At 40.7% G+C, this 72,089-nt stretch overlaps 2 protein-coding genes across 2 annotated transcripts; one reads left to right on the forward strand and one right to left on the reverse strand.

Annotated features, from left to right (window-relative positions):
• Positions 1 to 24,473: 24,473 nt before the first annotated feature.
• LOC110926165 lies at positions 24,474 to 26,338 on the forward strand. Its single transcript, XM_022169920.2, has 3 exons — positions 24,474 to 24,809; positions 24,890 to 25,118; positions 25,750 to 26,338. Exons 1-3 carry the CDS (start codon positions 24,576 to 24,578, stop codon positions 26,190 to 26,192), a joined length of 906 nt encoding a protein of 301 aa, XP_022025612.1. The 5' UTR covers positions 24,474 to 24,575; the 3' UTR covers positions 26,193 to 26,338.
• Positions 26,339 to 27,112: 774 nt separating this feature from the next.
• On the reverse strand, positions 27,113 to 28,112 carry LOC110926166. Its single transcript, XM_022169921.2, has one exon. It carries the CDS (start codon positions 27,942 to 27,944, stop codon positions 27,240 to 27,242), a length of 705 nt encoding a protein of 234 aa, XP_022025613.1. The 5' UTR covers positions 27,945 to 28,112; the 3' UTR covers positions 27,113 to 27,239.
• Between the last annotated feature and the right edge of the window lie 43,977 nt (positions 28,113 to 72,089).

Consider the following 72,089-nt stretch of genomic DNA (forward strand, 5'->3'; position numbering starts at 1 on the left):
ATTATGCTGCGCCCTTGACTATACGCAGTAGAGTACATAAGAGGGGTGTAGTAAGGAGGCCAGCACGTCAGCAAGGAGGCCAGCAAGGGGTGTAGTAAAAAAATATTGGATGGGAGGGGGCACGAAAGTGGCGTTTTTATTAAAAGAAAATTAAACATCAACCAATACAACACCCACCAATGAAAGTCTCCCACCTCACACCACCCACGCTGCCCTCCACACTACCCACAGGCCGGTGTACCTAACGTGGAGAGGCTTTCATGCTACTTTTCTACGCTTACTTTGAATGGTCTTGGTAGCAGCAACATAACTTATATTAATAAATCCATTTTCGATTCTCATGTGATTATTCCCTCTACCTTCCGATAATAAGTTATTGTATAAATAACATATTACCTATGAATAAAATGAATTTGTGGTTGTGTGCTTCAATTTAGATCGACTGTTTTATAAATTATTGAAAAGCTACGAGTCTAATCTGTAGGGGATAAACCAATATGTTCAACTAAGGGGTCATTCTTTTGATCACTGTGGACTCAAATTCAAAGAGAATCATCTACAAAACTAGCAAAACATCGTGAGACTTGTTATGAGAAGGAGAGATAGGGGGTTTTTCTTGTAATCACCCACCAGCGTAAGAAAAAATATCGTTCTTTCTAAAGAGAGAGAGGGAGAGAGAGCAAAGTATACTGTGAGAGTGTAGAGAGCGGGATTAGGATTCTTAAACCTTTGTAGAAGGGTAGTATTTATAGCCGAGATACTAGAGAAGAATGGAGGTTGATTAGACGAGGTGTCACGGTCAAGGAATATCAATTTGGTCACCTCTGTCGTGGCGGTTAGTGCCCGTAGAGGTGAGAGTATATTCGCGTGTCGTGATTGGCTGCATGTCTCTTTCTAGATACACTTCTTGTCTTCTCTGCCATCAGCCGTCGTGGGGATCTTCTGGTACAGTAGTTGGCGGGCATTGATTGGCTGCAGGTCTCTTTCACCTTGTACAGTATGTGTCCTCTGTATTGACATAATGCCGTGCCCGCGAGAGTAGCCTGCGGTGGATTGTTGTCACGAGCTGACTGTTTATTGGATTAAGTGTAAGTATGGTCTTAAGCCCGCGAGCCATTTAGAAACCATGCCCCTTCAATTATAGTCTTTCTTGATATGTAAGCTTCAATTCTTTTTATATCAACAACTTAGTTAATACTTGTTCACAATAAACAAACATTGCAACACATCATGAGTTGTTATTGGAACACTCTTTAATAATGTTTACAATGTACGCATCACTACATAGTTCATCTAAACTGATCGTCAAGAAATCTAGTCTATTTTAGAACTTTTCCAAATCCTTTTTGGATAGTTGTGGATTGAATATGATTCTATCATGATTTTTTATACGCAACATATTTGAAATTTTGGCTTCAAAATCTTCTAAGTGCTAGGAAAATACCATCTAACCTCCTAAACGCACCTTCTACGTTAACTAGTAACCTAATTCTTAACCCACATTAAGGCCTAGAATCCATCTTTTATTCTTAATTTTTTCATTTGGTGCAAGTGTTTAATCTTTGTAATGGTCAGCTTTGACTTATAGACACAAGGTTAGTGTACATTACACTTAGAGTTTCATCTTGTGGACCCGAAGAGTAGGCGTGACTTACACTTGAAGAAGCTACATTGAACTGATTCACTACAAATCAAAGGACCTCCGGCATGATGTATCCGACACTGGGCCCTCGATGAGGGTAGGAACCGTCAGGTAGCAATCGGTGAAGGTCTATGCTGAAATAGAGTGTGTGTGGGTAAAGGCTTCACTGACATAGTTTAGTGATTGACTATGATGCAGGAGAATGCATATCTTTTATTATATCTTTTATTTATTTGAAATTCAAATTTCCTAGTTTATCTTTTTTATTTTCTAGTCTATAAATTAGGGTCTGGAGTTTATTGTTTGTTAGTTTTTTGATTGAATTGAATTTATAAGAACTTTGTTCTTGAACCTTTTGGTTCCTTTTTTGAGACGTATGATTATCATTTGTTACTGAGCCATTTGAGTACGCTTCCGATCCGTATCATTTGGTATCAGAGCTTTTGGTTTTCAAATGGCTCTACGTGGAAAAGAAGAAACTTTCGTTCGTAGATTCGCCGCCGGAGGCAACGACGGAGTTCCTTTTAATCCGCGAGGATATGGTGATTATTCTCGTAGATTCGCCGCCCGAGGCAACGAGATTGTGGACCATGAAAACTTTCGTGAATCATGTGATGGTTATCATCCCCGTAGATTCGCCGCCCGAGGCAACGAGGATCCTAACCTTATCTATGATTCTTCTCCCGTGTATGATGAATACGGGGACGAGGAATGGTATTCTTGGGATACCGGTGGTGAGCAGAACTTACCGGGTGTTACGGTTGAAAACGGAGGTGATGTGATAGCTTCCGGTGGTTCTACGGCGTTGAGAGGTGGTCCTACAGCTAGTGGTGGGTTTCAATCACAATCAAAGGCAATCCCTTCTTTCATGCCGAATGCCGAATGAAACGTTCGGATTAAATGTTGACGCAGGGATTTTGGGATTTCAACTAGAAGGAGATAATAACTCAAATATTCGAAAGATTAATATTTCCAGATATAGGGGTGATATTGTTGGAAAGTGCAATATCTTTGAAAAATATGAGGCTAATCGAACGGGATCATGTGGCAAAGCTAATAATGAAAAAGATTTACATGAATCAGTGGTTTCATGCACCATAAATTTTAGAAGTCCACTTCCAAATATTCCTATTGGTCCATTATATTTTAGCCATGCAAATGATGGCCTATGCACATTTTTGATGGGGGAGCAGCATAAAAAAGAATTCATAGAGTCTTATATTGGTGGCTCTATAAACGCAATTTGCAAATTAAATAAGACACATCCACTTCTATCAAAGCTCGCAGATCAAACATGTGTGGAAGTGAATCAATCAAAAGTGGAAAAAGTGATTGGGTCGAAGGCTTTAACTGATCTAGTTGATGGGCCAAAAATGGGTGGATCAGTTGTTGTTGAATGGCTAGTGAACAAGATGCGATCCAATGCTCCATTCGATCCCGGTGGTACAAGTCTAACGTCGGGCGAGACGATCCATGGGGTTGAACCATTTAGGCGGGTCGTAATAATAATAAAAGATTGGAATCGGGTTAATTTTCCTTTTGATCCAGGTGGCTTTGGTTAAAAAAAAAACAAAACTCGAGGACGAGTTTTTTTCGAAGTGGGGGAGTATGATGCAGGAGAATGCATATCTTTTATTATATCTTTTATTTATTTGAAATTCAAATTTCCTAGTTTATCTTTTTTTATTTTCTAGTCTATAAATTAGGGTCTGAAGTTTATTGTTAGTTAGTTTTTTGATTGAATTGAATTTATAAGAACTTTGTTCTTGAACCTTTTGGTTCCTTTTTTGAGACGTATGATTATCATTTGTTACTGAGCCATTTGAGTACGCTTTCGATCCGTATCAGACTATCTCGTCAACAAATTCACTAACGAATCACCGAAGCTGTCCATTGTCGCTAATTTCATCGACAAATCAACTACGGATATTCACTTTCAGATTGTTTTTTAAATCCTCTAGTATTGCTGAATATTTGAAATTTTAACATCGAATAAAAAAATGTCACTGTTTTAATTTCTGGAAAGGAAAAGTGATAAATATACCCATTTTTTAGAATACGATAATGACAAACTAATAAAGTGCGAGCATAAGGCAACTACTTCCAATAATTTATGATGATGATAACAAATAGACAAGCTTTAAAATTTATGATAATAGATACGTTTCTATGTAGTAAACTCTTATAATTTAATATTATTAAGTTCCTTTTTCACATGATGGATATAGCAAATTTATGGGTTAACTTTATTAAATTCTCATATTTTTATTTTATCCTGACGTATTATAGTACCTCGTTTTTAATATCATCATAATTAATACATAAGTTCAGTACATACTTTGTTTAAGTAAACTTCGTTAAAACACCACTAACCACGAAATGGGGAGGATAGCAAGGAAAAACGGCTACATAATTACAAAGTTGTAGCACTCGGTCCAAGAAATGGATCTAGATTTCACTCTGCTACTAACCCACAAATATCCTACCGATTTAATTTTGTTACAAATATCTTATATTCGAAATTGATAATTAGAAAATTTAACATCGTTCCTGGTCCTCCATAAGCTCCAACAATCCCATGAAAGATCTTTTTCGCTAGACCACGTAAACCGCTATGATCATAAAAATCCAATAGCTCTCTAACCGTATTGACTGAAAATGGAGCAACTTTACACCATCTAGAAACATAATTCCACACTCTAATCGCCACAATGCAAGATGTGAAGAGATGGTTGCTCGATTCGTCGTCGTGACCGCACATAGGACATACTATATCTTCAATCTCAATACCCCTGCTTGCTGCTGATGGCCAAGCCAGCGGGGATTTTATCCAATTCGGCTCTCTAAGCAAGAACGTTACATTTAATTGGAACCCATTTACACCATTTCATCACGTAATTACCACTATGGTCCACCCCTTTTTAAGCGTTCTTTTCACTGCCCCCACCGAGAATTCTTCTGTTCCGATCCACATCCACCTGTCACTCTGATCATCCAGCTTGAATGAATCCAAGTCTCTGATAATCCAGTTTAATTCCGAAATCTCCAAGAAAGTTCCAAGTCCAGTTCTCCATTTCCAATTTATCCTACATGTTCCGTCTCCGTTCCTGAAAAAACTGCTTTCCACAATACACTTTTTGTCAAACTCAAGTTTAAAAATGTTAGGATAGATATCTTTTAAAGATTCATTAAAAAGCCAAGGATCCAACCAGAATGAGGTGTTACAACCATTACCAACAATACTTAAAAAATGCATAAAGGAATACCATCCACCGTAGTTCGGGCTACCGTTTTGACGATGTTTTTCCAAACTCCGCTCAAGTTCCTTTTAACCGGGAGAAAGTCCCAATTACTCCTACTCTTATGAAGCGCATCCACTACCTTCCTCCATAGTTGATTTTTTGAGTCTTGAATCTCCAACCCCATTTGGATATGAGGGCAATATTAACGTTCTTTAACTTGCTTAACCCCAACCCCCTTCATCTCTATCGATCGCCACACGATCCCAGGCAACCCAATGCATCTTCATGTTATCACCGGTTCCTCCCCATAAAAACTTTTTTATTAACATTTCCAAGTCTCTGATTACTTTAGTAGGGGCTTTGTATCGAGAGAAGTAATAGTTAGGCAAGCTTTCAAGAACCGACTTGATCAATATGATACGACCTCCAATAGATAACAAATTAGCTTTCCATCTCGCTAGTCTAACTTCAAAAATGTCATACACCGGTTTCCAATTATTTATCCGGTTCATGTTCACCCAACCATCAATCGCAAATATTTGAACGGGTTACTTTCCGCTTTACACCCGACCATCGAGGCCTTGATTTCCACTTCACCCAACTCAATACCTATACCATAAGGGTCTGTTTCGTACGGGGTAATGGAATGGACGAAGGAATGGAATGGAAGAAGTAATGGAATGGACGATGGAATGCAATGGACCATTACCATTCCATGTCTTGTTTGGTTACCATGTGTGAATGAAATGAATTATTATTGTGTATTGTTCGGTAGGCAAGAAAAACGGAGTAATAAAATAAGTGGTGAGTGGTGGTGGTGGTGGTGGTCAGTGGTAGTAATTGTGGGTGGTTATAGGTGGCGGTGGTGGATGTCGGCGGCGGCGATGGGTGGTGGTGGTGGCGGCGAGTGGTGGTGTGGCGGTGACGACGAGTGGTGGTGGTGGCAAGGTGGTTGTTGGTGGTGGGTGGCAGCAGAGGTGGCAGTGGGTGGCGGCGGCGACGGCGGTTGGTGGTGACGGTGGCGGCGGCGTCGACGATGGTGGTGGGCGGTGGCGGCGAGTGGCGTTGGCGGTTGGTCACGGTTGTGGGTGATAACGGTGGCGAGTGGGTGGCGGCGGCGGTGGCTGTCGGGGTGAGGTGGTGGCGGGTGGTGGCGGGTGGCGGCGATGGCCTCGGTGGTGGGTGGTGGTGGTGAGTTTTGGCGAAGGTGGTGGGTTGTGGTGTTGTTGATGAATGGTGCAAGAGGGGATGGAATGAAAAAAAAACATGGGGGTGGAAGGAATGATTTTGAGGGAATGGAATGCCTTTTGGAATGGGTGATTCCATTCCATTGACCAACCAAACATCATTTTCTTCATTCCCTCGTAATCATCCATTCCATTCCACCTCTCATTCTCTCATACCAAACACTACCTAAAGGTTTGACTTGGACAAATTTATCTTCAGCCCTGAACAAATATAAAACACATGAAGAATTCTAACCACATTTAAAATATTAGTATCCGACCAATCTCCCAGAATAATGGCATCATCCGCATATAAGAGATGCGAAATCATTGGGCCACCATTAGGTATAAGTTGACGATATGGTATAAGTTGGTCGTATGAGTCCCCCCATATTCGACTTTTCTTTATTGACGTGCCATCAAAATTAAAAATAAAGCACATATTGTTTGGACGACAAGATAAAAATGGAAACTTACCAATTTATAAAGTTCGGTCCCATGCTGGTTAATTAACTGCCGATCGGAAACCTATGGACCACTAACCATCTTCAACACATACCTATCAGAATATGGGGTGTTGGGGAGGCAAGTACTTGGAGGATGCTCCTCCATGTCATCGTCACGTCAACATCCAAAGAGGATGCCCCTCTAAGGATAGACCAGGGGGGTGGAGGATGGGTCTTCCCCCATTTTTTTAAAATTCAACATGTTTTTTAACATTTAATAAGTTATAAAATTAAATCTTTAATATTAGAAAACATTACATAACTTAAAAAAATACTAGATTGGTAAATAATAAAAATCCTAATAATTTCATTTTTAACGATCTTTTATTTCATTTTACGCAAAACTGGACGGTCTTCTTCCGGATACGAGTTGATATCGGCTGTCATTATCTCCCATTCCTTTAATTCTACCGTCTCTTGCTTCAACCGAACCCGTTCGTCCACTTCACGTTGCTTCGGTTGTGCCTTTTGGGTTGTGACTTCGGTGTATGCTTTGAACTGGGCCATCAAGTCGTCCATTTTCGAACCGCCCCTCAATGAGGCTTGTTTTTTTATAGCCACTGCCTTTTTGGATTTGTCCCTTCCCGACGGACGTGCCTTCTCTCGAACTCTACGTGCTTTTCGTCGTCAAATTCCGGCTCGTCGTTTATATATATTTGACAACGTGCGTCTGAGCCCCCAGCACTATAACCTCCGGTCTCCAAGGTTTTTGTTTGTTTAGCGCTTGCAACCTCGTTTGAAACCGGTGCCCACTTCTTATTGGTTCGCATAACTTCCCATGTCCGGACGTGTGTGAAAACAACCTGATGCTCTTCTTCGTATCTACGTATCGCCTCTTTAAAAACTTCTTCATCACTCCACCCACTTGGACGATTAACATATAAATTATTATAATACCCACAAAAATGGTTCACGACCAGATGCATCTTTCGCCACTTCGAAGCGACGGAATCGAGATCGCGATACGGACCTTGTTCTATAATCGCAAGGAATTTTGTTAGTATTTCTTTCCAAAAACCATCACCGGTTTGGTTGTTTCCTATATTTTTAAAATGTAACAAAAATTATATATTAAAAAATGTAAAGTTTATATATTTAAAAAGTTTAAAATTTATATATTTTTACATACCAACAATTGGGCATTTTGACATGCTAATCCACACCTTAGCTAACGTCTCCTCCTCGATCTTTGACCAAGGTTGTGGCTTCCTCTCAAAGGTTGATCACTAGCTAGATGTGCCACTTGCTTCCCTTTTTTCCGTTTTGAGGTTTGGGGTTGTGTCTCCGGAACATATTCTTCAACTTCATCTTATACGGGTTGAGATGATTCTACCGGTGGTGGTGAAGGTTGTGGTTGCGATTAAAATTGTGAGTTGAACGGGTTTCACATTAGCATTTGTTGCATGGATTGCATTTGGTTCATTTGAGCAAAAGCGTTGGGGGTTTGTTGTAAACCCGAGAAAGAAAATTGCGATGTCGAAAAACTCGAATCCATCGTTGGATAGTAGCCAGGTACCGATAAAACGTTTGGGTTTGGGTTCGGGTTCGGGTTTGGGTTTGGGTTTGTGTTTGCGTTTGGGTTCGGGTTGTTTGGATTGTATGGAACCATGGCATAATTTATAAAAAAATGAATAATTTTATAAAGTTGAGAGAGAGTTTGGGTTGGAATAGTTAAAAAATGAGTTGAAAGATATGTATTTAAAGATAAAATAATTATTTATTTTTTTTAAATATAACCGTTTCAGGAATTTAATTCAAAATTAAAAAAAATTGTAAAAAGTAGCCGTTAAATGGCAAATGTTTAAAAGGTGGAGGTCCGGCATGACCGGCTTGGGGAGGACGGACGGGGCCATCCTAGAGGGCGGTGTTCAGGCCCGTCGCCGGCCCTCACCTACCCTAGACCGGACCCCATACCGAATAGTCTTAACATTTACCGGCTCATATGATACAAGAAACACCTTTATATTGCAATTGGTAACCGTGAAAAACAGCCTATCTATACACTATACGATTACGTTCGTTCTTGGTAAATAATTGGTTTCGAACTCAACATCTCTTTCTCTATGTATGTGTATTAAAAGGAAATAATCAAAGAGTAAATGTATCAGTTTATTTAAAAATGCTTATGTTGCTTTATGACCAAGTAGAGGAAGAGGGTTGACCAAATCCACACATTTTGTAAAACACATTGGTCAGCAAACTCAATTTTGTACAATGTAGAGTTAGAACATCCAAAATATTTTTTTTTTAAATTTGGTAACCAATGTGTATCTTTCAGAAAAACGATTGTTTAGGTATCGTTGTAGGCTTCATCATCATTTAAAGATACGCATAACTGCCTATAGGCCTGAATCATTAAATTTATAAAAGAAGTTCTGGTACAAATGTGTATGTGTTTACACTAGGGCTGTGCAACGTTTCAGAACTGAACCGGAACTGAATCGGAATCGTTTAATGTTAAAAATAAGAACCGGAACCGAACCATATTTTAACGGTTCCGATTCGGTTTAGAACCGGATAAACGGTTCTTGTGAAAACGGTTCTCGCCGGAACCGGTTGTTAACTAAATCCTAAAATTAACAATTCAATAAAAATCAAATCATCCATTCAAAACATATAAGTAAGAGTTGCAACGTTCAAATTCAAACCATCCAAAATAAAAGTAACAACAATAAAAAGTTTTAAAACATAAAACGAACTCTAAATAAAACAATTCTAACCATTGGTGTTCTCAATTAAAACGAACATCTCAAACTTCATTCGATCTTCATCCTCTCAATCTTCTCATAATCATCTACATAAGACTAAGTGTTAGCAGCTAAAAAAATAAACGAATAGAATTAACAAAATAATGATATTTACCTTTTGTGAACTCGTCAATTTTTTCCCATTCCTCCTCCTCTTCGTATATACGTTTTTCACAGTATTTGCAGTCTCCTTTTCTATTGCCCTCCTCGTCATAAAATTCATCAAAATGTTTCCAACATTCACCTTTGAGCTTCCTTTTCCTAGTTATCATTTTTATATTCCCGGTTTGCGTTTCATTAGTGGTTTCATTTTCCTCAATTTCAAAATTAGAAACATTTTCTGTATTGTGACACCTGTGTCACCGCGACCATCGAACAAATACCAAGCCGATGAAATATTGTATTTCATACTTGGGATCTTGTATAAATATGTGTATGTTTTGCACATATCAATTATTGTTCAATTTCAAACTCTACATTGCTTTCTAGAGCATTATACGCAAACTGGTGCGTAAACGTACTCAGTTTAATGCGACAAATACTCCGGAACATCAACATATACTCAACATACCTTAAATAACCTTTACATAACTTAGAAATAAGTTTTGAAGGCTTGGGTATAGCAAAAATAAGTTAATTCGCTTACAGGGACTAAACTTGACAAACTGCGAAAGTATGCCAATTTGAACTGTAACGAACATTCCAGAACATGTTCATAAGTTAAACATACCCTAAATATCCTCTACATAGCTTAGAAATAGGCTTTGAGGTGTTTGGTATGCTAAAACAAACTTTTGGATCATTCAGGGACTAAAAGTGTCAAAAAGTGCACAAGTTTGCACTTTCGCGCATAACTTACGTTCTGAATACATCCGGACATCCAAAAATTTATGTAAGCATCCTTATATTATGCCTTAGTGTTGGGCATGAGAAAAATCCATTCGTCGCCTCATTTGGATCGTCTTTCGCGCTTATGCGCATTCCGTCGTAATTAAGCGAACATCGCAATCGTACGGCCAAACGAACCGACATCCGGAATATTTGTGAGCATATTTCATGTCCCCTACACTTTAACTTCATCTTAGAGCCTTGAAATGAGGTTAACGGGGCTTAAACGTGCCAAAAATGGGCCAAAATACGTGTTTCTGAAGTGCAGGGACCAAAATTGTAAATTCTGATCTGGGAACCTTAGGCGGGGCGCGTAAGGATTTACCAAATCCTTACGCGGGGCGCGTGAGACTGTCAGACAGAAAAATCTTTGCGTTTAATGCAGTTTGGCCTTTCGTTCGATCAAGGGGCAATGCCCTTTCACCCAATCAGGAGCCAAGGGCCAAGTTCTGACTTACCACAAGAATTTGACAAGTGTACGCTCGAGATCGCGGCACGATATTCGATAAACGATCCTAACGGTTCCACTTTTCCTATAAATACCCCCCCTTGTTCCAAAAACCCACAAAATCTGATCTTAAGGCTCTAAGTTGGAACCATTGTTCCATACCTGAGCTATTTGATCTAGATTAGCACTCGGGGACCTTCCGTAAGTCTTCTTTCGCTCTTTTATCGCTTTTCGAGTCCGAAAGTCAACATTTTGTTGACTTTCTGCATTGACCAGCTTATGGTCGATGCGAAGTTCATGGAACTTCATAACGTGAGCGTGATCACGATGGTTATAGTCCGTAGTGACTATACCTACTGATCACCACGTTAACTAGGCTCAGTGACGAGTCGTAGTTTCGGCCAAAATGTGCATTCTTGCATATTTTGTAACCAAACTACTCGTGAGCATCAAAGCCGTTTGTTTTGATGTCAAACCTGTTTTCTAAACTTAGTTAAGCATGTTCTAACATGCTTAGCTCGTCACTTTTAGTTTAGTGCTTATATAGGGTCGTAAGGTAAGCGATCTAAACCATCGCTTATCCTTTCGAACCCGACCCATTTGGTCGATCATTAGGATCCGACCAAACACATTAGGTGACCATAGCTATAACCTTCCGAGGTTATACCTCGTGGTCACGATGTTAGGCGTTCCAGACGCGTTCTACGCAAACGACGCGTTAGGGTAGCCTAAGCTACCTAAACGGGTCATGATGGGGCGTAAGCACTTAAGTTAGGTTTCATTTTGGTATGTAGGCTTTGTTAAACCATATTACACGAGTCTCCATACTCGTTTGGTTTACGAACCCGCGTACTATCCGATCCTTCCGGTTTGATCCGGTATATTAACATAGCTACCTATTAGGTGCCGTTGATATCCCGCGATCTTTAGCATTATCTGGTTATTATACAAGAGCTTAAAGCAATCTCAGGTGAGTACATTGAACCCCTCTTTTACTGTTTTCCAAACTGTTTTGGGGTGAACCACATGTGCCTACTTGCTACTTTTATGCTTTCCGGTTTTCACATCATATACTACTATGTTCGATAGTACATATATAGTACATGATTTCATTGTGTTTATGCTATGTATGCCCATTATGTGCGTACTTAGTACATTGCTTTACATTTCATGCTACGTACGCCCATTGTGTGCATACGTAGTACATTGTTTCACATTGCATTACTGTTGCATATGCTCATCCAGCATATGAACACATTACACTACATTTTGAACCGTTGTACTCTACAATACATTTCATGCTACGTACGCCCATTGTGTGCATACGTAGTACATTGTTTCACATTGCATTACTGTTGCATATGCTCATCCAGCATATGAACACATTACACTACATTTTGAACCGTTGTACTCTACAATACATTTCATGCTACGTACGCCCATTGTGTGCATACGTAGTACATTGTTTCACATTGCATTACTGTTGCATATGCTCATCCAGCATATGAACACATTACACTACATTTTGAACCGTTGTACTCTACAATACATTTCATGCTACGTACGCCCATTGTGTGCATACGTAGTACATTGTTTCACATTGCATTTCTGTTGCATATGCTTATCCAGCATATGAACACATTATACTACATTTTGAACCGTTGTAACCATTTGACTATACATAAACATTTCTACCGTTGTTAAACATTTCATCTTGATGGTTTGGTTTGAGTAAGTGATTTAAGTAACGAGGCATGTGTAATATGATACAAGCATGGTGGATACGCCGCTGGTACTTCCTATATATAAGTGTTTGTATGGTATTACATATCGTAGCGTTATTTGAATCATTTCAATTTGAGACATAGAACATTTTATACAAATAACACGCTTTTCACAAGACATTGATTTACAAACAACAAATCTTATACAAACTCTTTTTTTACATGGTTATTCAGTTAACCATGCATTGTTCTCTTATTTATACATATCATTTGATCTTACCGTTTTTCAAATGATTTACAAGACAAAGCAAAATACGAGGTTCATGACTAAACATTTTCTCAAACTCAAGTCATGAATTCCGTTTTCACAAAACCAATGTATCTCACAGGCATTTTTATGCTGACGTACCTATTTTCACATGTGTTTTCAGGAGATGATGCATAGGACTTAACAAGACATACTTAGGCGGACCTGTGCCTTAGTGACTTAAAACGAGACAAGAACTAGTAAATTTATGCTATGTACACTTTGATTCTTGTTCAGACAATGTAAACTTTCATGTTTGATTTATAAAACGAAACTTCATTTGCCATGGATTTGAAACAATTGATTCTGTTACAACACTCCCCGACGTTTCCGCCACGTTTTGTATGTTCTACGTGGTCGGGGTGTGACAGAAAAGATGGTATCAGAGCCAATGGTTATAGGGAATTAGGTTATTAGTAATGCTTTGACCTAGTCTATAACCTTCCTAGGAACCTAACGCGAGTTTACTTGCGTTTAGTCACAAAACAATACCGTCACCTACCCTTAGGCGACGACCACAACAAGAACATAAATTTCAAAACCGCCTTGAAAGCTAATCATCTGTTCTAGGATGATTGATTACTAGGTTTTGAACCCTCTATTGTAAGGTTTTGAACCCTTTGTTATAAGGTTTTGAACCCCTTTGAATTTTCAAAACTCTCGTCAAAGTTTTGGGTCCTAAATAGTGTGAACACGTGCGAACTGGAAGGGTGAATGCCTGTACCCTGGGTTTTCTATCTAAGGTTAGAGTGTTCGTACAAATCCGCATAATCGGACCACTCACTCTTACCTGGGAACTCTTGGGGTGAGTGTCCACTTATAGGCGAGCATGTCTTCGCGATACACGATGAGGATCTATTTGCTTTGATTCAGCCCTGGTGTTGTTTGTTTGCTTCATGATTCAAACAAGTGACCATCAACCGTGATTACGGTCAGTGATTGTAACATCCTATTCTTACCCAATACCATTTTATTTGTTTCCTTTCATGTTTTCCTCTTTTAGAATGCCTCCTCGACGCGAACACCAGATAGCAACTACCGAGCTGGCAGAAATTATTGCGCAGCAGATGGCTGCTCAATTCCCAAATCTCTTTGCTCAATGGAACCAAGCCAACAACAACAACAATGGTACATGCAATTTCAAGAACTTTAACTCGGCTAAACCACTCAAGTTTAGTGGTTCTGAGGGAGCAACTGGGCTTCTCCAATGGTTCGAGAGCATCGAGAATACCTTTCGCCACGTGCAGTGTCCGGAAAATCGCAAGGTCGAGTTTTCTTCGAGTGTGTTTCAGAAGAGGGCTCTTACATGGTGGAACGGGGTAATGAGAGACCGTGGTGCAGATGTTGCTCTAGCACAAACATGGGCTGAACTGAGAGCACTTATGATGAGAGAGTTTTGTCCTCGTCATGAACAACGAGCGTTGGAGAAGGAGTTTGATGATTTGAAACAAGATAGTGGCAAACACAGGGCATATACTGATAGGTTTGAGGAGTTGAGTCTACTTTGCCCGACTATGGTCGCCCCACTCGACAAGGCTATCGAAACGTACATCGACGGCCTGCCTGACTCGGTACAAGACATTGTCACTGGTAGCAACCCTACCACACTCCGTCGGGCCATTGAGCTATCTGCAACCTTGACTGAATCGCAGATCAGAAAGCATAAACTTTTTCGAAAAGGTGACAAGAAATCGGCCGGGGAATCGAACCCAATCGAGGAATCAAAGACCATGGATGAACAGACTGAATCTCCTAAGAAGTCAAGGAAGCGAAAGGCTTCTCAGTACTTCGCCGTGGTCGCTCACAATGGTCAAGCCGTCCCCAACCAACCAGCTCAACCCCCTGCTAGAAAACCATACAATGGAACTGCACCCTTGTGCAACCAATGTAGCCTCCATCATCACGCCAATGTACAGTGCCGCAAATGCCAAACTTGTGGACTCATAGGCCATACAACAAGAATCTGCCCAGCTGCAGCTGCACCAAACCAAGCTGGCAACAATCCCGCTCAAGGTCGTTTCCTACCAGGTTCTTGTTTCAACTGTGGCGAGATGGGTCATTTCCGAAGAAATTGCCCAAAGCTTGCTAATGCAAATCCAGCACAAGGATGATCACCCGACTGACTAGAAGACAACATCGTTTAGAAATAATCATGTCTTATGTATTAAGTTTCTTTTGTTGTCAAGATCCAAGGAACAGTTAATATCATTGTTTATAAATAAATCTTTCATTTACATTGCAATGTATTTCGATGGTTGCATGTATAAACGACATATCCCTTGCAATACCGACAATCAAGGAACCGTATTCCTTGAAGAACAAACTACCCCCAAAATTCTCCCATTCTATAATCGCTTGCGTCTTCCACGGAATTCCTAAGTACCCGTTTATTCTAAGGAAACGAAGTACAAGGCGCAGGTTACAACACAAGACGAATACCCAAGGTACCACTATAAATCCTTAATAGGGTACCTAGGAATTTCCCGTAAGTCTTTAATTGTTGTATACCTTCATTCGAATGTGGTGATTCCTTGTAATCAAAAATCGAATTTTGGGAGATCTTTCTATCTTCTCAGATAGATTCCAGTGAACATTGAGATCCGTCGACAGGTTTCCATATCCGTATTCAATCGATAACAAGTTAATAACAAATTATGATCAAATTAAACAATTATGTGACTATGTGCTTATGTGTTTCCTTATGTATTGTTGTGTGATCCAAATTATGTTATCCAAATCTTCGTAGAATCTTACATATCCGTGTGCAAGAGATTCATAGTAGGATGCCCAAAGGTATTACTTAAAATCCTCAATGGACTTCTATGTTATAGTTAAGTCCCTCGGATTATAAAGTACTACTTCATAATTAGACCCCTTGAGTGGTCTAGCTAAACAGATTCATCCAAAAATCTGGTTAGGGATATCATGTGATGATATAGCTGAAAGGACTCCTTGGTGGCCTAACCAAGAGGATCCCCTGTCGATCTAATTAAAAGGAACCGATGGAAGTCTAGTCACCCTCGTCACAAGTTTGATATCCTTCCCCAAAACATTACAAAACAAACTGTGCGGACTGTGCAAGGGATTACGTAATTATGGATGCATACATAATTATGGAATTTAGTGCACATAAATCACAGCAAGTTCTGTCATGTGTCTAGAGTTAACCCTATTCATTTCCAATTCTGATGAAGCATCCGTTGAGGAAAAATGAACTAGCTATTCATTTTTCACTTCTGAAGAATATCCGTTGAGGAAATGAATATCCGTTTATCCTTCATTTCCAAATCTGAAGAATACCCGTCGAGGAAAATGACTCCGTTTGTTCATTTTCGTTCTGAAGATTTATCCGTTGAGGAAATGAATATCCGTTTATCCTTCATTTCCAAATCTGAAGAATACCCGTTGAAGATGACCCCGTTTGTTCATTTTCGTTTCTGAAGATTATCCGTTGAGGAAATGAATATCTGTTGTGTAATCCTTCATTTCCAACTCTGAGGAAGCAACCGTTGAAGATGACTCCGTTAGCTCATTTTCGTTTCTGAAGATTTATCCGTCGAGGAAATGAATATTCGTTGTGTAATCCTTCATTTCCAACTCTGAGGAAGCAACCGTTGAAGATGACTCCGTTAGTTCATTTTCGTTTCTGAAGATTATCCGTTGAGGAAATGAATATCCGTTGTGTAAATACTTCATTTCCAACTCTGAGGAAGCAACCGTTGAAGATGACCCCGTTTGTTCATTTTCGTTTCTGAAGATTATCCGTTGAGGAAATGAATATCCGTTGTGTAATCCTTCATTTCCAACTCTGAGGAAGCAACCGTCGAAGATGACTCCGTTAGTTCATTTTCGTTTCTGAAGATTATCCGTTGAGGAAATGAATATCCGTTGTGTAATACTTCATTTCCAACTCTGAGGAAGCAACCGTTGAAGATGACCCCGTTTGTTCATTTTCGTTTCTGAAGATTATCCGTTGAGGAAATGAATATCCGTTGTGTAATCCTTCATTTCCAATTCTGATGAAGCAACCATTGAAAATGACCCGTCTGTTCATTTTCGTTTCGGAAGAATGACCGTTAAGGAAATGACAAGATATTGCCTTACATATCATTGGTGGTTATTTGGCAAATTCACAAATAGACTCCAACGAATAAATTTCGGGACGAAATTTCCTAAAGTAGGGGAGACTGTGACACCTGTGTCACCGCGACCATCAAACAAATACCAAGCCGATGAAATATTGTATTTCATACTTGGGATCTTGTATAAATATGTGTATGTTTTGCACATATCAATTATTGTTCAATTTCAAACTCTACATTGCTTTCTAGAGCATTATACGCAAACTGGTGCGTAAACGTACTCAGTTTAATGCGACAAATACTCCGGAACATCAACATATACTCAACATACCTTAAATAACCTTTACATAACTTAGAAATAAGTTTTGAAGGCTTGGGTATAGCAAAAATAAGTTAATTCGCTTACAGGGACTAAACTTGACAAACTGCGAAAGTATGCCAATTTGAACTGTAACGAACATTCCAGAACATGTTCATAAGTTAAACATACCCTAAATATCCTCTACATAGCTTAGAAATAGGCTTTGAGGTGTTTGGTATGCTAAAACAAACTTTTGGATCATTCAGGGACTAAAAGTGTCAAAAAGTGGACAAGTTTGCACTTTCGCGCATAACTTACGTTCTGAATACATCCGGACATCCAAAAATTTATGTAAGCATCCTTATATTATGCCTTAGTGTTGGGTATGAGAAAAATCCATTCGTCGCCTCATTTGGATCGTCTTTCGCGCTTATGCGCATTCCGTCGTAATTAAGCGAACATCGCAATCGTACGGCCAAACGAACCGACATCCGGAATATTAGTGAGCATATTTCATGTCCCCTACACTTTAACTTCATCTTAGAGCCTTGAAATGAGGTTAACGGGGCTTAAACGTGCCAAAAATGGGCCAAAATACGTGTTTCTGAAGTGCAGGGACCAAAATTGTAAATTCTGATCTGGGAACCTTAGGCGGGGCGCGTAAGGATTTACCAAATCCTTACGCGGGGCGCGTGAGATTGTCAGACAGAAAAATCTTTGCATTTAATGCAGTTTGGCCTTTCGTTCGATCAAGGGGCAATGCCCTTTCACCCAATCAGGAGCCAAGGGCCAAGTTCTGACTTACCACAAGAATTTGACAAGTGTACGCTCGAGATCGCGGCACGATATTCGATAAACGATCCTAACGGTTCCACTTTTCCTATAAATACCCCCCCTTGTTCCAAAAACCCACAAAATCTGATCTTAAGGCTCTAAGTTGGAACCATTGTTCCATACCTGAGCTATTTGATCTAGATTAGCACTCGGGGACCTTCCGTAAGTCTTCTTTCGCTCTTTTATCGCTTTTCGAGTCCGAAAGTCAACATTTTGTTGACTTTCTGCATTGACCAGCTTATGGTCGATGCGAAGTTCATGGAACTTCATAACGTGAGCGTGATCACGATGGTTATAGTCCGTAGTGACTATACCTACTGATCACCACGTTAACTAGGCTCAGTGACGAGTCGTAGTTTCGGCCAAAATGTGCATTCTTGCATATTTTGTAACCAAACTACTCGTGAGCATCAAAGCCGTTTGTTTTGATGTCAAACCTGTTTTCTAAACTTAGTTAAGCATGTTCTAACATGCTTAGCTCGTCACTTTTAGTTTAGTGCTTATATAGGGTCGTAAGGTAAGCGATCTAAACCATCGCTTATCCTTTCGAACCCGACCCATTTGGTCGATCATTAGGATCCGACCAAACACATTAGGTGACCATAGCTATAACCTTCCGAGGTTATACCTCGTGGTCACGATGTTAGGCGTTCCAGACGCGTTCTACGCAAACGACGCGTTAGGGTAGCCTAAGCTACCTAAACGGGTCATGATGGGGCGTAAGCACTTAAGTGAGGTTTCATTTTAGTATGTAGGCTTTGTTAAACCATATTACACGAGTCTCCATACTCGTTTGGTTTACGAACCCGCGTACTATCCGATCCTTCCGGTTTGATCCGGTATATTAACATAGCTACCTATTAGGTGCCGTTGATATCCCGCGATCTTTAGCATTATCTGGTTATTATACAAGAGCTCAAAGCAATCTCAGGTGAGTACATTGAACCCCTCTTTTACTGTTTTCCAAACTGTTTTGGGGTGAAACACATGTGCCTACTTGCTACTTTTATGCTTTCCGGTTTTCACATCATATACTACTATGTTCGATAGTACATATATAGTACATGATTTCATTGTGTTTATGCTATGTATGCCCATTATGTGCGTACTTAGTACATTGCTTTACATTTCTTGCTACGTACGCCCATTGTGTGCATACGTAGTACATTGTTTCACATTGCATTACTGTTGCATATGCTCATCCAGCATATGAACACATTACACTACATTTTGAACCGTTGTACTCTACAATACATTTCATGCTACGTACGCCCATTGTGTGCATACGTAGTACATTGTTTCACATTGCATTACTGTTGCATATGCTCATCCAGCATATGAACACATTACACTACATTTTGAACCGTTGTACTCTACAATACATTTCATGCTACGTACGCCCATTGTGTGCATACGTAGTACATTGTTTCACATTGCATTACTGTTGCATATGCTCATCCAGCATATGAACACATTACACTACATTTTGAACCGTTGTACTCTACAATACATTTCATGCTACGTACGCCCATTGTGTGCATACGTAGTACATTGTTTCACATTGCATTTCTGTTGCATATGCTCATCCAGCATATGAACACATTATACTACATTTTGAACCGTTGTAACCATTTGACTATACATAAACATTTCTACCGTTGTTAAACATTTCATCTTGATGGTTTGGTTTGAGTAAGTGATTTAAGTAACGAGGCATGTGTAATATGATACAAGCATGGTGGATACGCCGCTGGTACTTCCTATATATAAGTGTTTGTATGGTATTACATATCGTAGCGTTATTTGAATCATTTCAATTTGAGACATAGAACATTTTATACAAATAACACGCTTTTCACAAGACATTGATTTACAAACAACAAATCTTATACAAACTCTTTTTTTACATGGTTATTCAGTTAACCATGCATTGTTCTCTTATTTATACATATCATTTGATCTTACCGTTTTTCAAATGATTTACAAGACAAAGCAAAATACGAGGTTCATGACTAAACATTTTCTCAAACTCAAGTCATGAATTCCGTTTTCACAAAACCAATGTATCTCACAGGCATTTTTATGCTGACGTACCTATTTTCACATGTGTTTTCAGGAGATGATGCATAGGACTTAACAAGACATACTTAGGCGGACCTGTGCCTTAGTGACTTAAAACGAGACAAGAACTAGTAAATTTATGCTATGTACACTTTGATTCTTGTTCAGACAATGTAAACTTTCATGTTTGATTTATAAAACGAAACTTCATTTGCCATGGATTTGAAACAATTGATTCTGTTACAACACTCCCCGACGTTTCCGCCACGTTTTGTATGTTCTACGTGGTCGGGGTGTGACATGTATGATCCATTTATTGTACATATCTGCAACTAATATGCAACACAATCAGTTTGTAATGTTTCAACATGAATATATAATGGAGTAAATTAGAACAACGAAAAATGAAAGCATGTGTGTGACAACCCTCGTAATTCCATGTATTCCGTACAACTTATTAATGAAAATTAAAGTGCTTGACGACTGTGTGGAATTACTTAACTGCTCTCTGATTACTGTGTTATACTTACATGTGCTTGTTAACATACTAGTAGTATACAGAAAAGTTACTAAATAGTCCTGTGTGCTTTCCTGAGTGTTGAAAAGTAAAAACGTTACAAAAATATATATGTAGGACACTTTACGGATTAATTAAGCACTTTAACGGAACAACACCGAACCGAACAACCGGACTTCACCCGGAACACCAAAATAATGCTAGAAGCATTGTTTTTATTTTTCGAAGCTAGTTAGGGTCCCCGAACACCCTAACACACTATACATTACACAACACACCATAAGACACTAACTAAACCTTTGATTTCCAACCTAGATCACTAATCATCCGTTACAACCCAACCAAGCAACCCCCCCCACTTACGGTTACCAACACAAGGACCCACATGGTGATTTCTTTTGATTAAATAAGTTGGTTTGTAGTCTAGATACCAAACACATTACCCATTAGATTTAGAAATGTTGGAAGACTTCTATATAAACCATGAGTCCATCACTTCTTCATCCACACTTCAACAACACACCACAAAAACTCCCTTCTTCCCCCTTGTTCGGCCACCCCTAGTAGCACAACCACCACCACCACTTGATCACTTCCAAGCATTCTACAAGCATATAAAGGTGTTAGAAGGTGCACAACGAAGCTTAGTGTTCTCGGAAGTTGAAGGACCTCTTGCAAGCGCTATTAACCACCACATTTCTTCACTCGAACTTCCCTAGTCTTGAACTAGTGGTAAGAACTTAGATCTTTGCTTCTTACATCTTGTTTAGGTGGTTAAAGATGTGTAGTGATCAAAATGATAAGAAACTCTAAAGAACCTCAAACAAGTCTTAAACATAAACTAGTCTAGTGATGAAATGATGTCAATATGATGTTGTATGATTCTTGATGATTTCCTGATAATTTGCTGGTTAATATTGATGTTTGAGGTTGTTGTGATCACTAAACATGTTAACAGAATCAATCGAACATGCGTTAGAAGGTAGGGAACTAAAACAGAAAGCTGGTTGGTGTTTACAGCTAAATTCAGTTGGCTGTAACCAGACCGTAACTTAACGAAAAACTGATTTTCTGAAGTCTAGATTTATGTATTATGAAATACGGTTCTAGTGGCACTGGAATCATAATTTTTGGACTTCGTTTACTATTTTTAAAGACCCGATTTGTAACAGCAGCTAAAGCTGAGTTTTTACAGCAGTAAATGGGTGTTATATTTTTAGTCATAACTTGAAACCTGGGTAGAATTAGATCATGAAATTGGTACTGTAGATGGACACTGACGTCGTAGTAATTGTCCCAATGGAATTTCGTCAATCCGACTTACAATGAATTTTTAATGAATTATTCCGTGGACTGCAGTCAGAAAGTAATGAATCTGATTGCAGTCCGGAAAATGAATTTTTATAAAATATTGGTGATGAATTGGATCCCGAGATTTTTACACAATAATATTTGTATCGTTTAGCACCTTCTGTAAAAAGTTGGGAAATTTTGAAATAAGATAACTATTTTATTAAAATGCTCGAAAACAGCCCAGTTTTGGATATTTAAGTTGAAATGACATAAGTAGTAATTTGCGTGTCTAAATGTCGAGTATGTTATCTGTGAATGATCTAACATGTTATGTGTCAATAAAAGTGTTATGTGCAATGTTGAAATGACATAAGTAGTAATTTGCGTGTCTAAATGTCGAGTATGTTATCTGTGAATGATCTAACATGTTATGTGTCAATAAAAGTGTTATGTGCAATGTCGTATGTTTATTTGTGAACGGGAATAGATTGGGAGTTTATATGGGCATAAACCGTTAAAGTAATGCATGTGATAGATACGTGTAGGAACTTTGTGCTCTATTTGAAAACCAATAAATAACTAACTGGTAATCATATATAGGACGTGATTGACCGACCTTGACTGTTAGCTATATTTGAGAATCTAACCGAGCAAACCGAGGTGAGTTCACACACTTTCTAAGGCATGGGATTCCCGGTGGTTGGGAATGGGTTAAAGAATTTAAAACAGAATCTACATATCCTCCTTGGGTAGGATATGTACGGCCATCCTCCATAGGTAGGATGCCAATATTAATCATGCGTATTCTCCTTGGGTAGAACTACGTACGTTCGTCCTCCTTGGGTAGGACAACAACCTTAAAACTTACTAGACAAAACTCTATCATGAAGTCCCTCATTTTATATCGACTTAATCGCCAAGGCCAATGGCGAGCGGGTCATTAGTTAATAGCGCTATTAGGTTTAACAAACCTCACACCGTGCCAGTCGGACGGGCGTGTACTAATGGACTATGGCAAACTGTCAGTGATGATAGACACTGATGTAGGGCACAACTTATTTGCGTTAGTAGTCGATATGGTAAGGTCTAGTGGTTCACATGGGGAAGCCCCCACTGATCATGGATATGATTTGGGTAATAAAGAATGAACTGGTTAATCACGCTTTCAACTACGGGGTAACCCCCACGGCAATTACGCCAACGAAAGACAAACCACGTTTTCAGAAACAACTTAAAACTAAACAACCAACCGTGAACTCACTCAACTTTGTTGTTGACTCGTTGTTACATGCCTTACAGGTCGTTAAATGCTGGAGCTTGCACGAGGAAGGAGTCGTTATGGGATACGGACTGTTATGTTCCATATTTAATATTTGATTCCTTTTGAACTTATTAAACTTACGCTTTAGACTTTAAACTTATGAACCATGGACTTATGTTTTTGGGTTTTACTTTTAACGCTTCCGCTGATTAATTCGAACTTAGTTAACTAGCTTTGGTCACCAATTGTATTGTGGTTGATTTTATTTACTTATTACGTTGTTCAATATGATTGGTGGCTCGATCCTGATCACGTCACGCCTCCAAGCGGTGATACTCCGCATGGTGGATTTTGGGGGTGTGACAATGTGACTAGTTAGACTATGTGTTATCGAATAAAAATCTCACTCCATAACTAGTAAAAAGTACTTCCATGTCAGCTCCACATAAGACATAAGCAATAATTAAACCACTTAATAAATAGGTGTAGCGGAATAATCAAACATTAAATTAAAAAAAAGGAAAAAAAATCTGATTGGTTGTAGAATAATGAGCCTCATAGTAAAAAACAATAACGCTCGTTATTGCAATGATGACGGCTCCACTGGCGCCCCAATGACAATCCGGCGCGGCGTTTAGCGCCCAGCCGCCTTGTAATTTTACGTTTTGTTATTGTCTTATTCACATCCCTAGCTGGTTTCCGAACTCTCTCGCCAAACAACCTTCAAATCACTTTTTAATAATAAAATGAGTAAAATGCAAGGATAAACCCTGTGGTTTGGTGAAATTTCACCTTTAATCCCCAACTTTTCAGAATTACACTCTTAGTCCCTGTGGTTTGACAAGTTGTTACTCGGATAGTCCCTAAAGCGGATGAAGGTTACTCGGATAGTTCCTGTGGTTTGACAAGTTGTTACTCGGATAGTCCTTGTGGTTTGACAAGTTGTTACTCGGATAGTCCTTGACATTTCACGCCCACTTAACCAGAAAAACAAACCTCCATCTGCTTTGGGGACTATCCGAGTAACAACTTGTCAAACCACAAGGACTAAGAGTGTAATTTTGAAAAGTTTGGGGACTAAAGGTGAAATTTCACCAAACCACAGAGACTATCCGTGCAATTTACTCTAATAAAATTTTAAACATACTCTTTGATAACTATCAAATCACTTTTTAATAATAAAATTTTAAACATACTCTTTGATGGGTCAAGTTATTCTACAAAGACTTCTAATTGTAAGAAGTGTAAGAAGGATTTATAGAGTGACAAGTGTCCAATATTCTAAAATTAAACCTACTACATCCTTCTTACACTTCTTACAATTAGGATCCTTTGTATTTAATCCTAATTCCTCTTGGATAACTATAAGATTTCAACTTTGAAGAGAAAAGAAACATTTTTTTACCATCCCCATGATCCAACTTGGCAAAAAGTAATGTAAAGAAATACATGTGGACCAATACAGCCTCCAAAAAGCTTTCACTATAAAAACCAACATGCTTCAATCCATAAGCCTTACACATAAACACATGGCCGGAGCACCCGAAGCCCCGTCCACCAACCAGAACCCCGACATGATCTTCGAGTTCATTGAAGAGAACGAGCTTTCATCAGGAACTTCATTCAGTTCCGGGGACAGCTCTGAGAATGGTGATTTAGAGGAAGATGAAAATTCGGGTGATCCCGAAGAGGACAGATTGTTCTGGGAATCTCAAGAACAACTTCTCATGGTAAATATCGCAATTGTGTCTGTTTTGTAGGAATAAGTTGAATTACTAATAGGTCTTTATGGTTTTTGATCATGTTGCAGGAAAATCTGTATAGAACTAGCTCCACCGAGTCGAAAATTAGGCTGGCAACTAAAGAGATCATGAAGGAGATGAAATCGGCAGCGGTTGGGTGTTGTAACTGTGGTGTGACCGCGTTTGATGGTTGCCGGATGTGTTTGCAAACGGAGATCTCTGACCGGTTGCAACAAGCAGGTTACAACTGTGGCATTTGCAAGGCCAAATGGAATAATCTGAAACAAATCCCTTCAGGTACTACAGTTTAACAAAATATTTTATTGAGTGAATTTCAAGAATTGTCCTTTATCTTTATATCAATTTTCAGGCGTTGTCCTTTATGTTCAAAACTGACTAGTTTTGTCCTTTATGTTTTCATATCATACACGTTTTGTCCTTTAGACCTAACCCAGTTAGTTTTTTCAGTTAAATTTGGTCATATGCTTTCCACATGAGGGATTTTTGTCAATTCAAAGGTAAGTTCAACGACAAATTTACAGCTCAAAGCTTCTGCAACCTTTGAATTGACAAAAATGCCCTCATATGCAAAGAACATGACCAAATTTAATTGAAAAAACTAACTGGGTTAGGCCTAAAGGACAAAACGTGTATGATATGAAAACATAAAGGACAAAACTCGTCAATTTTGAACATAAAGGACAACACCTGAAAATGGGTATAAAGATAAAAGGGAAATTCACTCTATTTTATTTTACTGGTTTCAGTTTGGTTATGGGTTAAAAGCGAAACAATAGCTGGTTTTTTTGTATTTGTTTTTTTTATTATCGGGTCAGGTTATAATGGGTTTGGTTGTTAATTAATTAATTTATTATTATTAAAACCTTAATTAAAATTTCTAACTCCTATAGTGATTATAATTTTCCAGGGGAACACTCATATATAGAAGTATTGGACACTTCAAACTCTAAAAAGGGTGTTGTAAGTGTGATCATCGAGTTAAATTTTCGGGCCGAATTTGAGATGGCAAAGGGTAGCCAAGATTACAACCGTCTAATAACCCGGCTGCCTGAAATATATGTTGGTAAAGCAGAAAGACTCCAATCATTGATCAAGATACTATGCTTAGCATCTAAAAAGTGCATGAAGGACCAGAAAATGCATATCGCGCCTTGGCGGAAGCTAAAATACATGCAAGCTAAGTGGCATGGGATTCGCGAAGCAAAAATGGTTTTATCACCGGATATTTTGTCTGTGGTTGAGCGTTCGAACCGTTTGTCACGTCGAATGGTTTCATTGCTTACTTTTGATATGGTTGAGAGTTTGAACACGCCATCTAGTTTACATTCTATGGCAATACAAGTTTTGTAATGAGTTAGTATAAGCTTGTTAAAGTAGTTTAATGATTTTTAAGTTGGAGCTGTGAGCTGTTTATGGTTTCTAAGGGTATGAGTATGTGTACATATAAGATGAAGGTATTTGTAGTTGAGAAAAATAAATGGGTCGGTTTATGTTTATTCTTGGAATTGTGAGAATATACAAATGGTTGCATAATATGCTTTTGTTTTCTAAGCAGAAAGACTCCAATCATCAATGTCATCTCCCCACAACTTCAAAACCAATCAAGCATACAACTTCATAAGCAATTAAACATAAAAAATTGAAGTTTTAAAAAACCTAAAGTGAAACGAAAAGGACGGCGGTTTGCAGAAGAAAAGCTAGAAAATCATCGACCTTAGCCTCTCGATTGCACCTTAAAATCGCACAAACCTGATACCTCCTCACATCTAAATGGAGAACTTACTGAAATCTTCAATAATTCTTCTGCTGGGGGCTTATTTTTCCACTTCGGTTTCTTTCTCGCCACCCCAACCGTCAATCGACGCTTACCCCTTCAAACCCTTAATACGGCCAAAGATTGCAGGATACGGTCAAGTTAAATCCAAAACGGTTACGGATGGCCGGCGTCAGTGTTACTTATAATTTGTTAACCGTTGCTTTGGAAGGATCTTATTGTCAAAAAAGCCCCCAAAAAAACGGTTAATCTAGAATTCTGGATTGCTGCCAGGGGGGTCGATTTTATTCGAAACTTTGCACCCAACAGTTGACTTTGCCTTGGTTCATATCTACCCCAACCAATGGTAAACAATCATATTATGTAATGTTTTGCTTGGATGCCATGAAAATTATCTAGTTTCTCCATCTTTTTGTAGGTTTAAAAGAAAGAGTGTTGAAGGAAAAAAACTAAAATTTGTGGAGAACTTTAGAAGATATAATTATAATTGAAGAACAAAAACTAAACATGTCATCAAATTTTATAAGTTGAGCTAAATTAAGCATGTAGTCAACACACATTTCCATCAAGTTTTACAAACTAGCCCACTCAGACATTTCATCGAACACCTTAACTACACAAATTCACCGACCCTTTACCAGTCTAGGAGAAGCACCACCGCCATTGTTGTCTTCTCCAATCTTCCTCAACCGCTTCTTACCCTTAGAAACAGTCTTCGCAGCTTCTTCACTTACCGTCTTCTTACCCCGAGTCCTTGAAGCAACCGTTTCCATCTCCACCTCCACACTTCCAGACCTCCTCGCCGGACTTTTCTTACTAACAAGATCAAACTCATCAGAAAGCTTCCTCACCGGCCACTTCCTAACCGCCGGCGTCCCTTCAACTTCTTCTTCCTCATCAATCAAACCCACATACCTCCTCCTCTTATTAGCCATCGGAGCCGGCGGCGGCGACGGGCTTCCACCGTTCACATTCTTCTTCTTCTTCTTCTCAACCGATTTCGTAGTTTTACCGGATTCTTCCTCAACCGGTTTTGTAACAAACTTTCTTTTCAGAACCCTAGGGCTAAGAGATTCTTTTGCTTTAATCGATTTTTCAATCTGATTTCGAAGCTTCTCAACAGATCCTTCAATGCGTCCTTGAAGACGGTGACGCTGGAGGCTCAAACCGCCCATTGACCAGTGAGCTTCTTCCGCCCACGACATGAACGGGTCAGTAACAGGGACTGGCGGGTCGACTCGGAACGAGTTGAACTTGACGTCTGTGTAAATCCGTGGTCTCGGGAGGCTGCTTCCGTAGAACTTTCCCGGGCCTAAAGCTACCACCATTGCTTGAATTGAACTGAGAACTGGTAAAGGAAATTGGGTGATTTTGTGGCGGCTAGGGTTTAGAAATGAGAGTTGAATGTGTGAGTAACGATGGATAGAGGGTTTATAGTTTTATAGATGCTGATTTTGGTGGGAGTTTGTGGCGGGAAGGTTATATCGCGCCAAGTTTTGGCGGGTTTTAGGTTTGTGAGGGTTACGCGACAAAGGAATTTATTTACCTTATATCAATTTAATTATAACTCTTTAATTGCATTGGCCAAGTGTGATTAAATCATTTACCTTATATCAATAGGGACCTATATCAAGATATTTAACTGTATGTTCTAGTTATATCAATGTATCCTATCAAGTAGCCTAATGTGTGTCTACATTATTCCATCGATATCAAAATTTCATCTAGAATTCCTATATGTTCTATGTACTCTAGGTAAGATGTATTATCTCTTAAAGTCAGCCTTTGATACTGAAAAACACCAAGTTAATTCAAAAGTTAACTTATGGATTTAATCTCGTCAAATAAAGGTTAATCTTTTTTCTTCCTCGATTGTTTGCTACAAGATCCTGCAAAACAAGATAACACCGTGAAGCTCGTTACAAGGAGTAGAATAGGGGGTTCTCCTTGTAACCACTGTCCGGCGCGAGAATAAAAAATTGCTTTGAGGATAATAAGTATGTGTAATGAGTGAGAGAGCAAGAGAGCGATCCTTAAACCGGGAAATGAAGTTCTCTATTATAGCTAAAGAGAGTTGTGAAGGAGGTAGGATGATGGATCTTGGGCCTGACGTCGACAACAAGGAATATCCACTTTGCCTCCTTGAACACAGCCGTTAGTGTTTGCAAGCGAAAACGGTGTTGGTGCACGCTAAATGGATCCACGTAGCCTAGTAGTTGTCTTTGTTGCCGGGTCTGTTATCAGCAGCTAAGACCCCATAGTGGGGCAGTATTTGGGCGTGAAGTGCCCCGAAAACGCCGGAATCATTATGGTGGGGCGTTGTTTTGGTTTTTTTCTTTTTTTTGCTTTTGGCGTGTTTTAAAAAACGCCTTTGATTTGTAAAATTGAACAATGAGAAGTGAGGACCTTTGATTATTTGTTTTAATTTAAAACAAAATTAATAATTGGTTAATCATGGAATGGGGCATTATACCTCTACACCTATTTTAATTTCAAGCTCCATAATGCACCTTCGCTGACTAGGCGGCCACGTGTCACTTCATGCCCAAGGGTGGAGCATTTGTTTCACTCACCACTACACATGGTCGAAATGGAGATCATGGAGCAGTGATCGATGCACGGTGATTGGTAACACGTCAATGCCCTTGTGTACTTCGTGTCCCCTACACGATTGTTCATCGTGAGGTGTTGCTAGACACAACCTGTCGTACGCCTATTGGCCCCCTGCTTTGAGATTCGTACCAGCTATACTATCTTGAGTCGTCTTGCTGGCACCACGAAGCTATACCACGACAATGTCGTGTTTCCTGTCGCATCGTGCGCGCACCTATTGGTTATTGAATTAAAACTGATTATCGGTGAGCAATAACTAAATCGTTAACCTAAACTAAATCGAAAACAAACGAAAACAAACCATAATCAACCAAAAACATTGACTTAACTGAAAACTGAATTAACAAAAAACGGTTACCAATTTTTTTTACTCTCGTTTAACCAAAATTAATTGAACCGAACCGAATCATTTATATTTTCATATATTTATAACTTTTATACCTCCAATTCATATATTTCATATTTTATGTGTCACACCCCGACCACGTAAAACAACAAAACGTGGCGGAAACGTCGGAGAGTGTTGTAACAGAATTATCGTTTCATAACCATGGATACAAAAAGAGTTTCGTTTTATTGATTCGTTAAGTAATGTACATTGTCTTTAAACCAAAACAAACATACTACACGTTGTTTATAACTGTTTTTAAGTCACTAAGGCCTCGTCCAGGTTCTATGTGACACAAACTTCCTAGCAAGCAACATCAAGCAATACCACCTGAAACATATGTAAAAATAAAGTCTGCAATGAAATGCTGGCGAGTACATAGGTTTTAGGAGAGTTTCGGATTCATGGCTCGTTTATATGTTGCAGTACCTTATTAGACTACAAGAGTCAAAAGTACAAACCTCGTTTTGAAAAGTGTATTGCAACATAATTTAACCAACTCAAATCAAGATGGTTATAGTATATAAAATCTCGTAGCCATGATTCTTAACCCCAAAACATTTGTTTTAGTAAACCAACTCGTAAACATCTCGTTAAAAACTGGTTAATAAAACTTGTATGGTTTATATCATTTCGAAAACCTCGTTATGTGACATCGTTTCAAAATCGTTTCCCCAGTGAACTAAATTGTTGGTGCACTTTGTGTCTGTACTTTGTCTGTATTTTGTAATGTATAAAACGATGTCTTTTGTCTGTTGTGTTTACGTCTTTGTTGTGTTGTTTATGTGTTGATATGTGTGTTTGACCAAGTCAACCATCCTCCTGGTTTGACTTGGCCAAACATCAACACTTAGTGTTTGAAAGATAACATGTTTCGAAGGATGTCATCGAAGGATGGATTGTATCCTTCGATGACCTCGAAAGATGATGCTTCGATCGATTCTAATGGACCTCGAAGGATATATCATCCTTCGAGGTATGTTGGGATCCTTCGAGATCTTTCGATAGCAATTCTGGTCGATAGATGATCCTTCGACCAGAATATCTTATCCTTCGTGCATGGTTATCTGTTATGGGTATATATATCCCATGAGGGTTTCATTTCACATAAGTTCTGTGTAAGTTTTGTTCAAAGTGTTGAGAGCTTTTGTGTGTGAACCCAAGTCTTGTAAGAGAGTATTTTCAGTTTGGTCAAGGTCTGTAACCGTGTCCACTGAAATACAAGAGAAAACTTTGATACTTTGCTTGTCTACTCTTTCTCTTGTTGCCTTACTTTCATCTAAACTACGGTTTGCTTGCTAGCTTGGATTCCGCACTCGCTAGTGGGTTAAACATAACAAGGAATAGGTTAAACCTCAACCTTCGAGGGACCTACAAGTGGTATCAGAGCCGTGGCTCTTTTCCTTGTTAAAACCGGGTTTTGTGCAAGACTTTGGTTGTGTTTGGACAAAAAGTTTCTTGGTTTAGCACCCGTTTTTACTGTGTTTTCTGCATTTTTAACCATAAAAACGTGTTCTAATCTAACCGGGTGTGTTACGGGAAGGTTTGGGTAACTTTAAAATCTTGTCCTTAAAGGTTTGTGTTTTCCGGCCAATATTCCGGTCAAAAATCCGGTTGCTTGGTGTGGATAAGAAGCTTCCTTTTTGGGTATTATTTTCAAAGTCAAATCTGACTTGGTGAAAAGTTGTTGTCAGATCATCCTCTTTGCCGAAAGTTGGTCACCAACCACATCACCTTTTCACCAACCTGTCGTCCTTTCTGTTAGTGTGTCAGACCATCGAAAGATACCTTTCGAGCTCGAAAGATCATCCTTCGATCAAGGAGATTCGAAAGATAATCATCCTTCGAACATCCTTCGAAGTCAGTGAGTTATCCTTCGAGTCAAGGAATCTTTTCGAATGATACATCCTTCGAGTTACTGTTCATTTCGAAAGATAAGGATCCTTCGTGTAGGTGAATCTTTCAAAGTTATCTTTCGAGGTTATTGTTCGAATCTCAACAGTGATCCTTCGAACACTGTTGATCCTTCGAACAAGTGTCATCTTTCGTGCATCCTTCGAGTCTTATTTGTTTAGACTTAACAGTTGTGAATTTCAGGTCTTTCGATCCTACATCCTTCGGCTGTTTGTTATCCTTCGAAATTTTTAACATAGTTTGTGAAAATCAATTTTTCTAAAGTTAATTTTCACCTAATATATTAAATATAAAATGGGAACAAACGGTCAATGGGATCCTTCTGCGTGGACTACAACAACTTTGACTCCACAGTCATCATCTACGCAATCATCAACCACGCAATCTGCGCCAGAGTTCAACAAAACTGCATGGATGCAGGCTATTGCCCCAACTCAAGCTGCAATGATAACTGCAAATCAATGGGCATTGGTCACTAATCAAAGCAACAGCATTCAAGCAATGATGCAGAACGATAGTGAAACTGGTACAAGCACGAAACCGCCAAAGCTTAATCACATCAATGATTGGGGATGGTGGAAAGAAAGGCTGAGAACTTATGTTCAGGGGCAAGGTCAAGACTTATGGATGTGTTTCTTCACTTCATTTGAAAATGAGTTAGAAGTTGCAGGATCAAATCCAGAAACTTACAGCACACTGTCTGACGAAGATAAGAAGAAGTTTGAATTGGAAAAGAAAGCATTTATGATTCTCACGCAGGCTCTTCACAGAGATATATACCACCAATTCGTCTACTGTACGACTACCAAAAGTTTGTGGGATATGCTCACGTTAAGGTGTGAAGGAAATGCTCAATCAAGGAAGATCAAGCAGGAGCTGCTAAAGAAAGAGTTTGAAGGTTTTACCTGCATGGAGAATGAAGGTCTAGCAGAGTTGTCTACAAGATTTCACCATCTGTTGAGTGAAATGTTTGCCTTCAAAGTCTCTGCCACTCCACAAGATATGGTGAAGAGATTTGCTGATGCCTTACCAGCAAAGTGGAGCAGTTATCTTGAGATTCTCAAGGAAAACGGTGTTCTGGATACAATTACCATTTATGAGCTAATACAGAAATTGGAAAACAAAGATGTTGAAGAAAAGCTCAAGGCGAAAAGAACAATCACTCCTCAGAATCCAGAGATGTATTTTGGGATTGCAGGTGGTATTACTGGAGAAAAGCCAGCTTCTCAGCATGCTAAGCTTCAAACAGCGTTCATCTCCAACATCGGACCTCCAACAGCAAATCAATTTGATCCTTCAGCATACACAATGATGTATTCAAGATCAGATTCTTCTTCTCAACAACAACAACAGCAGACAGCTCAACAATTCACTCCACCGCCTTTCTTGGATCCTAACAGAGCTCAACAGCAACAACCACAACAGCAGGGATTTTATGGAAGTTCTTCAAGCTTTCAAGCTACTTCCAATCCGAACACTGTCAGATTGGATACTTCCAATTTTTCAAAAGTCAGTGTTGAGATAGCCAAGGAACATATGGAGATGTTGAACACCTTGGTTAGCGCCTACTGTGGGTTGGTTGCGGGTCAGATTGGAAATATCAACCTAACCAACGAAGATTATCAGCAGGTTGATAAAGAAGAGTTTGAGATGATGGATATAAAGTGGGCTCTTGCTAGTGCTATTCGTAGAGCTAAAGAGTTTATGGAGAGAACGGGGAGAACCAGCTTGGAAAGCAACAACAACACCAAGTATGGTTTTGATAAGAATGCTGTCACCTGCTTCAACTGTGGTGAAAAGGGTCATTTCAAGCGGGAATGTCAGAAACCACCCAAGCAAGGCAATCAGAATCCTTTCAGGAATCAGAGACAGCCTCAGCAACAACAGAACAATTCTGACAGACAAATAGTTCCCGTGGGAGGAAATACATCTGGAACCACAAACCCTAATCCCCACAGAGGATTAGTTATTCAAGCTGATGAGATTTGCAACTGGAATCTTCAGCTTGGTGAAGGAGGAAATGGTGGAACAGCATGTTATGCTAAGGTGGTTGAAAAGGTTGAAGAAACCGTGTCTGCTGGTGAATCTTCAGAAGATGAAGATAGCTCGGGTTATAGTGGAAGTATGGATGGGGAATCACTTGATGCTGGTGATCTATCAAGTGAGGCTTTAGATCTGGAGGTTGATGAGCTATTGGCTGATGCTGAAGCATTATGCAAGAGAAGATCTATTCTTTGCCAGAAAGCTGCTGGAACTTCTGAGAAGCTTTCTCAATTTTTCTCTGAAGATGGATCTTTTTCTTTTCATACAGCCTTCATGGCTCATGTTGAAGGACAAACCTCTCAGGTATGTGATTCTAAATCTGACTCTATTTCTGCTGCTGTTGAATGTGCTAAATGTCTAGAATATGCAGAAAAGGAAAGTCTTTTTGAAATCACACACAAACACAATCAAGAATTGATTGTTGATCTTTCTAAAGCAACTGAGGCTAACTTGTTTTTAACAAGAAATGAAAAGGAATTTAAAGCAACAATTGCGTCATTAAAACATGATGTTTCTGAACTTCAAAAGGCTGTTTTGAGAAAACAACATGCTAATAATAATTTGATTGACACAATTGAGAAACAAACGGTAGAGTTAGCTACAGCTAGATGTGAATGTGAAACAATCAAGCAGAAATTGGAAAGCTATTCCAATTCCCGCTATGTTTTGGATCACATTATTGATGTCCAAAGGAAAAATGGGGATACAAAATGTATTGGTTACAAATCATGTCCTCCCCCGATGAATCACAATTACTCCAAGTCGCCTAATGACGAGGATATGCCCCGTTTTGAACCTACTGTGCCACTCGGTCTAGATGACTTTGCAGCAGGCCTCGGGTTCACAACTGGTACATCATCCTCGGGGCAATCTGAATCTGAGAATGTGAAAAATTCATCGTCTGTTAAGGAACAGAGTCCTCCGATTATTGAGGATGCTGAGTCTTCGGACGATGAATCTGAAGAAAATGAGAAACCACAGCCTAACTCGGTTACACCAGACATTCCAATTGAGAATCACATCTTGTGTGATCCACCAGTGAAACCGAGTAAGGCTGAAACACCAAAGGCAATGAAGCCCAGTGTACCTAGCAGTGAAAAGAATAACTTGTTGTATACGCTCAAGTGAGACAGCAAAATTTATTCTGACAGAGATTTTCCAATCAAAAATGTAAATCAAGATTTAATTGAGAAAATTTTTGAAGGACGAACTGATAAGTTTTTGGGAAACAAAGGTAACAAAGTGACGGTCACTCAATGTGAACCAATTCCGTGTGAGCTAATTAGAAAACAATACGGAAACCAAAAACTGCCAGTTGAGCGAAAACAACAAGTGAATTCTGGAAAGGGTAAGAGTCAGGTACAAGAAAAGAGGGCTCAAAACAAGAATGCTCAAGCACCAAAGGCTCAGCAGTCTAAGACTGAACAACCAAGGGTTCAACAACCTAAAGTTGAGCAGTCTAAGGCTCCTCAACCTAAGGCTGCACAACCTAAAATTCAACAATCTAAGGTTGAGCAACCTAAGGTTCAAAGGGTGCAAAACAAAAGAGCTCAGGCTAAGAAAAGAGAACAGAAAGTGAACTTTGTTGGATCAAAGGGTACGGACAAACTTGAAACATTTCAAAATAAATCTAACATTGAATTTGTAAAACAAGTTAGAATTTTAAAGAGAAATGATGAGAACAATTATACCCAACACACCAATGGATGTGACTTAGGTCCAAGCACATCTAGATCACAAAGTTCAGTATCTGGTTCTTCGTCTGGTCATCAACACGTTTCTCCGAGGTTTGTAGAGCGGAGAATGTGTTTTGAATGTGGTACAGTTGGGCACATTGTAAGATACTGCACATACTTGCAAAAATTGAAAGGAAAAACAAGTGCTCCCCAAGAAACCAATTACCAAAAACAACCGGTTTCCCCGAAACAAGACCCACGTGTCTTGAAAGAAAGGGAAAAGAAGGTAAAACAAAAGAACAAAAAGGTAATTGAGAAGGCCTTAAAATCAGAGGTCAAGGATGAAAAACCTGTACAAGCTAAACCTACAAGTGTAAAACCAGTAAATACAAAAACAATTAAAACAAATACTGGTACAGGACAACAAGCTTGGAGACAAAAACAGGTAATTAAGTCAGGGGGAGCACCAGAGGTTTTATTTCCTAATCATCAAGTGATTGAGATCACTTTCCTTGATGATCAAGGACGACCCAAGTCCACAAAGGCTTGGGTCCCCCTCTCAAACTGATGTGTTAATTGCATGTGCAGGCGGCTCCAGGAGGAACTATTAATAGTCTTTGGATTGTTGATAGTGGGGCTTCCAGGCACATGACTGGCGACTATCGTCTTCTCTTTGATGTTCGAAGTATAAGAGGAGGATATGTTGCATTTGCTGGCGACAAGGGAGGTTATATCACCGGCGAGGGAATGATCTCTAATGGGATTGTGAGTTTCGACAAGATCAATTATGTGAAGCAATTGGATCACAATCTCTTGAGTGTTTCTCAAATCTGCGACAAGAAGTTCACCGTGCATTTTGATGATGCCGGTTGTTATGTGCTGAAGCCAGGATTCAAGATTCCCACTGAATGGATTCTCTTATCAGCACCAAGAGTTAATGATTTGTATGTCCTTGATATGAGCCAAGCAATAACTCAGTCAAAACAAGTTACTTGCTTTATTTCAAAAGCCACTGAAAAGGAGACGATCTCTTGGCACAGACGGATGGGTCATATTCACCTCAGAAAAATGAATCACCTAGTCAAAAACAACTTGGTGAGAGGTGTTAATGTGAAGAACTTTCAACTTCAAGATGTCTGTGTGCCATGTCAAAAGGGAAAGCAGACCAAGAAATCTCATCCATTGAAGAAGGTTAACACTGTCAACATGCCACTCGAGCGTTTGCATATGGATCTTTTCGGCCCAGTCAAACACAAGAGTGTGCACGGAGAAGTTTTCTGCTTGGTAGTTACTGATGACTACTCAAGATTTTCATGGGTTGACTTCATGGTCCACAAGAGCGAGACTCCAGAAATTCTGAAGAATTTGATCACCCTGTTGGAAAATCTGTATAATCTAAAGGTGAGGCGAATTCGAAGCGACAACGGTACCGAGTTCAAAAACAGGGTTATGGATGAGTTTTGCACTGCAAAAGGAATCCTTCATGAATACAGCTCTCGGTACACACCACAACAAAATGGAGTCGTTGAAAGAAAGAACAGAACCTTAATTGAGACTGCAAGAACCATGCTGGTTGAGTCTCAGCTTCCAGTTCGATTCTGGACTGAAGCTGTTGCCTCGGCTTGCTACACTTTAAACAGGGTTCTCACAGTGAAAAGACATGGAAAAACGTGCTTCGAACTCCTACACAAGAAGACTCCTGACTTGGAATATCTAGAACCTTTTGGTGCACCATGTACCATGATTGAACCTGATGGGAAATTTGGTGCCAAAGCTATCGAAGGTTACTTCCTTGGGTATGCTACTCCTAATCTGCGAGTATGGAACCTAACTACCAAAAGGATTGAAGAATGGGGTGAAGTAAGAGTCCAAAGATATTCTAACCCTCCGAAGCCTTCTGGTGATCCATGGATGTTCGACTATGATGGTCTTTTCGACTCTTTTAATCTGCCGACATTTGATGATGATAATGCAATTGCTCAAATGTTGTCTGAAAGCGAGAATGCGACTGGCTCTCAGTTAGCTCGTCCAATCATTGTTGACTCACAAGCGTCTTCTTCTGTCAACAATCTCGCTTCAAATGAGGTGTTTAATGATGCTGTCGATTACAATTTGTCATCGGAAGATGAGGAGTATGTTGATGCAAATGATGGTGAAGCACTACGTCCGATTCAAGGTACTTCAGAAGCAACGGATCCAGTGTCTGCACCAATTATCCAAGAAGAAAATGCATCATCTTCTACAACTCACCAGCTTCAGAATGATATCGGGAATTTAAATATCACTAACTTGAGGTCAAATGTTGAAGTTCCTCAAGTTACTGAAACCCGAATTCATAACATTCATCCTCAGCAGAATATAATAGGTGATGTTCTCAGTGGTGTAAGGACAAGAAATCAAATCAGAAACAATGAAAATGCTGGCTTGTATGCTGAAATAAGAGAATCGGGACAACAGAATCAGTGGTCCTTTGCCTGCTACGTTAGCCAAGAAGAACCTAAATCTTGGAAAGAGGCATTGAAGGATGATTCCTGGGTGGAAGCAATGCAAGAAGAACTTCAGCAATTTGAGAAACTGGGCGTATGGAAATTGGTTGATAGGCCCGATAACTACAAAAAGATCGGAACTCGCTGGGTATTCAAGTGCAAAAAGGACGACCGTGGGATTGTTGTCCGAAACAAAGCAAGGTTGGTTGTACAAGGCTTTAGTCAGATTGAAGGAATTGACTACAATGAAGTGTATGCTCCTGTTGCTCGTCTGGAGGCTATTAGAATCTTTCTAGCCTATGCATCTTTCAAGAAATTTAAGGTGTATCAGATGGATGTCAAAAGTGCTTTTCTACACGGAGTAGTCGAGGAGGAAGTATATGTCGAGCAACCACCGGGGTTTGAAGATCCATTACATCCTGACAGGGTTTTACTTCTAAACAAGGCGTTATATGGTCTTCATCAAGCACCTCGGGCTTGGTATGAAACGTTGTCTACCTATCTGCTCAGCAATGGTTTTCGACGAGGTTTGATCGACTGTACCCTCTTCATCAAAGAAAATGGTGAAGATCTTCTGTTGGTGCAAGTATATGTCGACGACATTATCTTTGGTTCTACCGATGATAAGTTGTGCAAAGAATTTGAAAAGGTGATGCAGGATAGATTTGAGATGAGTGCGATGGGTGAAATGACGTTCTTCTTGGGTTTGCAAGTTAATCAATCCGAATCTGGAATCTTTATTCATCAAACCAAGTACGTCGGGGACATCTTGAGCCGGTTCCAGATGTCCGATTCGAAGCCTATTTCTACTCCTCTTCCTCAGAATCATGGAATTACTCCGGATGACGAAGGAGATGCTGTGGATTCTTCGCTCTATCGTGCTATGATTGGATCTTTAATGTATCTCACCGCATCAAGACCCGACATCATGTATCCAACTTGTCTTCTCGCTAGGTATCAAGCGAATCCGAAGGTCTCTCACTACGCTGCTATCAAGAGGATCTTTCGTTATCTGAAGACTTACCCTGACACCGGGTTATGGTATCCTAAGGATGATAACTTTGATCTCACAGCTTTCAGTGATTCTGATTTTGGTGGCTGCAAAAAGGATGGAAAATCAACTACAGCAGGATGTCAGTTCTTAGGCAATCGCCTAGTCACTTGGCAATGCAAGAAGCAGACATGTGTGGCTACGTCTACATGTGAAGCAGAATACATTGCTGCGTCTAGTTGCTGCTCCCAGGTTCTATGGATCCAACAACAGATGCGGGACTACGGTTTTGAATTCCTAACTACTCCTATTTATGTTGATAATGAGGCTGCCTTACAGATCACTAGAAATCCTGTACAGCACTCGAAAACGAAGCACATCGATATTAAATATCACTTCATACGTGATTGCTTTGAAAAGAGACTTATCGATGTGGTTCATATTCATACCGACCACCAACGTGCCGACCTTTTTACCAAAGCATTTGATAAATCAAGATTTGATTACTTACTTTTGGTAAACGGCATTAAGGTGAAGCAAGAGTAACCGACATCAGGAAATCGGTTTTGTAAATATTTTTCTAAAAACCAAAAATCCAAAAATATTTTCTTTTTCTTTATTTTTGAATTTTAGGGGGAGAAAGTTTCAAGAAAAATACAAAAACATTGAAAAACCACAAAAATACAAAAATATGTCTTTAATTTATTTACTTTCTGCATTTAAGGGGGAGAAAATTCAGAAAAACACAAAAACAATAGAAAAACAAAAATGAGTTTCTTGGCAATATAAGAGAAAGTGATATTACATCAGAGGTCGGTTGAAACATGTTTCCAGAAATCAAAAGAAAAAGAAAATGATAAGTAGCTCTACTAATGATGTACCGGTAGACTCACGATCATTTTAAAATATGCAGGAGATATAAACATAACAGACTGAAAACCGCGTGGGAACCGTTCATTGGCATATGGTCTTGGTACCGAAATTTCGTTTGATAGATTGCCGAGGTTCTGAAATATTCGGGGTTTATGCTGTTTATCATCTGGGTATCATGGTTGTTTCTATAAAAGACAAAGTCTAAGTTCTTCCATGATACCATACATACGTGTACATATCTCATACTGCATTCGACCTCAATAAGTGATAAACAATCACATGTCCATCAAAATAAGTGATAAAATATCACATTTATCCGGGAGTCAAGTTCGTCTCTCTGCTGTACGGAAGTACTGACCTGTTCACGGACTTGCTCCTGTGCCCTCATGCATTGAAACTCAAGTTCCTCATCAATAAGTGATTCTATCACATAGGGCTTGTTTTCAAACTCAAATAAGTGACTTGTTCACATTGTAAATATATACGTTAAAAACGGATGATAAATGGTATACTCCCCAGTAAGATGAACTCTCGTGCATACCTTGATACGGGAATGTGTCGTGAGTGGATGAACACCGGTCGGTAAGTATAAATCTTACCTTAAACGTATCTCATTGTATTATGATTACACCTGATCGTTGAGTTTAAGTGGACAACAATATCGGTAATTGTGGTAGAATACTTATCCGCTTCTGTAAAAGAATTTTAAAAGGAAGTGTGTTTTGACAAAAGACCGCAAGCTGATATGATTCTCTTCGCCAGAAACTCGCAAAAATATTGTTGTGTTTGTACATATTTACTTACTGCTTAATTTACTGCTTTAATTTTAAACAGTTTTTGTCGTTTGGTGCATATCAGCACGACATTAGCGGTGATGTCGTTTGATAACATTCAAAGGATTTTAAAATTGTTGCCTTTTATTTTATCAAACCACAAAATCCAAAAAGATTTTCAATTTAACATTATTTTTGATTAACTGATGTTGGTGCTCGATCCGATACCTGACAAGCCGAGATACTTCATAAAACTAACCTTGCAGAACTTCATAACGGACAACTTTCAAAATGGTCATTATTGAAAAACCTCAAAATTTGAAGGGTTGAATTGGAAATTCCCTAAAATCCAAGTGTTGGTGGGAAATCTGATCCTTCGAGGAAGCATTGGCCCTCAAAAGATCAGATGGTCAAGATAGTCAATGAATGTCAACAGTCTCAATCGAAAGATGCCTGGTCAACGAAGGATTTGACAAATTGATCCTTCGAGTTTGACCAGACCCTTTGAAAGATGATATAGTTCGAAGGATATCCTTCGAAGGATCCCAAAATATCTGGTATCCTTCGATCCAGATCCTTCAAATATCTGGATCTTTCGAGACTCATATGGATCCTTCGAAATCAAAAGGTCATCCTTCGAGACACTGTTCATCTTTCGAATGGTTTGAATCCTTCGAGGCGGTTGGACTTTCGAGGTGAGAGTATAAAAGGTGTTTTCTTCTTCATTCATCACTATCAGTTTCAAAATTCCATATCAAAAACCTCTCATTTCTCTCGAAACTCTGCCCAAATTTTCAAAATCACTTGTTAACATCAGGATTCTCATAAAATACTTGGTAGGATGCTTATGTTTTAATCTGATAACAAACATCAAAAACAAAAACTTCATAAACATGTCATTGATCTTGTTAATGTTCTTATTTTATTTATGTAGAATTTGAATGTTTTGTTTTGGATCAGTGATAGTTGTTCATGATCATGAGATAACCTTGTATATGTTTGTGCATGTTGAAATTATTTTGTTTGAATCTTGATGACTGATGGTTGGTTTTGAATAAAACAGAGGATGTGCCTAGGGTTTATGGTTTGGATCAATATAATGTGTTTGTGTTCATATCCGGGTTGGGTGAAAATGTTGATGATGTTTAAATGTTACATAGTGTTGTTCTTGTTTTGGGATAAAGCTCACTTAAACAAAATTTAACATCACTGGAAAAACACATCACCGGAAAACACATATAAAACTCACCGGAAAAATTATGCTGATGAACAGTAGCCGGAACGACGGAAGATGATGAGTCATCATCTCGATAGATGTGCTAAACAGCATCCTTCGAGGTGAGGCTCGAAAGATGATGGATATCTCGAAAGATCATCTTTCGATGGATCAGCCTTCGAATGATCAGGATATTTTTCAAAATATCTAATTATTCGAAAAATGATCCTTCGACAAGGTTGACATCTTTCAAGATAAATAACATCCTTCGAGTTTGATCATCATCCTTCGATCTGGTTTCATCCTTCGATCTGGTTTCATCCTTCGTGCTTTGTGTCTATCCTTCGATTGAAAATTGGATCCTTCGAAGAAGTTCAACACTTAGAATATTTTCAAGAAATTTGAAATTTTCTAAGTGTAGAATTCCAATGTTGACTGTTTGACCCTTGCTTATTACGTGTCAATGTGATGTGCAGAAATGGCACCAAAGGCAGCGAAAAAGGAACGGGCCAAACCAACCAAGAAGGTAAAATCAGAGCTGGAAGCTATGTCTGAATCTAGACATAATATGGTGGCGTATTTACAACCGGAAGGAAGCATCAGTCCGGAATTTTCTGGCATCATGGAATATCTTCACAGGGCACGCATCAATTACGCTATCACAACTCAGCATGTCGCATATCAGTCTCACATTAAAGCTTTCTGGAATACAGCTGGGGTTGAAACGGTGGATGATAAGGAAGTAATCAGGGCAGTAGTCGCTGAAAAGCCAGTTGTTATTACTGAAAACTCTATCAGAGAATGTCTTCGGCTTGGAGATAAATCTGAAGATCCAACGTCTATAGAGCTACAGTGTCAGCGTGGGTTACTGTTAAGGATCAAGTACAGCGAGAACGTTCTTGCCAATCAAATCAACAAGAAGTTCCTGCCGCTTCGATATAAATTCCTTCTGCACATTCTCATTCATTGCCTAAGCAACAAGTGCTCTGGGTATGATCTGTCTCCTATCGATTTGACGGGATTGTTTACGGCGCTGATTCTGAACAAGCCGTTCAACATTTCTCGGTATATCTTCAATAATCTGAAGGAGAACACTCGGAGGCCACTTCCGTCAGATACACAGCGAACTAACACCAAGTTTTGGTTATACCCTCGGTTTCTGCAAATGATGATAGATGATCAGATTCCTGATCTTGCTAAAGCAGAGGCAGATGTGCTTCCTGTGAATCCGATGAACGATCGCACACTGCTAATCTTCAAGTCTATGGGGGTTTACAAGGGATCGGATCCGGATAGGAAACTGATTGGTCATCTTAATGCTCCTGACTATGAGGCTCCACAGAATCACAGATGGCGTCGTGAAGGAAGTGTTTCTGATAATGAAGAACCAGCGTTAATTGCTATGGCTGATGAGCAACTCACAGCTAAACATGGAATCAAGGCAACTAGAAGGTCTGCTGGCAGTTCTGGTGCAGCAGCTAGTACTGAGGTTGATATAAATGTGGCTGCAGAAGAGGTTCAGGATATGTCTGTTGATCCTGATGTTCATATTGTTTCTGGTGGTGATGGTGGTGCTGGTAATGTTGCTGGTCAGTCTGGTTCGGCTGCGACTGACAAAGGGAAGGGCAAGATAGATGAGCAGAGAAAGCTTATTGATGAAAGCAGTTCATCTTCCGAAGAGGAAGGAGGTTCAGGCGATAGTGATTCATCATCTGAGGATGATAACCCTCCTCCTCCAGGGATGAAGAAAGTGTTTGACAAACGTGGGAATCCCCGGTTTGTGAGGATAAAGAAGACGGGTAGTACTGAAGAATCCGATCATGATGAAGATTATACGCTCACTTCTCCGGGCTTCCTTAAGAAAAGGAAGGCAAAGAAGCAAACTGTTCGTACATCAAAGAAAGCTGCTGGTGATACTTCTATCCCAGTGTCAGTACAACCTTCTTCTGAGCCAGAGCAACAGTTTCCTCCGATTGGCGATCAGCTGACTGCTTCTGAGACGCTGGAGCTCATGTCTTCTCCACCAAGGTCTTCTGGGACACGCACGGTGTCTGTTGATCGACAGACGCCTGCAACTCCCGCCTCAGGTACACATACTAGACCTTCTCTCGTTATTTCCGGTCCTACAGGAGCTACTGGTCAATCTGGGTCATCAGGACCAGAACCATCTCGACCGACTCTGGCAGAGACTCTGTCTGGCTTGTCTGAATCTGAAAAGATTGAATTCCTGATTGGACAAGTCAGTGAATTAGGTTCTATTGTCAGTCGACATACACGAACGATTGAAGAGAATCGTGTACAACGAGCGAGGGATGCAGAGGCTCACAATCAGTTGTGTTCTATTGTAAATGCTCAAAGTATGAAGATCAAAGAACAAGCTGAAGAAATTGACAGGTTAAAGAAGGCTAACTTGGCAAGAGATAGAGAGGTGGAGATCATGAAAAGACATAGTACTAACCTTGAAACTCAGGCGAAGGCATTAAGGGAAAAGGTTAGCAGTCGTGATGATAGACTGATGCAAGCCTTCAAACCAATGCATACAAACTTTGGTAGGGTGTATAAACAGGTTGGTACATTGTGGAACGAAAGGTGCAAAACCTTAGGAATAGTTCCCGAAAGGCGTGAGGATGATCAGGATGATGATGCTGCTAATCCAGATCAAACAACTGCCTCAGGCTCCGGTGCAACTGCATCCGGTGCTGCAGGCGGATCTGGTACTCCTCAAGATACTCCGTCTGCTCCTCCTACAGCTACTACCGGCCCAACTGAACAGACTGAAACACTGGAAATGTCTGTAGACCCTGCACAGATCAGCCTGGAACCGGAAACATTTACAACAGATCCTCCTGAATCTTCAAGTGTTCAAAAGTTTCATCCTGTCACGGGTGAACTACTGGAAGAGGGAGAGTTTATTTCTGAGATGTCAGATGAACAGATTTCGAGGTTGACTGATTTGGATGACGTTGCTGAGTGCTTGATTGATGCTACTCCGCTGGTACAGGATCAGACTGATTTCTCCTCAATTGAAGAAATCTTCATCAGTTCTGATCCTGAACGTCCTGTATATGTTGGAAAGGACGATGCGGAGGTGAATGCCCTTGATGATAACTTTGTTGCTGAAAAGACTGCAGAGTTTGAAAATCTTTCTTCTGATTCGCCATCAGCTCAGGAAAGCCGTGAGAAAACTGTTAATGAATGGCGAGCGGATTTCCTTGCTAGGAATCCTCCTCCGCTCGCCCCGTTGGAGCAGGCTAACTATATGATGCTGGAGAAAAATCAGGCTAGGGGTAGAATCATTAGCTGGATGTTCGTGAAAGATCTACACTGCATGGTTGTTAAAAGAGAAACGGGTCTTCAATATTTCAGAACTCTCCTTAGTATTCTCACACTTCCATATTATGATATGGCAGTGTTGGCTCAGTTAGATGTAATCAATCGAGCTAAAGAACAGATGGTGGATCTATTCGCGAAGAAAATCAGGTTAGAGAGAAGATTGGGTTGGAAGGATCCTCTGTACAAGCCTCAATTTCCAAGATACGAGCAGATCAAGTTCACTCTTGATCCAGAGACTAACACCGCTCGTTATCGTTTGGTATACGATCCTCCTAAGGTGATGAAGAAGATACCGCTGTTAAAGATGAAGACCGACTTTCTTGGAAATTTCCGCTGCTGGGTTTATGATGCGGATACTGGTGAGGCTGTGATCTTATTCAGAGATAATTCGGAGAACTTCAGGATAATCGATCCGATGTGGATTACAAATATGTCTAGATCGGATATCATTGTTTTGAAGGATCATGAAATCAACTACTTAGTTCAGGATCGAGATCAAGCTATGAAGTTTCAAAGGATGGCCCGATACTGCTTCAATCTGCTAGTCAACGCAGGCAGTGCATGGTCATCACATCATCTCACCGTGGAAAGGACGTCAGAGACTTAAGACACGAAGAACGAGACAAAGCTACAGCCAAGGGGGAGTTTGTTGGTGCACTTTGTGTCTGTACTTTGTCTGTATTTTGTAATGTATAAAACGATGTCTTTTGTCTGTTGTGTTTACGTCTTTGTTGTGTTGTTTATGTGTTGATATGTGTGTTTGACCAAGTCAACCATCCTCCTGGTTTGACTTGGCCAAACATCAACACTTAGTGTTTGAAAGATAACATGTTTCGAAGGATGTCATCGAAGGATGGATTGTATCCTTCGATGACCTCGAAAGATGATGCTTCGATGGATTCTAATGGACCTCGAAGGATATATCATCCTTCGAGGTATGTTGGGATCCTTCGAGATCTTTCGATAGCAATTCTGGTCGATAGATGATCCTTCGACCAGAATATCTTATCCTTCGTGCATGGTTATCTGTTATGGGTATATATATCCCATGAGGGTTTCATTTCACATAAGTTCTGTGTAAGTTTTGTTCAAAGTGTTGAGAGCTTTTGTGTGTGAACCCAAGTCTTGTAAGAGAGTATTTTCAGTTTGGTCAAGGTCTGTAACCGTGTCCACTGAAATACAAGAGAAAACTTTGATACTTTGCTTGTCTACTCTTTCTCTTGTTGCCTTACTTTCATCTAAACTACGGTTTGCTTGCTAGCTTGGATTCCGCACTCGCTAGTGGGTTAAACATAACAAGGAATAGGTTAAACCTCAACCTCCGAGGGACCTACATAAATAATGACACGCAATGTAATATGATAGAAGCACTTGTCACACCCCCAAATTCCACCTGCGGAGTATCACCGCCTGGGAGCGTGACTGACCAGGATCAAGCCACCAATCATATAGAACAATATATATAGTAAAAGTAATTGCCATTAAACCAAACCAAATCCATATGAAAGGTGTTCCAAAACATAAGTATGTTATCGTTGTTTAGCGGAAGCGTATAATTAAAACCCATCACAATAAAGTATCAAATGTCGTAAGTGTTTAACAAGACAATCACGATCCAAGCCCACAACGACCAGCTCCTCCCTGTGCAAGCTCCATGTATCTAACGACCTGCAAGGCATGTAACAGAGGATCAACAACTAGTTGAGCGAGTTCACAGAAAGTAAAGTGCGTAATAGTAAGTTCGTTGGTAACATGTGGCTCTACTGGGCCGATAGTACGTTCTATTGGTGGGGGCTTCCCATGTTGTATAACCACTAGACTATTCGTAACCATAAGTGTTCTTCACAACCGAGAACAGTAGTACGTACAAGCTTTACGTAGGTTTACGTAAGTATCCTTCACAACCGAGGATAGTAGTAAGTATAAATACACGTAGGTTTTACGTGAGTATCCTTCACAACCGAGGATAGTAGTAAGTATAAGTATACGTAGATTTTACGTAGGGGTCCTGCACAACCGAGGACAGTAAGAAGCATATGCATATGTGGGCTTTACGCATGTGTCCTGCACAACCGAGGACAGTAAGTAGTATAAGCATACGTAGGTTTACGTATGTGTCCTGCACAACCGAGGACGCTGGTATGGTAGTCTAGTGGTAGTGTCAGTATGAATCTATTCAACCTTATTCCTTCAATCCCATTCCCAACCCTAGGAATCCCATGCCTTAGTAAGGGTGTGAACTCACCTTGGTTTGCTCGGTATGCTATCTATGTGCTCGTAAACAATCAATCAATCAGTCAAGGCCTATGGTAATGCATTTACACACAGTCAGTTCATGTCATTCAGGCTTCTCATCAGAGTCTTTCACAGTTCATTCTAATATCTTTATCCACTAGTATACTTAACCGAGTTAATAAACTTAACTGGATTATCATATATAACGGTGTTACATTTCAACAAGGTTACAAGCATAGTTTAACTCAGTTAACATGCGTGACAGAAACAATATCCCCTCCAGTATTGATAGGCTACGCATAATTAACATACTGAAAGTGTTAAACACTTAACAACTTGACAGTTAACAGCAACTCCGATCATATACAATAAGCATTTAAAAGTTCGGACATGATTAGCATTAGAAGATCGGGCCTTGTGTCCATACAAAGGTCGGACCTTTAGTTAAACTATGAAAGTCGGACAAGGGCATCCCTTACTACAAAAACTCGGACTAGATATGGCATAGCATTAAAAATTCGGACCATGGGGGGTGGGGGTTAAAGTTCGGACAACCCCTCCCCTTTCATGCCAAACTCGGACCTCCCATACTCTTAAACAAAGTCGGACCCCTTACAAGTGTTAAAGGTCGGACCATGTGTGTGGTCACAAAACTCGGACCACATGAACTTAATAAAGGTCGGACCATACATGATAAAGAACTCGGACATAACATAACACTAAGAACTTCGGACACTTTCCCATACAATTAAAGATCGGACTAAACAATCCCCTTCAAAGCTCGGACATCTCAATCACTCAAAGTTCGGACTACATGTCCAAATAAAAGTCGGACCATTAAGTGTTTAGTTTAAAACTCAGACAAAGCAAGCATGCGTGAACTCCAATCATTTCTAGAATCCAAAGAATCAGAACGGTTACGTTTTATGTTCATACGACCAGAAACCCTAAACTCATCACTTTTGTAAAGCAGTAACGAATCAGTAATCAATAGTTTTAACAGATCAATCATCCACAAATCAAGGATCTTAATCATCTAGCAATGATTACACAATCATCAACATTCTTTCACAGTAAATCAGAATCAATTAACAAAGAATAGCATATGATGAACTAGGGTTTTCATGAAACACACGATCAAGAATAAAACAACAATCAATCATTAACAATTTACCTTGGATGATTCTAGAGGAAATGTGGAATCAAGAATGAGGAATATCTTGCCAATGATGATGGTGATGATTGCCAGAGAATGTGAAGTACGTGCTTTGGTTTCTTGTGTGAGGCTTAGTGAAGGATTAGGGTTAATTATCATATAAGTTTCACTAATAACTCTACACACCCTTAATTATTATATTTTACAATATTACACCATCTCAAACAGTTTCACAGTTTCACCACAAAGTTTATGCATTTGACAAGTCTATCACGATTAACACATAACAATGCACAAACACATAATACACTTCATTGAATCGAAACGTATACAATTCCATAGCCAATTATTTGTGCAATTAAACAACCAAACAATACATGAACGTGTAATAAATGCAAAATAGGAATCTTGGAAATTCGAGTTGTCACATTATCCCCAACTTAAAAGAAATTTCATCCCGAAATTTAGCATGCGGTTACTGAGGAAGCTAGGTAAGTTGTATCGTTTACTGATTTTCCTGGGGTGTCACATCATCCCCTCGTTGATTTGGAATTTCGTCCCGAAATTCTGCTGTAGTAGCTTCAGCCTCAGTAGTAGTGGCATTGGTTTCGAATAACTGGGGTTACTTTTCTGTCATCTGGTCTTCGCGTTCCCAGGTGTACTCTGGGCCACGTTTGGAGTTCCAACGAACTCGGACAAGAGGGATTCTCTCGTGTTTGAGGACCTTAACATCCCGGTCCGTGATTTCAACTGGTTCCTCGACGAACTGCAACCGCTCGTCGATAGTGAGTTCCTTGAAAGGAACTATGAGGGTCTCATCTGACAGACACTTCTACAGATTCGACACATGGAATACGTTGTGAACTGCACCGAGTTCAGCTGGTAGGTTTAGTCTGTAGGCTACTTTGCCTATTCTTTTAGTGATTTCGAACGGTCCAACATACCGTGGATTGAGCTTGCCTCGTTTACCAAATCTAACCAAACCCTTCCAGTGTGACACCTGTGTCACCTGGACCATCAAACAAATACCAAGCCGATGAAATATCGTATTTCATACTTGGGATCTTGTATAAATATGTGTATCTATTGCACATATAATTCTTGTTCAATTTCAAACTTTACATCGCTTTCTGGAGAATTATACGCAACCTGGTGCGTAAACGTACCCAGTTTAATGCGACAATTACTCCGGGACATCAACATATACTTAACATACCTTAAATAACCTTTACATAACTTAGAAATAAGTTTTTGAAGGCTTTGGTATGGCAAAAACAAGTTAATTCGCTTACAGGGACTAAACTTGACAAACTGCGAAAGTATGCCAATTTGAACTGTAACGAACATTCCGGAACATGTCCATAAGTTAAACATACCATGAATATCCTTTACATAGCTTAGAAATAGGCTTTGAGGGGTTTGGTATGCTAAAACAAACTTTTGGATCATTCAGGGACTAAAAGTGTCAAAAAGTGCACAAGTTTGCACTTTCGCGCATAACTTACGTTCTGAATACATCCGGACATCCAAAAATTTATGTAAGCATTATAATATTATGCCTTAGTGTTTGGCATGAGAAAAATCCATTCGTCGCGTCATTTGGATCGTCTTTCGCGCTTATGCGCATTCCGTTGTAATTAACCGAACATCGCGATCGTACGGCCAAACGAACCGACATCCGGAATATTTTTGAGCATATTTCAAGTCCCCTACACTTTAACTTCATCTTAGAGCCTTGAAATGAGGTTAACGGGGCTTAAAAGTGCCAAAAATGGGCCAAATTGCATGTTTCTGAAGTGCAGGGACTAAAACTGAAAATTCTGGTCTGTGACCCTCAGGCGGGGCGCGTAAGGATTGCCCAAATCCTTACGCGGGGCGCGTCAGACTCCCAGAACAGATAAGATCAGCTAGTCAGCAAATTTCAGCTGGTTTAACCACAACCACATGTTTTAAACTTGCCCTTTCAGCTCACCAAGGGGTATTTTCAGTAACCACAAGTTTACGACAAGTGTACGCGCAAGATTCAATCACGTTTTTCAAGAAACGATCCTAACGGTTCGGGAAATACTATAAATACCCCACCCCCATTCTTGCAAAAACCCACACAATCTGATCAAGAGCTCTAAGTTGGAACCTTTGTTTCATACCTGAGCCATTTTGATCTAGATTAGCATTCGGGGACCCTCCGTAAGTGTTCTTTCGTTCTTTTATTCGCTTTTCGAGTCCGAAAGTCAACGTTTTGTTGACTTTCTGCATTGACCAGCCTATGGTCAACACGAAGTTCATCGAACTTCATAACGTGAGTGTGATCACGATGGTTATAGTCCGTAGTGACTATACCTACTGATTACCACGTTATCTAGGCTCAGTGACGAGTCGTAGTTTCGGCCAAAATGCGCATTCTTGCGCATTTTGTAACCAAACTACTCGTGGGCATCAAAGCCGTTTGTTTTGATGCCAAACCTGTTTTCTAAACTTAGTTAAGCATGTTCTAACATGCTTAGCTCGTCACTTTTAGTATAGTGCTTATATAAGGTCGTAAGGTAAGCGATCTAAACCATCGCTTATACTTTCGAACCCGACCCATTTGGTCGATCATTAGGATCCGACCAAACACATTAGGTGACCATAGCTATAACCTTCCGAGGTTATACCTTGTGGTCACGATGTTAGGCGTTCCAAACGCGTTCTACGCGAACGACGCATTAAGGTAGCATAAGCTACCTAAACGGGTCGTAATGGGCTGCAAGCACTTAGGATAGGTTTCATTTTAGTATGTAGGCTTTGTTAAACCATATTACACGAGTCTCCATACTCGTTTGGTTTACGAACCCGCATACTATCCGATCCTTCCGATTTTGGTCCGATATATTAATATAGCTACCTATTAGGTGCCGTTAGATATTCCGTGATCTCTAGCATTATTTGGTCATTATACAAGAACTACAAAGCAATCTCAGGTGAGTACATTGAACCCCTCTTTTACTGTTTTCCAAACTGTTTTGGGGTGAAACACATGTGCCTATCTGTTACTTTCATGCTTTCCTGTTTTCACATCATATACTTGCTATGTTCGATAGTACATACATAGTACATGATTTCATTGTGTTTATGCTATGTATGTCCATCGTGTGCATACTTAGCACAACACTTTACATTACATTTCATGCTATGTATGCCCATTGTGTGCGTACTTAGTACATCGCTTTACATTTTATGCTATGTATGCCCATTGTGTGCGTACTTAGTACATCGTCTTACATTACATGCTATGTATGCCCATTGTGTGCGTACTTAGTACATTGCTTTACATTACATGCTATGTATGCCCATTGTGTGCGTACTTAGTACATTGTTTTACATTGCATTTCTGTTGCATATGCTCATCCAGCATATGAACACATTATGCTACATTTTGAACCGTTGTGACCATTTGACTATGTGAACCATCTAAACCCGTTTGATTATATGAACCGTTTGTAACCATTGAACCGTGTGAACCAGTTGTATCCGTTTACATGATTTACATTTGATAATAGACATTTGACTATACATAAACAGTTCTACCGTTGTTAAACATTTCATCTTGATGGTTTGGTTTGAGTAAGTGATTAAGTAACGAGGCGTGTGTAATATGATACAAGCATGGTGGATACGCCGCTGGTACTTCCTATATATAAGTGTTTGTATGGTATTACATATCGTAGCGTTATTTGAATCATTTCAATTTGAGACATATGACATTTTATACAAATAACACACTTTTCATGAGACATTGTTTTACAAACTCATTTTACATGGTTATCCGTTTAACCATACAGTGTTCTCTTATTTATACATATCATCTGATCTTATCGTTTTTCAAATGATTTACAAGATAAAGCAAATTACAAGGTTCATGACTAAACATTTTCTCAAACATAAGTCATGAATTCCGTTTTCACAAAACCAATGTATCTCACAGGCATTTTTATGCTGACGTACCTATTTTCACATGTGTTTTCAGGAGATGATGCATAGGACTTATCAAGACATACTTAGGCGGACCTGTGCCTTAGTGACTTAAAACGAGACAAGAACTAGTTAATTTATGTTATGTATTCTTTGGTTCTTGTTTAAAGCAATGTAAACTTTCATGTTTGATTAATAAAACGAAACTTCATTTACCATGGATTTGAAACAATTGATTCTGTTACAACACTCCCCGACGTTTCCGCCATGTTTTGTATGTTCTACGTGGTCGGGGTGTGACAGAAAAGTTGGTATCAGAGCCAATGGTTATAGGGAATTAGGTTATTAGTAATGCTTTGACCTAGTCTATAACCTTCCTAGGACCCTAACGCGAGTTTACTTGCGTTTAGTCATAAAACAATACCGTCGCCTATCCTTAGGCGACAACCACAACAAGAACATAAATTTCAAAACCCCTTTGAAAACTAATCATCTGTTCTAGGATGATTGATTACTAGGTTTTGAACCCTCTGTTATAAGGTTTTGAACCCCTTTGAATTTACAAAACTCTCGTCGAAGTTTTGGGTCCTAAATAGTGTGAACACGTGCAAACTGGAAGAGTGAATGCCTGTACCCCGGGTTTTCTGTCTAAGGTTAGAGTGTTCGTACAAATCCACATAATCGGACCAGTCACTCTTACCTGGGAACTCTTGGGGTGAGTGTCCACTTATAGGCGAGCATGTCTTCGCGATACACTATGAGGATCTATTTGCTTTGATTCAGCCTTGGTGTTGTTTGTTTTGCTTTGTGGATTCAAACAAATGACCATCAACCATGATTATGGCCGGTAATTGTAATATCCTATTCTTACCCAATGCCATTTCATTTGCTTTCTTTTTTGTTTCTCTTTTAGAATGCCTCCTCGACGCGAAAACCAGATAGCGACTGCCGAACTGGCAGAGATCATTTCACAGCAAATGGCTGCTCAATTCCCAAACCTCTTTGCTCAATGGAACCAAGCCAACAACAACAATAATGCCCCCTGCAACTTCAAGACGTTCAACTCAGCTAAGCCATCCAAGTTTTCTGGGTCTCAAGGAGCGACTGCACTTCTGCAATGGTTCGAGAGTTTAGAGAACACCTTCAGACATGTTCAATGTACAAACGAGCGAAAGGTAGAATTCGCATCTAGCGTCTTTGAGAAACGAGCTTTGACATGGTGGAATGGTGTGATGAGAGATAGGGGTGCCGATGTGGCACTGGCTCAAACATGGCAAGAGCTTCGAGCTCTGATGATGAAGGAATTCTGTCCCCGTCACGAGATCAGGGCTTTGGAAACGGAGTTCCACGATCTTAAGCAAGTTAGCGGTGAGCATCGAGCCTACACGGACCGTTATGAGGAGTTAAGTTTGTTATGCCCGGATATGGTTACACCTTTGGATAAGGCAATCGAAAAGTACATTGATGGCCTCCCTGACTCAATAAAAGACATTGTGACTGGTAGCAACCCTACTACAGTTAGACAGGCCATTGAGCTATCTGCAACCTTGACTGAATCAAAGATCAGGAAAGGTAAACTTTTCCGAAAAGGTGACAAGAAACCGGTCGAGGAATCGAACCCAATCGGGGAATCAAAGACCATGGATGAACAGACTGAATCCTCTAAAAAGTCAAAGAAGCGAAAGGCTTCTCAGAACTTCGCCGTGGTCGCTCACAATGGTCAAGCCGTCCCCAACCAACCAGCTCAACCCCCCGCTAGAAAACCATACAATGGAACTGCACCCTTGTGCAACCAATGTAGCCTCCATCATCACGCCAATGTACAGTGCCGCAAATGCCAAACTTGTGGACTTATAGGCCACACAGCAAGAGTCTGCCCAGCTTCAGCTGTACCAAACCAAGCTGGTAACAATCCTGCTCAAGGTCGTTTTCTACCAGGCTCTTGTTTCAACTGTGGCGAGATGGGTCATTTCCGAAGAAATTGCCCAAGGCTTGCTAATGCAAATCCAGCACAGGGATAAGCATCTGACTAACTAGAAGACAACATCGTTTAGAAATAATCACGTCTTATGTATTATTTTCTTTTGTGGTCAAGATCCAAGAAACAGTTGTTATCGTTGTTTATAAATAAATCTTTTATTTACATTACAATGTATTTCTATGGTTGCATGTATAAATGACATATCCCTTACAATACCGCCAATCAAGAAACCGTATTCCTTGAAGAACAAACTACCTCCAAAATTCTCCCATTCTATGATCTCTTGCGTCTTCCACGTAATTCCTAAGTACCCGTTTATTCAAAGGAAACGAAGTACAAGGCGCAAGTTACAACACATGACGAATACCCAAAGTACCACTATAAATCCTTAATAGGGTACCTAAGGATTTCCCGTAAGTCTTTAATTGTTGTATACCTTGATTCGAATGTGGTGATTCCTTATAATCAAAAATCGAATTTTGGGAGATCTTTCTATCTTCTCCGATAGATTCCAGTGAACATTGAGACCCGTCGATTGGTTTCCATATCCGTATTCAATCAATAACAAGTTAATAACAAATTATAATCAAGTTAAACAATTATGTGACTTTGTGCTTATGTGTTCCCTTATGTGTTGTTGTGTGATCCAAATTATGTTATACAAATCTTCATAGAATCTTACATATCCTTGTACAAGAGATTCATAGTAGGATACCCAAAGGTATTACTTAAAATCCTCAATGGACTTCTATGTTATAGTTAAGTCCCTCGGATTATAAAGTACTACTTCATAATTAGACCCCTTGAGTGGTCTAGCTAAACAGATTGATCCAAAAATCTGGCTAGGGATATCATGTGATGATATAGCTGAAAGGACTCCTTGGTGGCCTAACTAAGAAGATCCCCTGTAGATCTAATTAAAGGGAACCGATGGAAGGCTATTCACCCTCATCACAAGTTTGATATCCTTCCCCAAAACATTACAAAACAAACTGTGCGTACTGTGCAAGGGATTACGTAATTATGGATGCATACATAATTATGGAATCTAGTGCACAGAAATCACAGCAAGTTCTGTCATGTGTCTAGAGTTAACCCTATTCATTTCCAACTCTGATGAAGCAACCGTTGAAAATGACTCCGTTAGTTCATTTTCGTTTCTGACGATTTATCCGTTGGGGAAATGAATATCCGTTGTGTAATCCTTCATTTCCAACTCTGATGAAGCAACCGTTGAAAATGACTCTGTTAGTTCATTTTCGTTTCTGACGATTTATCCGTTGGGGAAATGAATATCCGCTGTGTAATCCTTCATTTCCAACTCTGATGAAGCAACCGTTGAAAATGACTCCGTTAGTTCATTTTCGTTTCTGACGATTTATCCGTTGGGGAAATGAATATACGTTGTGTAATCCTTCATTTCCAACTCTGATGAAGCAACCGTTGAAAATGACTCCGTTAGTTCATTTTCGTTTCTGACGATTTATCCGTTGGGGAAATGAATATCCGTTGTGTAATCCTTCATTTCCAACTCTGATGAAGCAACCGTTGAAAATGACTCCGTTAGTTCATTTTCGTTTCTGACGATTTATCCGTTGGGGAAATGAATATCCGTTGTGTAATCCTTCATTTCCAACTCTGATGAAGCAACCGTTGAAAATGACTCCGTTAGTTCATTTTCGTTTCTGACGATTTATCCGTTGGGGAAATGAATATCCGTTGTGTAATCCTTCATTTCCAACTCTGATGAAGCAACCGTTGAAAATGACTCCGTTAGTTCATTTTCGTTTCTGACGATTTATCCGTTGGGGAAATGAATATCCATTGTGTAATCCTTCATTTCCATTTCTGATGAAGCAACCATTGAAAATGACTCCGTCTGTTCATTTTTAGTTTCTGAAGATTTGTCCATTGAGAAAATGAACATCCGTTTGCTTATTCCGTCATTTCCATTTCTGAAGAATACTCGTTGAGGAAAATGACTCCGTCTATTCATATTCGTTTCTGAGGAATGACCGTTAAGGAAATGACAGGATATTACTTTGCATATCGCTGGTGGTTATTTGGCAGAGTCACAAATAGACTCCTACGAATAAATTTCGGGACGAAATTTCCTAAAGTAGGGGAGACTGTGACACCTGTGTCACCTCGACCATCAAACAAATACCAAGCCGATGAAATATCGTATTTCATACTTGGGATCTTGTATAAATATGTGTATCTATTGCACATATAATTCTTGTTCAATTTCAAACTTTACATCGCTTTCTGGAGAATTATACGCAACCTGGTGCGTAAACGTACCCAGTTTAATGCGACAATTACTCCGGGACATCAACATATACTTAACATACCTTAAATAACCTTTACATAACTTAGAAATAAGTTTTTGAAGGCTTTGGTATGGCAAAAACAAGTTAATTCGCTTACAGGGACTAAACTTGACAAACTGCGAAAGTATGCCAATTTGAACTGTAACGAACATTCCGGAACATGTCCATAAGTTAAACATACCATGAATATCCTTTACATAGCTTAGAAATAGGCTTTGAGGGGTTTGGTATGCTAAAACAAACTTTTGGATCATTCAGGGACTAAAAGTGTCAAAAAGTGCACAAGTTTGCACTTTCGCGCATAACTTACGTTCTGAATACATCCGGACATCCAAAAATTTATGTAAGCATTATAATATTATGCCTTAGTGTTTGGCATGAGAAAAATCCATTCGTCGCGTCATTTGGATCGTCTTTCGCGCTTATGCGCATTCCGTCGTAATTAACCGAACATCGCGATCGTACGGCCAAACGAACCGACATCCGGAATATTTTTGAGCATATTTCAAGTCCCCTACACTTTAACTTCATCTTAGAGCCTTGAAATGAGGTTAACGGGGCTTAAAAGTGCCAAAAATGGGCCAAATTGCATGTTTCTGAAGCGCAGGGACTAAAACTGAAAATTCTGGTCTGTGACCCTCAGGCGGGGCGCGTAAGGATTGCCCAAATCCTTACGCGGGGCGCGTCAGACTCCCAGAACAGATAAGATCAGCTAGTCAGCAAATTTCAGCTGGTTTAACCACAACCACATGTTTTAAACTTGCCCTTTCAGCTCACCAAGGGGTATTTTCAGTAACCACAAGTTTACGACAAGTGTACGTGCAAGATTCAATCACGTTTTTCAAGAAACGATCCTAACGGTTCGGGAAATACTATAAATACCCCACCCCCATTCTTGCAAAAACCCACACAATCTGATCAAGAGCTCTAAGTTGGAACCTTTGTTTCATACCTGAGCCATTTTGATCTAGATTAGCATTCGGGGACCCTCCCTAAGTGTTCTTTCGTTCTTTTATTCGCTTTTCGAGTCCGAAAGTCAACGTTTTGTTGACTTTCTGCATTGACCAGCCTATGGTCAACACGAAGTTCATCGAACTTCATAACGTGAGTGTGATCACGATGGTTATAGTCCGTAGTGACTATACCTACTGATTACCACGTTATCTAGGCTCAGTGACGAGTCGTAGTTTCGGCCAAAATGCACATTCTTGCGTATTTTGTAACCAAACTACTCGTGGGCATCAAAGCCGTTTGTTTTGATGCCAAACCTGTTTTCTAAACTTAGTTAAGCATGTTCTAACATACTTAGCTCGTCACTTTTAGTATAGTGCTTATATAAGGTCGTAAGGTAAGCGATCTAAACCATCGCTTATACTTTCGAACCCGACCCATTTGGTCGATCATTAGGATCCGACCAAACACATTAGGTGACCATAGCTATAACCTTCCGAGGTTATACCTTGTGGTCACGATGTTAGGCGTTCCAAACGCGTTCTACGCGAACGACGCATTAAGGTAGCATAAGCTACCTAAACGGGTCGTAATGGGCTGCAAGCACTTAGGATAGGTTTCATTTTAGTATGTAGGCTTTGTTAAACCATATTACACGAGTCTCCATACTCGTTTGGTTTACGAACCCGCATACTATCCGATCCTTCCGATTTTGGTCCGGTATATTAATATAGCTACCTATTAGGTGCCGTTAGATATTCCGTGATCTCTAGCATTATTTGGTCATTATACAAGAACTACAAAGCAATCTCAGGTGAGTACATTGAACCCCTCTTTTACTGTTTTCCAAACTGTTTTGGGGTGAAACACATGTGCCTATCTGTTACTTTCATGCTTTCCTGTTTTCACATCATATACTTGCTATGTTCGATAGTACATACATAGTACATGATTTCATTGTGTTTATGCTATGTATGTCCATCGTGTGCATACTTAGCACAACACTTTACATTACATTACATTTCTTGCTATGTATGCCCATTGTGTGCGTACTTAGTACATCGCTTTACATTTTATGCTATGTATGCCCATTGTGTGCGTACTTAGTACATCGTCTTACATTACATGCTATGTATGCCCATTGTGTGCGTACTTAGTACATTGCTTTACATTACATGCTATGTATGCCCATTGTGTGCGTACTTAGTACATTGTTTTACATTGCATTTCTGTTGCATATGCTCATCCAGCATATGAACACATTATGCTACATTTTGAACCGTTGTGACCATTTGACTATGTGAACCGTCTAAACCCGTTTGATTATATGAACCGTTTGTAACCATTGAACCGTGTGAACCAGTTGTATCCGTTTACATGATTTACATTTGACAATAGACATTTGACTATACATAAACAGTTCTACCGTTGTTAAACATTTCATCTTGATGGTTTGGTTTGAGTAAGTGATTAAGTAACGAGGCGTGTGTAATATGATACAAGCATGGTGGATACGCCGCTGGTACTTCCTATATATAAGTGTTTGTATGGTATTACATATCGTAGCGTTATTTGAATCATTTCAATTTGAGACATATGACATTTTATACAAATAACACACTTTTCATGAGACATTGTTTTACAAACTCATTTTACATGGTTATCCGTTTAACCATACAGTGTTCTCTTATTTATACATATCATCTGATCTTATCGTTTTTCAAATGATTTACAAGATAAAGCAAATTACAAGGTTCATGACTAAACATTTTCTCAAACATAAGTCATGAATTCCGTTTTCACAAAACCAATGTATCTCACAGGCATTTTTATGCTGACGTACCTATTTTCACATGTGTTTTCAGGAGATGATGCATAGGACTTATCAGGACATACTTAGGCGGACCTGTGCCTTAGTGACTTAAAACGAGACAAGAACTAGTTAATTTATGTTATGTATTCTTTGGTTCTTGTTTAAAGCAATGTAAACTTTCATGTTTGATTAATAAAATGAAACTTCATTTACCATGGATTTGAAACAATTGATTCTGTTACAACACTCCCCGACGTTTCCGCCATGTTTTGTATGTTCTACGTGGTCGGGGTGTGACATCCAGGGTGAGACTTTGAGTAAAACCCGGTCCCCGACCTGAAATTCCAATGGCTTCCTACGCTTATCTGCGTAGCTTTTCTGGCGATCACGAGCTGCAGCCATGCGTTGTCGTATTTGTGCAATTCGTTCAGTAGCATCAACTACCATTTCTGGACCTGTAATATGACTATCCCCCACCTCTGCCCAACAAAGAGGTGACCGGCATTTACGCCTGTACAATGCCTTGAATGAAGCGGCTTGTATGTTGGTGTGGTAACTGTTATTGTACGAAAACTCCACTAACGGGAGGTGCTTTTCCCAGTTGTTGCCGAAATCGATAACACACGCCCGAAGCATGTCTTCTAGAGTTTGGATCGTGCGCTCAGACTGCCCATCCGTCTGAGGATGATACGCTGTGCTCATGTCTAACCGTGAGCCGAAAGATTTGTGCATCGCTTGCCATAGCTCTGACGTGAATCGTGCATCCCGATCTGAAATAATAGAGGTTGGCACTCCGTGCCTCGAAACAACTTCTTTCAAGTAGACGTCTGCTAAGGTAGAGAACTTATCTGTTTCCTTAATAGCCAGGAAATGAGCAGACTTTGTGAGTCGATCTACAATTACCCAGATAGTATCATTCCCACGCTGGGATCTAGGCAGGCCAGTAACAAAACCCATGGAAATTTCTTCCCATTTCCACTGTGGTATCCTGGGTTGTTGCAGTAGGCCCGCTGGTTTCTGATACTCCACTTTGACTTTTGCACATGTCAAACACTTGCCGACGTAAGTCGCGATGTGGGCTTTCATGCTAGGCCACCAATATGTAGTTCTGATGTCGTGATACATTTTATCCGAACCTGGATGTACCGAGTAGCGAGACTTATGAGCTTCATCCATCACAAGTTCTCGTAAACCGCCGTATAGTGGTACCCAAATACGCCCTGTTACATAGTAGGCGCCGTCTCCCTTTTGTTCTAATCGTTGCCTTGAGCCGCGTAAAGCTTCAGCCTTTACGTTTTCTGGTTTCAATGCTTCCACCTGAGCATCTCGTATTTGTGCAGGAAGATCAGACTGAATAGTGAGCTGCAAAGCTTGTACACGCCTAGGTAGAGTGTCCTTTCGACTGAGAGCGTCAGCCACAACATTGGCCTTGCCTGGATGGTACTTGATGGCGCATTCGTAATCATTAAGCAGCTCGACCCATCGTCGTTGACGCATGTTCAATTCCCTCTGCTTGAAGATATGCTCGAGACTCCTGTGATCGGTGTAAATTGTGCACTTGGTACCGTACAGGTAGTGTCGCCATATCTTGAGCGCGAAAACAACAGCTCCCAGCTCTAAATCGTGCGTCGTGTAGTTCCGTTCATAAACCTTGAGTTGACAAGAAGCGTAGGCAATAACTTTATCACGCTGCATCAATACACAACCAAGACCCTGTATCGACGCGTCACAATAAACCACAAAATCATCCGTGCCCTCTGGCAATGAGAGAATAGGTGCGCTGCAAAGCCTATTCTTTAGGTACTGGAAAGCAGTTTCCTGATTGTTGCCCCAGCGGTAGGTGACACCCTTCTGTGTCAGTAGTGTAAGTGGCTGAGCAATCTTTTGAGAAATCTTTGATAAACCGTCTGTAGTAACCCGCCAAACCCAAGAATTGGCGTATTTCCGTTGGTGTACGTGGTGCAGGCCAGTTCCTGATCGAATCTACCTTGGATGGATCAATATGGATCCCGTCCTTATTTACTACGTGGCCTAGAAAGTGGACTTTACGAAGCCAGAAGTCACATTTCGAAAACTTAGCGTACAACTGTTCCTTTCGAAGGAGTTCCAAAATAAGACGTAAGTGCTGCTCGTGTTCCTCCTGACTCTTGGAGTAGATCAGAATGTCGTCAATGAAAACTATGACGAACTTGTCAAGATAGGGTTTGCACACCCCGTTCATAAGATCCATTAAAACTGCAAGCGCGTTCGTAAGCCCAAATGGCATGACCAGAAACTCGTAGTGACCGTAGCGAGTTCTGAATGCTGTCTTGGAGACGTCCTCATCCCGGACTCTCAGCTGATGGTAACCGGACCTAAGGTTGATCTTAGAGTAGTAACTCGACCCTTGTAACTGGTCGAATAAGTCGTCAATACGAGGAAGAGGATAGCGGTTCTTCACTGTGACCTTGTTCAGTTCGCGGTAATCGATGCACATCCTGAAAGTGCCATCCTTCTTTTTCACGAATAGTACTAGGGCTCCCCAAGGCGAAGAGCTTGGACGAATGAAGCCCTTATCCAAGAGCTCTTGTAGTTGCTTAGACAGTTCTTCCAATTCAGTTGGAGCTAAACGATACGGTGCTCGAGCTATGGGTGCTGCTCCTGGAGCGAGCTCGATTTGAAATTCGACCAGACGATGAGGCGGTAGACCAGGTAAATCTTCAGGAAACACCTGAGGAAAGTCGCGTACAACTGGATGGTCTTCCAACTTCTTTTCTTTCGTCGATGCATCAGTAACTAGTGCCAAAATGGCAGTGTGCCCCTTTCGTAAACATTTCTGAGCCTTCAAGAAAGAGATGATGCCAACCACAGCACCACTCTTGTCGCCTTGAACTTCGAGAGGTTCTTGGCCAGAACGAGGAATGCGAACAATCTTTTCTTTGCATAGGATTTCTGCTTGCTGTTGCTGCTGGCGATTCTGATTTGCAGGCCGTGGGCTCCTGAATCCTTAGCTTCATGGCCCACCTTGAGACACCTCTGGCAACGTCCCTCGTTGCACTAACCACCGTGGTGTTTGTTGCATTTGTTACACATTGGGTGAATTCCCCGATATCCACCCTGCCCCTGACCACCAGAAGTTGGCTGACTCGGGCTCTGGTGATCACTATTCTTGCGCTGCTGCTGTGCTTGAGACTGAACGGTAGCGGGACCCTTGCTGGAATACTCATCCCATTTTCGCTGTCACACCCCCAAAATCCACCTGCGGAGTATCACCGCTTGGGAGCGTGACTGACCAGGATCAAGCCACCAATCATATTGAACATGTAATTAATGTCAAGTATAATAAATGTAAACAACCCATTCAATACGATTGATGTTTCAACAAAACATAATTTAAGTTGCGGAAGCATAGTAAATAATCCAACAATAGTTAATAGTTTAAGTATCATAATAGTTCAACGTAGAAACCACGATCCTTGTCCACAACGACCCGCTTCTCCAGTGCAAGCTTCAAGTACCTAACGATCTGCAAGGCATGTAACAGAATGATCAACAACTAGTTGAGCGAGTTCACAGAAAGTAAATGCGTAATAGTAAGTTCGTTTGTAACAGGTGGCTCTACTGGGCCGATTGTATGTTCTATTGGTGGTGGTGTTCCACGTTACTGTGTGGTGGTGTTCCACGTTACTGTGTGGTGGTGTTCCACGTTACTGTGTGGTGGTGTTCCACGTTACTGTGTGGTGGTGTTCCACGTTACTGTGTGGTGGTGTTCCACGTTACTGTGTGGTGGTGTTCCACGTTATATAACCACTAGACTACTCGTAACTATAGGTATCCTTCACAACCGAGGATAGTAAAGTGGTAGTCTAGGCATAGTGTCAATAAAATATCTAATCAACCTTTCAATCCCATTCCCAACACCCCGGGAATCCCATGCCTTGGTAAGAGTGTGAACTCACCTTGGTTTGCTCGGCAGGTACACAATTAAAAGACTCTTGACTAACAGGTTAACCACGTCCTAACAGATTACCACACAAGTCAGGTTCGGTTCAAACATTGCACGTATGTATCATACAGGTGAACACGTTGTTAGTACGTAAGTATCATGGCAATCACGTAAGCACGTAACACATTAGGTACACTACTTGTGCTATTCGGATGGTTGGGCCAAAGAGCTTGTGTGAGCCCAACCGTCTTGTGCGAGGTGAGTCTAGGCCCCATCCTTACCCGGCCCAACTGATTAACAAATCAAATATATCTACACAATCCATCATAGTGATCTCGGCCCAAATAAATGAAGCATAATGGTGGGCTTGTGCGGTCCATCATATTACATACAATTTTAACATAGTACGGCCCGGTTCAGATTATGGCCCAATTAAAACGTTTAGTGAACTTGTGCGGTCCAATAGTGTGAGCGGCCCACACAATTACTTGTGCGGTCCGGATACGGTAGTGCGTCTAGGCGGACTGGGCTGCCCGGCCCATCATCAAACAACTTGTGCGACCAGGCAGTTTGGGCTTGTGCGATGGATATTGGGCTGTCCGGCCCAAAGTACAGCCTTGTGCGACCAGGCTGCCTTTGTGCGACTGGGCTGCACTTGTGTGATTTAACCGGTTTGTGCGATAGGTCTTGTGTGATCCGCCTAGTTGTGCGATTGGACTTCTTGTACACCAAGAAGTCTTGTGCGGTTGTTTTAACAAATTCCACCATTCAAGCAATCAGTTACATGTTTCCAAGTTTACCCACAAATCAACTAACAGTTTCTATCCCACTATCTATTCGATTAAACAAGGATTGTTACCACCAATTTCAAGAACCCTAGTAAGAATCATAACATGAACAATAACTTAGAACATTCAACCTATCCGATTTACCCCTAGAGCCGGTTTATACACATCGGCAACAATTAACATCATGTCCGATCCATTCGACAAGAGCATAACAGCCAATCCTTATGAACATCATGATTACAATTCGAACTAGATAATATCACAGCAGTTTAGCGAGCATCATCAGATCAATTTCTAAGTTATTCACATGCAAACCGATCCACAAGATTGTCTATATACGGTTCATATTATTTGACATAACAATCACTCCTACTCGTTTAAATCAAACATGTAATAATCAATCAATCACTAAACACAATCAAGCACTAACCGATTGGAAATCAAAGAGAGAGATGATGATCCTCTTATGCCTTGTGCCGTCGGGTTCGAGCAAGAAAGAGAGAGCTAGGGTTTTTAGGACTTGTGTGTGTGTGATACGTTTGTAACAAATGAGAGAAACAACAACCCCCATGGTTGTGTTACACGACCAAAAGGAGAAGGAATGGGCCGGCCCTTAATGGGCTGCCCTTGAAGTCCGATTACCATTGATATGGCCCAATGGCCTTGTGCGGTCGAGTGTAGTGTTATGTATTTAGAACATCTTGTGCGGTTTGGCTCAAATAACATACAAACGCATATAGTAAACACAATACACATAATAACATAATCACAAAAATTCACATAACGTTCATTAACCAGGTATCACGTAGACACGTAACGTTACATTAAAGTAAGCCTAAAGTTCGAGTTGTCACATTATCCCCAACTAATTGGAAATTTCGTCCCGAAATTTGGTATGCACTCACTGAGGAAGCTAGGTAAACTGTACTGTTCACTGATTTTCCTGGGGTGTCACATCCTCCCCCCGTTGATCTGGAATTTCGTCCCGAAATTCCGAAGTAGTAGCTTCAGTCTCAGTAGTGGTTGCCTTGTTCCCGAATAACTGGGGGTACTTTTCTGTCATCCTGTCTTCGCGTTCCCAGGTGTACTCTGGGCCACGTTTGGAGTTCCAACGAACTCGTACAAGAGGGATTCTCTTGTGTTTGAGGACCTTCACATCCCGGTCCGTGATTTCTACTGGTTCCTCGACGAACTGCAACCGCTCGTCGATAGTGAGTTCCTTGAAAGGAATGATGAGGTTTTCATCTGATAAACACTTCTTTAAGTTCGATACATGAAAAACATTGTGAACTGCCCCGAGTTCGGCTGGTAGTTTCAACTTGTATGCTACCTTGCCAATCTTTTCTAAAATTTCAAATGGTCCGACGTATCGCGGATTCAGTTTGCTCCGTTTGCCAAAACGTACCACACCCTTCCAGGGTGAAACTTTCAATAAAACCCGGTCCCCGACCTCGAATTCCAATGGCTTTCTACGCTTGTCCGCGTAGGCTTTCTGACGGTCGCGTGCTGCCGCCATGCGTTGTCGTATCTGTGCAATCTTTTCTGTGGTGTCCACTACAATCTCTGGACCCGTAATCTGACTATCCCCCACCTCTGCCCAACAGAGAGGTGACCGGCATTTACGCCCGTACAATGCCTCGAATGGAGCGGCTTGAATGCTGGTATGGTAACTATTGTTGTAAGAAAACTCCACCAAAGGGAGGTGCTTTTCCCAGCCGTTGCCGAAATCAATAACGCATGCCCGAAGCATGTCTTCAAGAGTTTGAATCGTTCGCTCAGACTGCCCATCCGTCTGAGGGTGATATGCTGTGCTCATGTCTAACCTTGAGTCAAAAGATTTGTGCATTGCTTGCCAAAGTTCTGACGTGAATCGTGCATCGCGATCCGAAATGATAGACGTGGGCACCCCGTGCCTCGAGACAACTTCTTTAAGATAGGCGTCTGCAAGTGTGGAGAACTTGTCTGTTTCCATAATCGGTAGGAAGTGTGCAGACTTGGTGAGTCGATCAACTATGACCCATATTGTATCGTTCCCACGCTGGGATCTAGGTAGGCCTGTAACGAAATCCATGGAAATTTCTTCCCATTTCCACTGCGGTATCTTAGGCTGCTGAAGTAGGCCAGCTGGTTTCTGATATTCGACCTTGACTCTTGCACAGGTCAAGCATTTTCCAACGTACGTAGCGATGTGGGCCTTCATGCTAGGCCACCAATAGGTAGTGCTGATGTCGTGGTACATTTTATCCGACCCTGGATGTACCGAGTAGCGAGACTTGTGTGCTTCGTCCATCACAAGTTCGCGTAGACCGCCATAAAGTGGGACCCAAATACGGCCCGTTACATAGTAGGCGCCGTCTGCCTTCTGTTCCATCTGTTGTCGTGAGCCGCGTAAGGCTTCAGCCTTGACGTTTTCGGGCTTCAATGCTTCTGTCTGAGCAGCTCGTATCTGAGCGGAAGACTAGACTGAATCGTAAGTTGTAGCGCCCGCACGCGCTTCGGTAAAGTGTCCTTTCGACTAAGGGCATCAGCCACAACGTTGGCTTTGCCCGGATGGTACTTGATAGCGCATTCGTAATCGTTCAGTAACTCGACCCATCGTCGTTGACGCATGTTCAAATCCTTCTGCTTAAGGATATGCTCGAGACTCCTGTGATCGGTGTAAATCGTGCACCTGGTACCGTACAGGTAGTGTCGCCATATCTTAAGCGCAAAAACAACAGCTCCCAGCTCTAAATCGTGCGTCGTGTAGTTGCGTTCATCAACCTTGAGTTGACGTGAAGCGTAAGCAATAACCTTGTCGCGCTGCATTAACACACATCCAAGTCCCCGAATGGATGCATCACAATAAACCACGAAGTCATCTGTGCCCTCTGGCAAAGAGAGGATAGGTGCACTGCAAAGTCTATCCTTTAGGTGCTGAAAAGCAGTCTCCTGGGGCTCTCCCCAGCGATAGGTAACCCCCTTCTGTGTCAGTAACGTAAGTGGCTGAGCAATCTTCGAAAAGTCTCTAATAAACCGTCTGTAGTAACCTGCCAGACCCAAGAATTGGCGTATTTCCGTTGGCGTACGCGGTGCAGGCCAGTTTCTGATCGAATCTACCTTGGATGGATCAACATGGATCCCATCCCTGTTTACCACATGGCCTAAGAAGTGGACTTCACGAAGCCAGAAGTCGCATTTAGAAAGCTTGGCGTACAACTGTTCCTTCCGAAGGAGTTCCAAAATAAGGCGAAGATGCTGCTCGTGTTCCTCCTGACTCTTGGAGTAGATTAGGATGTCGTCGATGAAAACGATGACGAACTTGTCGAGATAGGGTTTGCACACCCTGTTCATAAGATCCATAAATACAGCAGGCGCGTTTGTCAACCCAAATGGCATGACGAGAAACTCGTAGTGACCATAACGAGTTCTGAAGGCTGTCTTGGAGACGTCCTCATCCCGGACTCTCAGCTGATGATACCCTGACCTTAAGTCTATCTTCGAGTAGTAACACGACCCTTGCAACTAGTCGAATAAGTCGTCAATGCGCGGAAGAGGATAACGGTTCTTCACCGTCACCTTGTTGAGTTCACGGTAGTCGTTGCACATCCTGAACGTACCGTCTTTCTTTTTCACGAACAGTACTGAAGCTCCCCAAGGCGAAGAGCTTGGACGAATGAAACCCTTTTCCAGGAGTTCTTGTAGCTGTTTTGACAATTCTTCCAATTCAGTTGAAGCTAAGCGGTACGGTGCTTGAGCTATTGGTGCTGCTCCAGGAGCTAACTCAATCTGAAACTCGACTTGACGATGAGGAGGTAAACCAGGTAAATCTTCGGAAAACACCTGAGGAAAGTCGCGTACAGCTGGATGGTCTTCCAACTTCTTTTCTTTGCATGGGATTTCTGCTGGCTGTTGCTGCCGGCGATTCCGATTTGCAGGTCGTGGACTCCTGAATCCTTAGCTTCTGCTGTGCTCTGGTGATCACTATTCTTGCGCTGCTGCTATGCTTGAGACTGAACGGTAGCCGAACCCTTGCTGGAAGTGGTAGCAGAAGTGGTAGCGATAGTAATAGAGATGATACAACTAGGCAGTCTGTTCTGTTCCACTGCCTGGTCCGTGAGGCGATGAGCAAGACGCTGAATGTCTTGGATATTGTCGAGGTTAGCCGATGTATCATGGCTCTGAATCTCTGAGGCTAGACCCTTGAGGTACAATTCGATACACTTGCTTGGAGGGTCCACCATGGTTGGACACAAGATGGCCAATTCGTTCGTCCGTTTCGTATAAGCATCAATTCCTGACCCCGTCATTTTCAAATGGTAAGGCTCCACTTCCAACTTGTGGATGTCATCACGCGTGTAGTATTCCCTTTTAATGCGTTCTTTGAATTCGTTCCAGGGGGTGGCGTTAGCAGCGGCCAACCCTAGTATCTGTACTTGCGCGTTCCACCTGGTTAGCGCGATTCCTACCAAAGTACCAGTGTCGTACTTGACTCTGCGAGCCTCAGGGCGTTCACACATGAAGTTCTTGAATGTGCCACTGAATGTGCTTGGACGACAGTCCATGATGTTCTGGAATGTGCAGAGAGGTTGATGTGCGTTCTGACCCGTTGCGCGAGAAAGATAGGTCAAGGTTAAGCGCGAGAGTTGGGTCACGAGAGTAGGATCTAACATCCTAGAATAGGTCTGGGATAGCAGGTTATACCTCCTGCTTGTGCGGCTGCCAGCGTCGCAGCAACTTGTTCGTTAATGAGAGCCGTCAACCGGGCTTGAGTCATGCTAAAACGTCCAAACATGATTGAGTAGTAAAGGTAGCATAGGTATGAATGGTTCGCGAGTAGTGCGATGACAGAAAAGCGTAGGCATATAGGTGTTCTCATGAAATCAAAGCATGTGTATCTAAGCGTAATGCGAGCAAAGTTCTAAACAATTCTAGCAAACAGGCAATAACATAAACCTTATTACCTAGGATGTCGAGTCTTGCACGTGGAGCGAAGCGTCGTTGTGGATCGTTGAGAGCACTGTTCTGGTTATAGTCCGGTTTTAATAAAAACGTTTTCCCATATTAAAACCAAGTTCTCTATAACCAATGGCTCTGATACCAATCTGTCACACCCCCAAAATCCACCTGCGGAGTATCACCGCTTGGGAGCGTGACTGACCAGGATCAAGCCACCAATCATATTGAACATGTAATTAATGTCAAGTATAATAAATGTAAACAACCCATTCAATACGATTGATGTTTCAACAAAACATAATTTAAGTTGCGGAAGCATAGTAAATAATCCAACAATAGTTAATAGTTTAAGTATCATAATAGTTCAACGTAGAAACCACGATCCTTGTCCACAACGACCCGCTTCTCCAGTGCAAGCTTCAAGTACCTAACGATCTGCAAGGCATGTAACAGAATGATCAACAACTAGTTGAGCGAGTTCACAGAAAGTAAATGCGTAATAGTAAGTTCGTTTGTAACAGGTGGCTCTACTGGGCCGATTGTATGTTCTATTGGTGGTGGTGTTCCACGTTACTGTGTGGTGGTGTTCCACGTTACTGTGTGGTGGTGTTCCACGTTACTGTGTGGTGGTGTTCCACGTTACTGTGTGGTGGTGTTCCACGTTACTGTGTGGTGGTGTTCCACGTTACTGTGTGGTGGTGTTCCACGTTATATAACCACTAGACTACTCGTAACTATAGGTATCCTTCACAACCGAGGATAGTAAAGTGGTAGTCTAGGCATAGTGTCAATAAAATATCTAATCAACCTTTCAATCCCATTCCCAACACCCCGGGAATCCCATGCCTTGGTAAGAGTGTGAACTCACCTTGGTTTGCTCGGCAGGTACACAATTAAAAGACTCTTGACTAACAGGTTAACCACGTCCTAACAGATTACCACACAAGTCAGGTTCGGTTCAAACATTGCACGTATGTATCATACAGGTGAACACGTTGTTAGTACGTAAGTATCATGGCAATCACGTAAGCACGTAACACATTAGGTACACTACTTGTGCTATTCGGATGGTTGGGCCAAAGAGCTTGTGTGAGCCCAACCGTCTTGTGCGAGGTGAGTCTAGGCCCCATCCTTACCCGGCCCAACTGATTAACAAATCAAATATATCTACACAATCCATCATAGTGATCTCGGCCCAAATAAATGAAGCATAATGGTGGGCTTGTGCGGTCCATCATATTACATACAATTTTAACATAGTACGGCCCGGTTCAGATTATGGCCCAATTAAAACGTTTAGTGAACTTGTGCGGTCCAATAGTGTGAGCGGCCCACACAATTACTTGTGCGGTCCGGATACGGTAGTGCGTCTAGGCGGACTGGGCTGCCCGGCCCATCATCAAACAACTTGTGCGACCAGGCAGTTTGGGCTTGTGCGATGGATATTGGGCTGTCCGGCCCAAAGTACAGCCTTGTGCGACCAGGCTGCCTTTGTGCGACTGGGCTGCACTTGTGTGATTTAACCGGTTTGTGCGATAGGTCTTGTGTGATCCGCCTAGTTGTGCGATTGGACTTCTTGTACACCAAGAAGTCTTGTGCGGTTGTTTTAACAAATTCCACCATTCAAGCAATCAGTTACATGTTTCCAAGTTTACCCACAAATCAACTAACAGTTTCTATCCCACTATCTATTCGATTAAACAAGGATTGTTACCACCAATTTCAAGAACCCTAGTAAGAATCATAACATGAACAATAACTTAGAACATTCAACCTATCCGATTTACCCCTAGAGCCGGTTTATACACATCGGCAACAATTAACATCATGTCCGATCCATTCGACAAGAGCATAACAGCCAATCCTTATGAACATCATGATTACAATTCGAACTAGATAATATCACAGCAGTTTAGCGAGCATCATCAGATCAATTTCTAAGTTATTCACATGCAAACCGATCCACAAGATTGTCTATATACGGTTCATATTATTTGACATAACAATCACTCCTACTCGTTTAAATCAAACATGTAATAATCAATCAATCACTAAACACAATCAAGCACTAACCGATTGGAAATCAAAGAGAGAGATGATGATCCTCTTATGCCTTGTGCCGTCGGGTTCGAGCAAGAAAGAGAGAGCTAGGGTTTTTAGGACTTGTGTGTGTGTGATACGTTTGTAACAAATGAGAGAAACAACAACCCCCAAGGTTGTGTTACACGACCAAAAGGAGAAGGAATGGGCCGGCCCTTAATGGGCTGCCCTTGAAGTCCGATTACCATTGATATGGCCCAATGGCCTTGTGCGGTCGAGTGTAGTGTTATGTATTTAGAACATCTTGTGCGGTTTGGCTCAAATAACATACAAACGCATATAGTAAACACAATACACATAATAACATAATCACAAAAATTCACATAACGTTCATTAATCAGGTATCACGTAGACACGTAACGTTACATTAAAGTAAGCCTAAAGTTCGAGTTGTCACATGTTGTCACTAGGAGTAGCGGGAGTAGCAGAAGTGGTAGCGGTAGTAATAGCGCTGATACAACTAGGCAGCCTGTTCTGTTCCACTGCCTGATCCGTGAGGCGATGAGCAAGACGCTAAATGTCTTGGATATTGCCGAGGTTAGCCAATATAGCATGGCTCTGAATCTCTGAGGCTAGACCCTTGAGGTACAATTCGATACGCTTGCTTGGAGGCTCCACCATGGTTGGACACGAGATGGCCAGTTCGTTCGACCGTTTCGTATAAGCTTCAATTTCTGACCCCGTCATTTTCAAATGGTAAAGCTCCACTTCCAACTTATGGATGTCATCACGCGTGCAATATTCCCTTTTAATGCGTTCTTTGAATTCGTTCCAGGGGGTGGCGTTAGCAGCTGCCAACCCTAGTATCTGTACTTGCGCGTTCCACCAGGTTAGTGCGATTCCTTCCAAAGTACCAGTGGCGTACTTGACCCTGCGAGCCTCAGGGCATTCACACATCTCGATTACCGACTCGAGCTTCTCAAACCAATGGAGTAGTCCCACTGCTCCTTCTGTGCCACTGAATGTGCCTGGACGACAGTCCATGAAGTTCTTGAA

The sequence above is a fragment of the Helianthus annuus genome, chromosome 17 (genome assembly GCF_002127325.2).
Source record: "Helianthus annuus cultivar XRQ/B chromosome 17, HanXRQr2.0-SUNRISE, whole genome shotgun sequence".
NCBI classification, from domain to species: domain Eukaryota; kingdom Viridiplantae; phylum Streptophyta; class Magnoliopsida; order Asterales; family Asteraceae; genus Helianthus; species Helianthus annuus.

What these genes read in the sequence shown, in the direction of transcription:
- LOC110926166 (XM_022169921.2), bottom strand. Translation starts at nt 27,944, where the DNA reads ATGGTGGTAGCTTTAGGCCCGGGAAAGTTCTACGGAAGCAGCCTCCCG.
- LOC110926165 (XM_022169920.2), top strand. Translation starts at nt 24,576, where the DNA reads ATGCTTCAATCCATAAGCCTTACACATAAACACATGGCCGGAGCACCC. An exon ending in CTCAAGAACAACTTCTCATG is followed by an intron (nt 24,810 to 24,889) that starts GTAAATATCGCA and finishes ATCATGTTGCAG; the next exon opens with GAAAATCTGTATAGAACTAG. An exon ending in TCTGAAACAAATCCCTTCAG is followed by an intron (nt 25,119 to 25,749) that starts GTACTACAGTTT and finishes ATAATTTTCCAG; the next exon opens with GGGAACACTCATATATAGAA.